Source organism: Lycium barbarum, chromosome 11 (assembly GCF_019175385.1).
Source record: "Lycium barbarum isolate Lr01 chromosome 11, ASM1917538v2, whole genome shotgun sequence".
NCBI classification, from domain to species: Eukaryota; Viridiplantae; Streptophyta; class Magnoliopsida; order Solanales; family Solanaceae; genus Lycium; species Lycium barbarum.
The window spans coordinates 15,273,790-15,345,878 of NC_083347.1; the positions used below are offsets into that span (position 1 = coordinate 15,273,790).

Here is a 72,089-nt window from a genome sequence, read left to right on the forward strand (position 1 = left end):
AAATTCAACTCATATATGTATACAACATATATACACTCATGGCTACATACATATATATATACATACCCACTTTGCAAACTTCCTTATTTCCATAATTTCTACTCATTTTCACATACCACAACATAAACAAACCTTCATAACATAAGAAAAAGGAATTGATTCTTACCCTTTTCTACAAACTCCTTCACTTGAACAAGTTGTCAACTTGAAGAAATAAGTGCTCCTTCTTCCAAAACAATTACACCAAGTTGTAAAGGACCCTTAAATTAGTAGGAATTCAACAAGAAAATAATTTTAAAGGCAAGATTTTGAGGGTTGAATTTTCTATGGCCAAACCCGAAATGGTCCTTTTTTTTGCTCTTGTTTTGTTTGTTCTTTCTCCTTCTAAGTTTCTTGAATCATCTAAGGGATAATGATCCCTTTATAATTAATTTGCCACATGGAAATTAATTAATTTGGTGGGCTTGGACCAGGTATGGCCGGCCACCCTCTCACCTTGGGCCTAATTTTTTTTCTTTTCATTTTTTTGGGCCAATTCGGTTGGTCCCGAGTTGGGCCTAGCCCACTGACCTTTCGCCCTTAAAACGTCCATATCTCCTTGTACTGACGTCACCTGGGAACCCACGACCTATGGATGGAAAGCTAATTCAATTATATACAACTTCTATTTCTTGATATTTTTCCAAATTCCAAACTTATAATACCGTTTTTGCCCTCCAAAGTCAGGTCACCCGAAAACGTTTTCTTAAAAATATTCGTTTGGAGGACTTCCACTTTGATTTGGCCCAAGGGTCCTTCTTGAGTTGTGTTTAACTTCACATATGTGATTCATATAATTTGTCACATGTCCCAAAAAAAAATCTTGACGTGTGGGCCCCACCTCAACTTACAATTAATCCGACGTTCAAAAATACGGGATGTAACAGTTTTTATCTTTTTAGATTTGAAGTTGTAACATTTAAGTTATCATATACGAGTTTGTATTACTTAAGTTTGGCATGAATTTAAATTTGTGTTGCTTCTTACTATGAATTTATTTAATGAAACCTGATTTACATTTTATGTTATTTAGTAAATTCTTTGTATGTATGTTTATTTAGGATTGATGTAATTGAAATTCAATTTTCTTTTTAAAATAAAAAATTATTCAATTTGTGGCGGTTATAAGCTTCCACAAATTAAGTCGTAACAAATAGTAGATATCATATTGTGACGGTTTTAAACCAATGCTAGTTTAATACTTTAAAATATTGAGATCATATTGTGAAGGTTCTAAACTACCACATATCGATGTTGAAAACTTCCACAAATTAAAAAATCATTTTACGGCGATCGTCATGGAGGTTGTAAGAAATCGAAGCAAATATGCTCGCGGCTGACGTAATTGTAGCGTTTTTCAAAACTGCAATTTAATTTGTGGGGGTGAAAAACCGTCACTCATTGAAGAAATATCCCCCCCCCCCCCAACAAATTGAGCCTTTTCTTGTAGTGTTTACCTGGAAACCAAAGCACCTGACTGGCTGAGCTGCATAGCTCATGTCAAGCAGTGTTATTTTACTCGATTTAACTGTTTTTGTTTTTGCGTTTTAGTTATGTACTTAGTAGAATTGTTCGACAAAGCAGTGCCACATGACACTCCTCAACCTATGATAAACCTGTCTCTGACTCTAATGTTGTTTTCTACCCCTTTCCCGCTTTCGCCTTTTCCAATTTGTCATTTTCCCTCTCATATTTCTCCCATCATAAAATTAAATATACAAGTTCAGACAAAAGATGCACCAGTGTTTAATAGGCTTATAATTTTTTTAAACCAAAAATCTGTACAAGCTATTGTAAAAATAGCAAAAGAAAATAGAAAAACCAAAAGCAAAAAACAAATCCTAACTAAGCTAATAACAATCCATGCATATTGAAAATCTAGTCTTGGTGCCTTGACTTCCTTCCATTTTTCACACCATCAAGCTCTCACAAGGTGGTATGAAACAAAGTCTACTTGAGTCAAATTCAGGATGTCAGGACAACTAACAATTCTCATAAAAGATGAACCTTAGCTTAGAACCATTCAGCAAGTGGAAAATGGGCCATGTTCTTCAGATATGATCTGCCTACTTACTAGTTGAACATCATCTGCATGGGAATGAGCATGAAACCACACTGATACCATCCTTACAAATAAGTATTCAATCAGATAGTCTGAAAATCACCATATTTCAGCATAGCAATGTCAACAACAGAACAACTGCAAAACAGACAACAGATACTTGTGATAATATGTTATCCTCAACTGTGATAAAATGAATCAAAAGCATATCTAATTCTCAGATTGGTAATCTGAGCTTTATCAACATTGATTAATTTCCTAGCCATTGTTAGAAGATACTAGAAACTATTGAACTGATGTATACCTGCAAAATCAAAAGCACAGTTAGCTAAAACATCTGTAACTACATTGCCTTCTCTAAATACATGCTCCATCCTCACAGGCCTTCTTCTTACCAGTCTATGAATCTCCTTAACAATCATGTTGATACTCCAAGTTATATTCCATGCTTCTTCTATAAACAGCTTCATTGACAATGAATCAGTCTCCATAATCAACCAAAACAAATCCCTTCCAATGCAGTATTCAATTCCAGTTTTAATAGAAAGGGCTTCAGCAATCTTATTGTTGCCATCCTATATTCTTTTTTCCTCAGCATAAACCAGATCACCCCTTTGATTTCTAACACAAAAGGCAATAGAACTTGGACCTGGATTTCCTCTAGATGCACCATCGTTGTTACACTTATACCAACTAGGATTAGGCATAAACCAAGTCACTGTCTTGCTTCTTATTTTAGGCCTCAATTGCTCAAAGTAATCAATAATATCAGGCCACTTCTTTGGAATATTCTGCATCTTGGGAAAAATAGTGTTGCATAATAGAGATATATATTCAAGTTGATGTCATATAACACCTTGAACAAAGAACTAGAACCTCCATGTAACACAGTATTTCTTCGTTTCCATATCTACCCCACTATAATAGCAGGAACTGCTTTGAATACCGATTTCAACTTATAATGACATGAAGCATTCGACCATATTCTTATAGTTGCTTGACCTGAAAACAGTTCATATTGGAACCAGCTACAAAATTAAACTCCTTCCATACTGAAACTGTGTTATATCCCGTATTTTCGTACGTTGGATGATTCATAAGCTGAGGTGGGGTCCACATGTCGAGATTTTTTAGGACATATGACAAGTTATATGAATAATATATGCGAAGTTAAACACAACCTAAGAAGGACCCTTGATCCAAATCAAAGTGAAAGCCCTCCAAAATAATATTTTTAAGATACGTTTTCGGGTTATTTGACTTCGGGAGGTCATAACCTTAACAGAATTTGGGAATTTGGGAAAATTCCCAGAATGAAAGTTGTAGATAATTGAAATAGATTTTCAACCATAGGTCGTGGGTCTACATGTGACATCGAGATAAGGAGATATGGATATTTTAAGGCAGAAAGGTCGAGCTGCACAGTGAATTCGGCCCAACCCGATTCCAACTCGGGTCAGGCCCATTACCCATGATATTTAATGAAAATTTTCAGCTTTCTCCTTCATTTTTCAGACCAAAATTTCCATAATTTTCAGGGATAGAAAGAGAGAGGAGAGGTAGAGAGAGAAACCAAATTTTGACCACAATCCAAGCCCCGAATCGCGAAGCTTATGAAGAGAAAAGTGTTGTACGTCGCGTTGCCTTCAAGTTGAGCTAAAGATCAGAAAGAAGGAGAGGATAAAAGTGGTTGCTTCATACTTAAGTTAAGATTAAGGTCAATTTTTCATTGTTAACAAGTTTATTTAGATTTTTAACGGATTAGAACGGAAAAAAATAGCATTACAAACTCGTTTGTTGTTTTGTTGGGATTTATGGATTAAGGGGATGTTTTAGGAGGATTAAATGGATGGAATTAGTTGAGTTATGATGTATAATAATTGTTGATAAGTTTTTGTTCTTGAATTTGGGAGAATAAAGTGTATAAAGATATTGTATACAAAGCGTATACCGGGCTATTTTGTGCCGACATTTGGGGCTATTTTATGTAATTTTCGTGGCTGTTTTACGACAATATTTTGGGGTTGTTTTATGTTATATTTGTGGCTGTTTTGTGACAATATTTTGGGGTTGTTTGATGTAATTTTCGTGGCTATTTTGTGACTATATTTTGGAGCTGTTTGGTATAATATTTGTGACTGTTTTGCGATGATATTTTGGGGACTATTTTATGGTCATTATGGACTGTTTTGTGGGTTGGAATATCGGGGGATTGGCTGTAGTTGTTGCTGTTATATTATGGATATACGGAAATAAAGAAGTGTATACAAGCATTGGCATCCGAATGTATATTGGGCTATTTTGGGAGTAATTTAAGAATGGATTTAATTCTAGTTTGATATGCAATTGTTGGTATTGTTGTTGTTGGTTTTCTTATTGATGTTTGTCTAAGTTGGAATTTCAAGGATTGTTAAGTTTACAGGGGAAATGCTGCCTGAATTTTATTAAGTTTCATTCGTACTTGGATTGGTTAGTAAGTGATGTGAATAATCTAACTGTGGCCTATGTTATCTTAATTTTAGACTTGCGGGCTCGAGAAGTAGACGTTGGACATTAGATAGAGTTCAAGATATGTGAGGCTAGTCCTTTCTTTCTATGGCATGAATCTTATAGCTTGACTCTTTTTTTATCCATGAGTTCCCTTAAGTTCAGGAAAATATGAGTCTATGTCCATAATTAGCCACACAAGGTAATGAGTAAAGTAAAGAAATCCCAATACTCATGTTGTGATGATCCTATGATGTTAATGATGCTGTTTATTCCTTACACTCACCTTATTTGCTAATTTCTTCAAGGCGGGGCAGGATGTCAATGAATGTTCCACAATGACGTCGGAAGCCACCAACCTTATGTCACTCCTATATAGTTATGGATTTTTATTAGGCTCTTATCACACCGCACCGCGCTATAGTCGGCCAGGCAGGCACGTAGATGTGCACACCACTATAGTGGGCAGCTTATACCCCAGACGTAGGAGGCCTGGACGCAGGCTATAATTATCACACCGCTCCTACATGGACGGGCAGCTTATACATTATCACACTGTACCTATATGGACGGGTAACTTACATGATAATGATTATGAGTAAGTCAGCATGCATTATTTCATTTATATTTGATAGCCAGTACATATTGCTCTTTATTGATTCCTCCTTATCTCATTAATGCCTTCATATTTCATTGATATATTGTTACTGTTTATGCCTCTCATACTCAGTACAATATTCGTACTGACGTCCGTTTTCTTCGGACGTTGTGTTCATGCCCACAGGTAGACAGGGAGGTGAGCTTGATCCAGATTCTTAGTAGTTGTCAGCTGATTGAGAGCACTCCATTGTTCGGAGGTGCTTATGTTTATTCTTTTGGTTCCTTTATGTATTTCGCGCACGACGGAGTCTTGTTCTGTCTATATGTATAATATGTCAGTAGAGGCTCGTAGACACACAGTGTGGGTTATATGGTCTCACAAGATTACTATGTTATATTTGTATATGTTATTTTGATGGCCTAAGGGGCATATGTATATAAAATCATTTGTGTTGCCAAATGAAAAATGGTTGTCTTATGATTATGAGATTATGAATGATAAAGAAATATAAAATGATTATGACGAGTGAGGAAATGAGCGGTGCTCGGTGGTTAGCCTCGGGTACCCGTCGCGGCCCTAGTCGGGTCGTGACAAACTGCTAGCTCTCCATTTAAGAACCAGTGATCAATTGTTTCTTGATGATAAATTCCGCAACAACAACACCTTGGTACCACATTTATTCCTATACTTGCAAGCACTTCATCTACAGGAATTTTGAACTTCCACAATCTCCACAGAAAGAAAGAGATTTTGAAAGGCAATAAGAAATTTTGAAAGGAAATCCTTTAATCCACAAATTCTTGTAATCATCAGATTATTGAGCTCTTTGCCTTAGTAGTTCCCATGCACTAGATACAGAGAATAGGCCAGTACTAGTCATTATCCACCAAGCCTTGTCCCATTCTTGTGACACTCTTTTAAAGTGTAATTCAGTTGTAATATGCAACATAATATCAACAAGAAACAATTGTTGTAGTTTCATAAGATTTCAGCCTCCATCTAGCATTAACTCTTTAACAACCTCCACTGATTCATCAATATCATTAAGAACATAATAAAGAGCACCAATCTTGGTCCATTGATCATATCAAACATTTGCAGTACCACACCTGGTTTCCCACCAAATTTCCTGCTCAATATTGTTTTTTGCATCAAGCATCATTTTCCAGTTTTAAGAACCATTCTTCCACTGCACATACTGAGGCTATTGATTCTTGCTGTACTTTATCCACATAAAATTGGACCACATTGTATTTGAAGTCCTGAACCTACACCATAGCTTGGCTGCCAAAGCTTTTGAGACATCAAAGATTAATCTAAATCCCAAAGAAAAATACTGATAAACCTTACGAAAAGAAAAGGTTTAAAAATCATCAAAAGCAAATTTTGGATATAAATGCTGGACTTGTGGCAAATCAGGTCACAGAGCAAGTGATTGCAAAGTCACTAATAAAAAGAAGGTCGAACCCATCGGGAGACACTTGGGGTTGACAAGATTTTTTTACTTAGACACCTAAACTCAGGAATGTTTCTATTGAACACTTATACTGCTCTAAATCTATTCCAATTACACACTTTTTGTACAATCAACAAAATATATAAAGTGAGTGTAAGATACTCGCGATGACATGTTAATATGACAAATTAAATAAAGGCATGTGGCAGGTATACCAAAATATAATTATTAAAGAATGTATTGCTTCTTCTCCCACGAGTTAACACCGGAGCTCTGACCAATCCAGGCAACGACACCACTGCCAATGACAATCAACAACTCAAAGTCATCAATCCCAACTTTATGCCTCTGCAATCTCATATTGGATCCCAGCCAGTGAAAAAAGAGTGAATTCAGGTTCCAAATTATTGAAAAATCGATTAGGCTGGGTAAAGCCCCTAATTTCACAAGTCCCATCACAGTAGCACCCTTCATCTCCATTGATAAAAAATCAATATTATCCCAGATTCAAAATAGAAGGGGAACAAAGACAGCAAGAAAAATAAAGGCCAAACTCATCGACAGACACATGTGGTCGTCCATTTCTTTTACTTGAGCACCTAAAGTGACCCTTGTTCCATTTAAACACTTCAGGTAGGTCATTCATATTCCACTTAGACACTTTTTGCATCGTTATCAGAGCAAACCCAACACCAAAGGGGGCACCACCTCATTGCACATCCAACCAATCCAAAAGCCCCAATTTTAATGGTCAAAACTCCACGAATTTACAAATTAGTAAATTTATAATTAGAATGAGGTGGCAAAATTTAATTGAGTTGACACAATTTAAATGAGCTAGCACAATTTAATTGGCCACTTAATCCACGTAAGAGATGACTGGTGTTGGTTTTGCTCCGATAACGGTGCAAAAAGTGTCTAAGTGGAATAGGAATGGCCCACCTGAAGTGTCGAAATGAAACAAAGTCCACTTTAGGTGCTCAAGTGAAAGAAGTGGACGGCCATAGTGTTTGTCAATGCGCTTGGCCAAAAATAAACTCAAATGATTGGTAGGTATGTATTATTTTCATAGTAGTACAAGAATGGTGACAGTTATGAAATCAGAAATATATAAAGGAGAATATGGTAATGAAAAGGTTGTCAATATCAGCAGGTGATGTAGGGAGTTAAAGAGTTGTCCTTTGAATCTCCATTGTTGAATCCAATGTGGTGAATCTATTCTTCATATCCTTCTTTCAATAATGTTCCTAAAAATGGTAGGAGTAAAAGAAAGATATTGGTGAAAATTTGGCCATGTTAGTAAGAAAAGAATGAAGGAGAAAGTTGGGTGGCGGTGGCAGGGTGGTGATTTATGGAGGAGTAAGTGTTGGAAGGAGAAAGAAGGAAGGAGAAGAAGAGTTTTTTTTTTTGTTTGTAAAATTAAGTCCTTCACGCGCCTGATTTATGTGATAATCACTCAACTTTCCAAATCAACCAAAAATGTCTACATGGAACAATCGAATCCTACTATAGGTGTCTAAATGGTGCAAATCTTAGTTGAGGTGTCTAAGTGAAAGATCTTGTCAGGTGTCTCCCAATGAGTTCGACCTAAAAAGAAAAAGAAGATAAATCTTCTTGATGTTGATGAAAAAGTAAAAGATAAACTCTATTCAATCCTCGAAGAAAATGATAATACTTCATCTTCTTCTAGTGATGAATATAGTAATGAAGAAATCAGTTTAGATTACAATTCAGATAATAACTCTTTTGAAATTGTAGATTGAAGAAAATGATAATACTTCATCTTCTTCTAGTGATGAATATAGTAATGAAGAAATCAGTTTAGATTACAATTCAGATAATAACTCTTTTGAAATTGTAGATTGTCATTGTACAGAAGCTATATGTACTTGTAGCCAAAATTATATTAATGTAATTACTAGTGAATCAAAAGAATTCCTTCTTTATTTAATCAGTCATATTGATGATGAAGAAATCAGGAAAAAATATTTAACAGAATTGAAAAATATTGTTATTAACCAAACCAAGGGCAAACTATCTATTAAGCCTTTTAACATGAAATTTTTTATGAAATCCTAACATTTTTGTCTTGAATTCATGATATCCGGAATACCTAACATTGCAGCATATGTCCCCTTTTTTTTTTTTGGCCCTGATGTTCTTAGCACATAAATGAAGGCATCATTTTTATATTGTTCAAAATTGAGGAGAGAGTTTAATTTTTAAAATAAAGTTAGATAGTGTAAATGATTTTTGCCAAAAGATAATTCGAAAAAGTTTTTTTTTTTTTTTTATATGATAATTCACGACTGAGCACGATCAAGTTTACCGGTTTTATAATTAATTTGCTGAAATAGAATTCAATCAACTTTAACATTACTTTCAAACGGTAAATCTTAAATAAATTGCAGCTTCATCCTCAGAGATTATGGTGCTCTTTGTCTTCGAGCATTGGCATTTCTCCGCAGGGATTAGATGTTTAATATTACACTCTTCAGGTAATTTCATTTTATACTGCTCGAGAACTCTTCGCTTTACATATAACCCTAATCTTATATGATCATTAACGAAGTGACTGAAACTAAAATTAAGGTTTCTAAGTGAGAGTTTTGAAATCGAGAATGCGAGTTAGTGCTTCCAATTTGCGACTTATGAACTCAACGTCCCAAGGAATGATTTGATTACAACTTCAGGATATGTTTTGATTTTCTTAAAATTGGAATTAGTGCCGTAATTCTATGTTTGCTAGCATGGTTAGGCTAATAAATAGTTAGATACAACTCCCTTCGTCCCAATCTAAGTGTCTTTCTTTCCGCCACGGTCAATAATTAGAAAATTGATAATTCAAACATCCTAGCGACGAAGTTTAAAACCACAACAATCAAGCCATTTTAATAAAGTACACACATCTTTAATTTAGGAACGAAAGAGTCAAAAATTTCATTTTATTCCTTAAACTTTTTGCCCGGTCAAACTAAAACACTTAAATTGGGACGGAGGGAGTAGTTTATATGCTACAGTTAGTATAATTCTACTCTGTCTTAAGAACAATCAAGTATGATTAAAGCACATCCTAAACAATCACACAAGTGACATAAGTTTGAATCTTGCGACTTTCCTGCGATGATGTATGGGCAAGCTATCAAGATTGAATTCCATACTCAACTGTCGATGTTTACAAAGATTTGAATTGAACTTCTGCCTAACAAAATAAGTTGTCCTTGTGATATATTAGTGGAAAATGTCTCTTTTTAAAGTCAAGAGCTTAGTGTGTGCGGTAAACATGTATTTGTTATCGACAATGGCTTGATCAACATTTGGTGCAAACCTAAAATCATCATAACAAGTTGAATCCATATCCATATACAGAATTTTAGCTTCATGATTCAGTTAATGAATTGAGTCAGATTCATATAAACTATTACACACTGATGCTTTAAAAAATGGTGAGGTACACTTACTTTGAGCGGTTGATGAAAGAAAATCGAGAGGTAATAAACTTATAAATCTTGACAAGTTGTCTTTGGAAATTTCTGTAATTAAATGATATTTTTGTAACGTTCCTATAACTTAAAACCTTATTGTATCACATCATTGGATTCTTCAATATATAGTTGACCTGTGTACAATATGTAAATCCATTTGATGGAAAGATTACCAACACTGCTATCTTCCTGTATAGTCTTCCCGTTGTGTCTATTATCTTGTATTTGATGTTTTTAAGTTGTATCCAAGCTGGAGCTTCATCAAATCTAAGTTCAGATCCATAATCAAGCTCCTCAGGAATTACAGGCGTTTTCATTACTCTCTTCAGGCAATCTTATCTCATATGGTCAAGTTTTCCTTATACATTTTATTCTAATGTAGTGTTCTTCATTGATTCATGGTCATTGTAGGCAGATATAGAACTATTGACGCTCAATGATTGAGGAAATAACTCAAACTAAGATTAAGGTCATTAAATGGGGAACTTTGGAAATTGTGAATATACTTGTAAGTTGTAACTAGTAAGGAAGGTGCTAGTTACTTAGTGGGCACATTGGGGAAGTATGCATGGCTATAGAGAAGCCTGGTATCGGCAGAATCAGAACATTTGGTTGGGATATTTGCAGAATTGATGACAGGAAGTTGGCCTTCCCTGCCTGGACATGTGAGCTAAGGTTTTCCCACTTCCTTCTCTTATCTTTTTCTGTTGAGAGTCGGAAAAGGGTAGAGGAGACGGACGCCGCAAAGGTGTCTTTACTCTTTAGTAGCCTAATTTGGGCGTGCTACCAGACATATACAATGCACTATCAATTTGCTACTGGTAAAGGTCCAGTGACTGCAGTTTAGTTTGATGTATTGGGTACAGAGTAGCACAGAATTTGAAGCAAATGAAGTAACTAGGTGAAATCCTAGATCCCCTCTGGCCTCTATACCCCAACTAACAATGAGAGGCAAAACATGATGTTTGCTCTTGCTTGCACTTAGATGATCGATGGTGCTCTGATAGACCTGTTGTTACTAGGTTCTATAACCACAGGAAGAAGGGTGAAAATAAGGCTTAAATGTAACTGTATTATGTATTTCTAGTTGTTACCTAGCAGTTTAGACAGTTAATTTGTGTTGTATTATACTAGGGAGAAGGGAAGACAGGCAGCTTTTCCTCTAGGATTTCTCTGCGAGATTTGGAGGATAGGGTTCCTCATATTACCTTGGTTTTTAGATGTATTGGTTGTTCATTCTCTTATTTCTTTGTTGAGTTTGGAAGTTCACAGATTAAAGTTGGGAAGGTTTCTAGGTTCCTAACATGCTCCTTAAAATGAATGGTTTAGTTGGAGAAACGACAGTCACCTGTGGTATTAAACAATTTATCTACGTTAAATGAAATTGTGGCAGTCTAGAAAATGTTAGAGAAAACTACTTATACAGAATAAATATCCGAGGCTTTGCTGATTCCTGTGGTGTACAATGCACATGGAATAAATTCAGACAAGTGCAAAGTCTCAGGAACTCAAGATTGCATAGCTCCTTATCGTGGTATTTGAGTAAACCTACAATTAACTCTGTGATGTTACATGCTAATTCCTTAATTGATTTCCAGGTATCTGAGTGGACCATACGTCCACCTTCTATTTAAGATCAGAGCAGAGACTACCAAAAATGTAGAAAGGAAACCTATTCCCATACTAATATAAAATCTTGCAGTTATAAACTTGTCCTCATCACTCAATGTTGGATCTTGAGGTGGTTCCTCTACGTAGCAAGCTACTGTTAGTGGATAGCCACAAAGTCCAGGATTTCCAATGTACGATCTGTTGTCGAAAGCCAGTAATTGTTCATCTAAAGGGATTCGGCCAGACAAGTTGTTATATGACAAGATCAAGATTCCCATGTAGCTTAACTGTGAAAGTCGAGCAGGAATTTTCCCTAAAAGATCATTTCTGTGTAAGTCGAGGAAATTTAGTGCCCTAAATTCACCAATCTTCAAAGGGATGTTTCCAGTTAAATTGTTTCTTGACAGGTTCAAACTTCAAACCATGCAAACCCACAAGAGATGTAATTTCAATAGGGATTTCTCCTACCAAGTTGTTGCTTGAGAGATCAATGCTCCTCACCATACCAAGTATGCTGCTGTATTCAAATTGTCTTCCCTTCCACATCAAAATTGCACTCTCATCATATGAAGCATTTATTGTACACCTCAATCGCCGACCTGAGAATACCAACTCTTAATTTGTTGCATCGCACTCTCTTCTTCAGTCATTGCAGTGAGGTTGTTGATACATTTTGGTATGGTCCCAGATATCATATTTTTGGATAAGCCCAAGATTTGAAGTTTTGTTAGCTGGCATATGCTTGAAGGTATGCTTCCACAAAACCTGTTGGATTTTAAGATAACAATAATGATATCAGATATGTTATTCCCAATCCATGCTGGAATTTCACCGGACATGTTGTTAGACCGGACATCTATAACCCTTAACTTTTTGCAGTTTGCCAGGGACCGAGGTAGTTCTGTCAAATGATTGTTTTGAAGGTGCAGCATTCCCATTGTCTGCAATGAACCTATCAAATTAGGCATCTTCCCGAAGAAGTTATTGTTCCCTAAATTAAGATGCATGATACTTCCAAGTGTCCAGCAGTGAGGAAGCTCTCCAGACAACCTACTATCTGAGAGGTCAAGATATCCCAAATAATCAAAATTGTCACAAATGAAGGAGATCATCCCAGAAAACATATTACTGGAGAGATGAATTGTTATAAGACTGGTAGGAAATTTTGCTAATGGACCACTGAATCTGTTTGTAGCCAAATCTATGCAAAGAATATCACTCATCTTCCTTGAGAGATCTGGTACATTTCCACCCATATCATTGTAAGAAATGTTTAGGAAGCTCATTCCAGACAACCGGTCCCAGAACCAACTAGGAACGTCACCCGAAAGTCCAGAAGCTGAAAAATCAAGGTCAGAAATATTATGCTGGTTCCACAGCCCGTTTGGGAATTGAGGACCCAATTTACAGTGGGTAAAACGGACGAGATCCAGTTGAAAAGGGGCGATCCAATCTGAACTGACTCGAATATGTAATTGAGCATTATAAGAGAGGTCCAACTCACGTAATTGTGAGATCCTGAACAGATGAGCTTCAGATATTGTGCCTTCGAGCTGATTGAAATCGAGGTACAACTTCTCAAGTTTGGAAAGGCGTCCGAGTTTTTGGCCAAAAATATCCCTTATGTTTAGGGGTAGGCTTAACTTTGTCCTTTAAATAGAACCTTGACCACTATATATCCTTTAAGTTTGCAAAACCTGAGCACATTTAGTCTCACTAATAGAGAACTCCACCTCCCGTTAGAAAACTAACTGAGATATAACATGTGATCTGCACGTGATTCTTGAAGGGGAAAAAGGCGTGCTTTTCCACCCAAAGTGGTAGATTTCCCTCCTCTCTCTCAAAAACCTTTCTTCTCCAATTCCCTTTTCATCTTTGTTTCAGAGCTAAAAAATCACGGCCTTCTTGAAATCACTTCAAATCTTCACTACTTTGGTTCACCCAATCAATGATTCTTAGGAGCATCAATGGTGCAAGAAACCCTAGTTATGGTGAGTATTACAAATCATAATTTAGTTTCATGCAAAATCACTTCAATGATTGCTCCTACAAGTTAATATAGTTTTTCAATGTATGATTTTTTAAACTCTTCGTTTTGGGGACCTGATTTGTCAACTTGAAAGAAATCTTCTTTTGTTCTTAAATAGATGAAATAATGGGGTTCTCCTCCCGATTTATTTTTGTAAGAAGGCTCATTGAAGTCTGATATTGTTAATTGAGAAAAATACAAGTGGAGTTTTTATATGTTTTCTCCCTCAAATGGTCCCCCTTTTGAAGATTCAATATCTCAACTTTGAAATAAATGCACTTCAAATGGTCCTCCTTTTAAACGGTATAAAATAAGGCAGTATATATGTATGCACCATTACTAAATTACTTTTTAAATTTTTTTGTTATGCAGATCCTCTATACGAGCCAGAATATTTTACCATTAAAATAACACATGGTGGTATAATGAAACACAAGCCTACAAGATATCATGTTGGGGGCCATGTGGACTTTATTGACGATGTGAATATGACCGAATTGAAGCTATCAGTATTCAAATCAATGGTTGAATTATGTGGTTATACGAATGACTCAGTTACTTTTTGGCACGAGTTCGGAAGGTTAGGTGACAAAATGAGGCATGTTTCAACTGATATGGAAGCTACTATTGTTGCAAAAAATATCCTAAAGATCGAGTAGTTGAGGTATACTTTGAACATTTGGACTCGTATAATGAAATGGGTATTGAGGATGTTATGTACAGGGGACCAAGAAACTCAAGTGTTAAAACTCAAGCAATTGTTGAAGAACATCATAATGAAGTTGGAGGTGAAAATTCTTCAAACAGTGAAGATTTTGAAGATTCAGAAAATGACTTGTCAGATGAAAATGATTTATCAGAAAGAATTACAAATGAAAAGCGTAGACATGAGGTTAGTGAAGAATTACAGAGAAAGTTGTATGCCGAAGAAGGGGAATCGGATTGTTGCAACTTCCTATGTCTATGATTGTTATAAGGTGGAAACATATAGAAGGGTCTATGACTTTGCTATTTTACCTATGAATGGACAGGATATGTGGCCAAAGTCAAAAAACATTGCTCAATTGCCTCCCAAATTAGTAAGAACTAGCACTAAAGGAAGAAAGCAGACAAAAAGGAGAAAAGAATCGGATGAAGTAGGAGCAAGTAGAACTAAAACGAAAAGGAGACAGACTTCTTTGGATTGTAGCAAATGCCATAATACTGGCCATAACAGAAGAACATGCAAACTATATTTTGTTCAACCGGATCTCCAAGTTAATAAGCCATCATCTTACGCTTCGGGCTCATCAACTCGCGCAAAGCTTCCGGTATCAATAAATTACAGTTGAGCTCCATTTTTAAGTTATGTTTATGAAAAAAAAATTATAATACTAAGTATTTTGTATGCAGGTTAGAGGAGGACCTGCGGCGCGGAGACATATGCAATCAACTCAAGAATTTGACTGATAATTATGTTGGTATCTGCTGAAATATAGCTACTATATTGGTTGTTTTGCTGCTGAAATGTCGTGAGAATGCTGATTTTTGACTGCTTGAATGTTGTTTTTATTGCAGCTGAAATGCTATTTTTGCGGTTGGAATGCTGTTTTTTGTTGCCAAAACACTGTTTATTTTTTCTGCTGGAACGCTGATTTTTGCTGCTGAATTCTTTCTGCTAAATGCTGAAACTTACTGCTGGCGCACTGTTTTTTAGCTGCTGAAATGCTGTTTTTTTTTTTTGGCTGCTGGAACACTTTTTTTTTTGTTGTTGGAACGCTGAAGTTTGCTCAATTGGTGAAAGGCGATTCCCTTTGGGGAATGTAAAGGAGCCAGAGGTTCCGGGTTCGATACCCCGTAGCGCTGCAGCGTGAAGAGGGATAATGGGGCAAGCCCCTGTGCGGACTGGCAGTACCCTGGCATAGACAATACCTTGAGTAGTGGGACCCAAAGGGGATCGTCACAAAAAAGGAGCTTAATTGGTGAAAGGCGATTCCCTTTGGGGAATGTAAAGGAGCCAGAGGTTCCGGGTTCGATAACCCGTAGCGCTGCAGCGTGAAGAGGGATAATGGGGCAAGCCCCTGTGCGGACTGGCAGTACCTTGGCATAGACAATACCTTCAGTAGTGGGACCCAAAGGGGATCGTCACAAAAAAACTTTTGTCACGACCCAACTAGGGGCCGCGACGGGTACCCGATACTTGTACCGAGCACCCCTTATCTTGTATCGTACTTTTACTACTAGGTGGGCCGTATAGACTATACCGTATCTTTTTTTTTTTCTGTTGCTTAACGCTAACATTAATGGCATAATTGTAGACATGGACTTATAAACTTTGCTAGCACATTATACAACGACGAGGACCACAAAAGTACAAAACATCTGACTGTACATATCTGTCTACGAGCCTCTAAACAAAGTACATCTACATATACAAGAAGGACCGGTTCTACCGTGCCCGAATATGTACACAAAAGTAGTACTAAGAAACTGAGGCTCCGGAACAACTGGAGCGCTGCCACAGTACTGCTGATGGAGCTTCTAAGAGTCAAATCTGTCTACCTGTTGACCTGCGCGGCATGAAACGCAGAGTCCACAAGAAGGGACGTCAGTACGAGTAATGTACCGAGTATGTAAGGCATGAATAATAACATAAAAGAGATATAGCGCATGTCATGAAGTAGAAACACAACCTGTACATATAAGTGCACGTTGGCGGATACCATGCATGCTTAGCGCTGCGGAACGTGCAGCCCGATCCATATGTGCATATACTATAACGTATTGCTGCGGCACGTGCAGCCCGATCCATATACATATAATACTTTGCTTTCTTGGAAAACATTTCTTTTCATATATATATAACATAGAACATATCATATTGCCGAGGCGTCGGCTCCGATCCATTTAACCATATATCCCGCGTCCGGGACGATATCATGTACCATACTCCAACTGATCAGGTGGCTATGCGTCTATAGCGCCTTCTATTTCCCAATCTTCCCCATATACATGTACATATACTTATCGTTCGATAAACGAAACAATTAAGAAAATCCGGGAATAACGGGCCCACCTCGGGTCAAATGAGGTGGCGTACACGATTTACATACGTTACATTTCATGACGTCACTTGTGAGAGTTTTAAGGTAGTCGGGTCCTATTTGTGCAAGTTCTAGATGTTTAGGCAATTTTTTAACATTTCATACAATATTTAATTCAATTCTACTGAATGAAAAAGGGGAAACTTTGGGTGCGGATTTCGGAGAATAGAGTTGTCCCCGAGGCTCGTATCCAACTTATTACGTTTAAGACATGCCATAGAAGGAAGGGTGAATCCTTACATACCTTTTCCGATTCATACACGTCTCCAAAATCAAGTTTCAAGTTCGCCAAAATCTACAATTTGGTCACAATTACCAAATGTTAATTGTAAGGCTTTAAGATTTCAATCTTAACCAATACTTGTCTACAAAAATTTGGGCAGCATCTCCCCTATAAATACACCATCCCCAAAATTCAACTTAGCCAATTTTTTTAATCAATATCAATCCGGGAATTCAACCCGGCCAAACTATCAACACAATGACAACAACCATGACTACAAAACACAATATAACACAACTAGTCTTCTTTCCAACATAATGCAATAGTTTTCATTCCAACTTCACATTTCCAAACCAATCTCAATGCTTTTACATTCATTACTAATCAAGATCATTACAATATAATTCGGAAGCATTTCATATCATTTCTACCAAATATTCACAAGATATACAAACTTTCCACCAAAACCATAATCCATCCAAAACTTCAAATCTTCAATCTACATATTCATAACATATTTCCATCTTCCAATTTCATCAACCATAATCATAATTTGTACCTTAATAATTTCATTTTTTTTTTTTTTTGGTCTAGAGCTTGGCCGAAAATGGCCTTCTTATTCTTGCTCTTCTTTCTCTTGTTTCTCTCTTTCTCAATTGTCTTGAAACTTCTAAATGTTTCAAGACAATTTAATGATCCTTTATATTAATTATCACATGGGAAATTTATTAATTTTGTGGGCTTGGGCCATAAGATGTCCGGCCACCCCTCTCCTTTGGGCCTTAATTCGTTTTTTATTTTTTTGGGCCAACTCGGTTGATCCCGAGTTGGGCCTAGCCCACTGACCTTTCGACCTTAAAACGTCCATATCTCCTTGTACCAATGTCACCTGGGAACCCACGACCTATGGTTGGAAAGATAATTAAATTATCTACAACTTCTATTTCTTGGTATATTCCAAATTCCAAACTTATAATACCGGTTTTGCCCCTAGAAGTCAGATCACCCGAAAACGTTTTCTTAAAAATATTCGTTTGGAGGACTTCCACTTTGATTTGGCCCAAGGGTCCTTCTTGAGTTGTGTTTAACTTCACATATGTGATTCATATGACTTTTCAGATGTCCCAAAAAAATCTCGATGTGTGGGCCCCACCTCAGCAAATAATCTGACGTTCAAAAATACGGGATATAACATCCTCCCCCCCTTTAGAACATTCGTCCTCGAATGTTAAACTGGCCTCATAGTGTATTATAATACTTCGGGGAGGTCTCCTTTGTAATTATCTCACGCGTCGCTTAAGATATCCATTTTAGGGACTTAGGTTGCCTGATTTTTTTTTTATTTTTTTTTTTATTTTTACATTCGTCTCTTATTCCTACATTTGTGAAATTTTCAGCAACACAAGGGGCGGTGTATGATAAAGTAGATTCCAGATCAATTAACACACACATATCATAGAAAATGCCAAAAGTGTACCTGTGGCCGCGTCTGCGGAAGGTTCAGGGTCCTGCCGTCCTGTCAATGCATATAGGCGGTGCGGAGGACCGGCTGAACCGGGTGCCCCTCCTCTACCTCGACCACGACCTGCTGGGGCCTGGGAAGCCTGTCCAGGAGGGCGCACGGACGGTGATGAACCAATTGCGGATCCGGCGGGCTGGGTTTGGTCTCCCTCATTCCTCAGTGGGCAATCACGCATCAAATGGCCAACCCGCCCACAAGTATAACAAGCACGTGTACCTGCGCGACACTCTCCAGAGTGTGGCCTACCACACTGAGGACACCGTGGCGGGGGTGGCATCACCCTGGTAGAATCAGCTCTATACTGGGATCCTGAAGCTCTAGTACCCTGATCTGCTCCTGAATAAGTAGAACGATCAAATCCCTTATCCACAAATCGAGGAGGTGCACTGGCCGCTGATTGGCCTGAATACCTAGATTGCTCCTGTGCCTGTCCCCCTCTATACTCGCTTCTAGTCCCGGAAGATCTGCCCCTTTTTCTGGAACCCCTATCCGAATAGCGCTCCTCTCTCCGTAACTGATACTGTTCCTCCAGGTTTTGGGCATGGGCCTGGATACGAGCAATAGTCATTCCATCCTGGAGGGAAGCTGTCAGACACTCCTTAATTAAATGTGGCCCCAATCCACTCACAAACCGGTGTACGTGATCTCCCCTATCAGCTATCATGGCTGGGGCATACCTGGCTAAAGAATTAAAATGAAGACTATACTCCCTGACATTCATATTTCCCTGCTTGAGATTCAAGAACATATCGGCTCGAGCCCGTCGGACCTCCGGTGGTAAGTAATGTCGCAGGAATGCTTCAGTGAACTCCTGCCAAACCGGGGGAGGCGCATTTGCTCCCCTCGAAGATATCCAGTTATTATACCACTGAACTGCTACATCCCGCAACCTGTATGAAGCCAATTCCACTGACTCTGTATCCGAAGCATGTATGATCCTCAGTGTCCTCAGCATCTCATCTATAAAATTCTGCGGGTCTTCCTCTGGTTTCGATCCATAAAACTCTGGAGGCTTCAGAGTGATAAAGTCACGAGCTCTAGTACTAGCTGACTGATCACTTGAACTCACATTCTGCCGTTGTGCCTGGGCGGCAACCAACTGTGTCAGTAAATGGATGGCCTCGGTCACTTGTTGACCCGAAGCAACCGGTGGAGGGACTGGATGCACTGGAGCTGGAGTGGAGACCTCTTCATGCTCTTCTGCTACTGGAGGGATAGAGGTAGCATGCGAGGGAGTGACACTCTGAGACTCACTATGTCCAAGTTCAACCGGGGGCTCTCGGCTGGTGCCTTCTCCCGCAGCGCCTAGTATTGTGCTGACTTTCTTCTTCTTTCTCAAAGGCATTGCTGAAAATTAAACAGAAAAAATTTAGATAGTTACATCCTTAACTTGGCTCTATCGCACGATTTCTTAAGATGAAAGACGGTCATTTTTCCTAAATGCCCTGTAGCCTCTTGTTTATAAGTGTGGCGCGCTACACACCCATAAACAGGACTCTACTGGACACGGCTCGTAGACAAACCCCTAGGACGAACTGCTCTGATACCACTTTTGTCACGACCCAACTAGGGGCCGCGACGGGTACCCGATACTTGTACCGAGCACCCCTTATCTCGTATCGTACTTTTACTACTAGGTGGGCCGTATAGACTATACCGTATCTTTTTTTTTTTCTGTTGCTTAACGCTAACATTAATGGCATAATTGTAGACATGGACTTATAAACTTTGCTAGCACATTATACAACGACGAGGACCACAAAAGTACAAAACATCTGACTGTACATATCTGTCTACGAGCCTCTAAACAAAGTACATCTACATATACAAGAAGGACCGGTTCTACCGTGCCCGAATATGTACACAAAAGTAGTACTAAGAAACTGAGGCTCCGGAACAACTGGAGCGCTGCCACAGTACTGCTGATGGAGCTTCTAAGAGTCAAATCTGTCTACCTGTTGACCTGCGCGGCATGAAACGCAGCGTCCACAAGAAGGGACGTCAGTACGAGTAATGTACCGAGTATGTAAGGCATGAATAATAACATAAAAGAGATATAGCGCATGTCATGAAGTAGAAACACAACCTGTACATATAAGTGCACGTTGGCGGATACCATGCATGCTTAGCGCTGCGGAACGTGCAGCCCGATCCATATGTGCATATACTATAACGTATTGCTGCGGCACGTGCAGCCCGATCCATATACATATAATACTTTGCTTTCTTGGAAAACATTTCTTTTCATATATATATAACATAGAACATATCATATTGCCGAGGCGTCGGCTCCGATCCATTTAACCATATATCCCGCGTCCGGGACGATATCATGTACCATACTCCAACTGATCAGGTGGCTATGCGTCTATAGCGCCTTCTATTTCCCAATCTTCCCCATATACATGTACATATACTTATCGTTCGATAAACGAAACAATTAAGAAAATTCGGGAATAACGGGCCCACCTCGGGTCAAATGAGGTGGCGTACACGATTTACATACGTTACATTTCATGACGTCACTTGTGAGAGTTTTAAGGTAGTCGGGTCCTATTTGTGCAAGTTCTAGATGTTTAGGCAATTTTTCAACATTTCATACAATATTTAATTCAATTCTACTGAATGAAAAAGGGGAAACTTTGGGTGCGGATTTCGGAGAATAGAGTTGTCCCCGAGGCTCGTATCCAACTTATTACGTTTAAGACATGCCATAGAAGGAAGGGTGAATCCTTACATACCTTTTCCGATTCATACACGTCTCCAAAATCAAGTTTCAAGTTCGCCAAAATCTACAATTTGGTCACAATTACCAAATGTTAATTGTAAGGCTTTAAGATTTCAATCTTAACCAATACTTGTCTACAAAAATTTGGGCAGCATCTCCCCTATAAATACACCATCCCCAAAATTCAACTTAGCCAATTTTTTTAATCAATATCAATCCGGGAATTCAACCCGGCCAAACTATCAACACAATGACAACAACCATGACTACAAAACACAATATAACACAACTAGTCTTCTTTCCAACATAATGCAATAGTTTTCATTCCAACTTCACATTTCCAAACCAATCTCAATGCTTTTACATTCATTACTAATCAAGATCATTATAATATAATTCGGAAGCATTTCATATCATTTCTACCAAATATTCACAAGATATACAAACTTTCCACCAAAACCATAATCCATCCAAAACTTCAAATCTTCAATCTACATATTCATAACATATTTCCATCTTCCAATTTCATCAACCATAATCATAATTTGTACCTTAATAATTTCATTTTTTTTTTTTGGTCTAGAGCTTGGCCGAAAATGGCCTTCTTATTCTTGCTCTTCTTTCTCTTGTTTCTCTCTTTGTCAATTGTCTTGAAACTTCTAAATGTTTCAAGACAATTTAATGATCCTTTATATTAATTATCACATGGGAAATTTATTAATTTTGTGGGCTTGGGCCATAAGATGGCCGGCCACCCCTCTCCTTTGGGCCTTAATTCGTTTTTTATTTTTTTGGGCCAACTCGGTTGATCCCGAGTTGGGCCTAGCCCACTGACCTTTCGACCTTAAAACGTCCATATCTCCTTGTACCGATGTCACCTGGGAACCCACGACCTATGGTTGGAAAGCTAATTCAATTATCTACAACTTCTATTTCTTGGTATTTTCCAAATTCCAAACTTATAATACCGGTTTGGCCCCTAGAAGTCAGATCACCCGAAAACGTTTTCTTAAAAATATTCGTTTGGAGGACTTCCACTTTGATTTGGGCCCAAGGGTCCTTCTTGAGTTGTGTTTAACTTCACATATGTGATTCATATGACTTTTCAGATGTCCCAAAAAAATCTCGGTGTGTGGGCCCCACCTCAGCAAATAATCTGACGTTCAAAAATACGGGATATAACACCAGGCCTGTTCATCGGTTGGATCGGATCGGGTTTAGCATATTCTGGATTATCATTTCGATTTTTGAATTTTGCCAAATGTAATCCTAATCCGATCCAAATACGTTCGAATTGGATCAGATTTTTTAAGTTCGGTTTCAGATAAATCGGTTTGAATAATTCGAATTCTCGGTTCAGCCTATAAGTTGAACTACTAATACTTCTTCTTCTTCTTCTTCTTCTTCTTCTTACAAAATGAACAACCAAATAAAATATTCATACCAAATTGCCTTAATATATAGTTCTTCGTTGTTATAACAATCATACAAATAAAGTATTCGTACAAGCAACTTAGTAACATTTTTATTTGACATATTAGATTGGACATATAGATAATGCGATATCTAAAGGATAGTCGGGTAGGCTTTAGTATAAGAAATTCGGTTTTCGGATATCTAAAAATTCGGAGTTTCAAATCCAAAATCTGATCCAAAATCCAAAATATTTAAAAAATAAATCCAATCCACAATTTAAAAATTTTAGAATATAAGTTCAAAATGTTTGAATTTCGATTTGAATTTCAGGTTTATCAAAACTATGCACAACCATAATGTTGACTACTTGGTACATCCACTGTATTTTTTAGATTGATTGAATTAGATTCGAACATGCTTATTGTTACTCAATCATATCTAATACTCAATTAAATTGAGATAATTCAATATTTCAATTAAAATTAACTATAGTGTTACTGGTGACTACTTTTTATATACATTTAATCTTGAATTGAATCAAAACTTAGCAAACATTTTAGTTTATAAGAAATAAAAAAAATCTAGGAAAATCTCATATGGAGTAGTTGTTTCTTTAAATAAATGAGTTTGAATTCATGATTATTTTTTTAAAATCGGTTTACAGTATAAAGTTCATTATCTTATTAGAGATAAATAATTTTTTTTATTAAAAAGTATATAAATTTTTTAAAGTATTTATAAAAACTAAAAGTATATTATATATATATATATATATATATATATATATATATATATATATATATATATATATATATATATATTATGTATAAATTGTCGGTTCGGTTCGGTTTTTTCTTCGGTTTGCTTTTAGTTAAACCAAAACCAGTTTTTAAAAATTCAAAACCAACCAAAATATCGGTTTGGTTTTGATTTTCGGGTTGGATCTGTTTTTAACCAAACCGTGAACATCCCTAGTGTTGACTACTTTTAGTATACATTTTATCTTGAATTGAATCAAAAAGTATATAAATTATTTAAAAGTATTTATAAAAACTAAAAGTATATATATTATGTATAAATTGTCGGTTCGGTTCGATTTTTTCTTCGGTTTTCTTAGTTAAACGAAAACCAGTTTTTAAAAATTCAAAACCAACCAAAATATCGGTTTGGTTTTGATTTTCGGGTTGGATCCAAACTGTGAACATCCTAGTGTTGACTACTTTTAGTATACATTTTATCTTGAATTGAATCAAAACTTAGCAAACATTTTACTCAATATTATATAATGCTTAGATAAATTTAAGGAATTTAATGTTTCAATTAAGTCAACCATAGTGTTGACTACTTGTTACTTCAACTATTTTTGTTTAAATTGATTGAATTAGATCTAAACTTGCTAATTGTTACTCAATCATATCTAATACTTAGCTAATTGAGACAATTCTATATTTCAATTAAAGTCAATCATAGTATTGGCTACTTGTCACGTGTACTTTTAAAAAAAATGAATTAAATCAAAATTTATAAATTGTTACTCAATCCTATATAATACTTAGTTAAATGGAAGCAATTCAATATTTCAATTAAAGTGAGTCATAGTTTTGAATACTTGTTACATCCACTGCTTTTTATTTTTATTTTTAAATTAGATCTAAACTTACTAGTCGATACAAACATTTTACTCAATAATTATATTAATACTTAACTAAATTGAAGGAATTCAATGTTTCAATTAAAGTCAACTTTAGTGTTGACTACTTTTACATCGACGGTTTTTGTTTAAATTGATTGGATTAGATCTAAACTTGCTAATTATTACTCAATTCTATCTAATACCTAGATAATTAATATAATTCAATGTTTCAATTAAAATCAACCATAGTTTTGACTACTTCTTGCATATTTTTAAAATTTATATAAAAAAAACTGATTAGATAAATCAAAAGTTGCTAATTGTTATTACAAATTGTTCATCAAAAATTTAATTAAAGTCGATCATATTGCTAACTACTTATTACATCCACTATTTAAAAAAATGATTGAGTTAGATCTAAAATTATTAATTGTTACCAATTCTATCTAATACGTAGCTAAATTGAGATAATTCAATGTTTCAATTGTAGTAAACCATAGTGTTGACTACTTGTTACATCTACATTTTTTTTAATTTATGAAATTGAATCAATTTGTTTTATGAAATTGATTCAATAGTTATCAATTTATTTCTCCCAGTCGTATATAATACTTAGTTAAATTGAACCATTTCGATATTTCTATTAAATTCAACCATAATGTTGAGTTGTTACATCCACTATTTTTAAAATTTAAAAAATTGATTGACTTAAATTAAAATTTGTTAATTGTTTCTCAATTATATCTATTATTTAGCTAGATTGAGTTAATTTAATGTTTTAATTAAAGTCAATCACAAAAGGAAGAAATGAAAAGAATTTTTTTTTGGATAGATAGGGTAATTACATAGTTACTTATACTCTGTAACTAAATAGATATGTTCATGTTGGGTGAGGATAGATAAATATAGGAGGATAGGAAAAAAAAAGACAAATATTGTAACTGTTCGTGTGATTGAGCAATAAAAAAAATTTCTTCACCAAAAAAATAAAAATAAATAAAAGATAAAGAAAAAAGAGGGTAAATGAATTTTGGTCATCAATGTTAAATATGCTCTATTTCATCATAATCTTAAAAAAACATAAAAAATAAAATAAAAGGAGAATATAATATTCTCCTATGTTTAATTTTATGACATTAAAAGGTATGTGATGACCAATGAAAAAAGAGAAAAACAACAGTAATTATATTAAAGAAAGAGAGAGAATAAAAGTCAATACATTCGGAAGAAAAATAATGATTTTGAAAAGAGATAGTGAGATTTGAATTGTCATTTCTTCTTTTTCCAGAGAGGAGTATTTTTGATATAGAAAAAGGAGTAAATGGCTATTATGTGCTCGGAAGTCGTGTAAAGTTGTTTTAATGCTCTCAAAAGTTATTTAAAATTACTTTAATACCTCTTATTGTGATGAGTTGTGATGAATAGATTTATCCTATATAAAAGACCCTTTATAAGTCTTCAACTTGACCAAAAAAAAAAAAAAGTCTTCAACTGGGAAAATGTTTTTTAATTAGGTGGATGACTCTTTTATTACGGTAAAGAATTAAAAAAGAAATGTCTGTTATGAAATATATTATGGATGTCTCCACCATCTTAATGGTTCCTCCATTTTTCTCCGCCATATTAATGGTTCCTCCATTTTCCTCCACCATCTTAATAGTTCCTCAATTTTCTCATATATTAAATGCATATGTAGCACTATAAATAGAGGCATAAATTTTCATATGAAATACACTTGTAACACATTTTGGAAGAATAGTAAAAATCTCTCTTCTTTTGTCATTCTATTTCTATGGTTTTCATCCTTTAATATTGTGACTCTTTTAGCTTCATTCTATAACACGTTATCAGCACGAGACTCTACCTTGAGCAAATATTTTGAAACGATCAAAGCGCATTGGTTTAAAGATTCGTAGAGCGGTGAGAGTACCATTCTCAAACCAATTTCCAGGTAAGTAATTATGATCGAATTTGAATCTGTGTCTTTAAGCTGAATGAATGAATGATATATCAAAACAGGTGGAATATATATCATCACCCATTAGTTGATGGTGATAATCTCTGTGTTACTTATTTTGTTGATTCTAGTGGTGTTAACAATAAGTAGATCTCAGTGGTATTGAAAGAAAAGGTATTGATACCTTGGAAATATTAATAAGCTACAGACGTAGAATTCTTGGATATTACTCCTCGTTTGATGTTCATTGAAAATTTTGTTGCCATAATCTCCATAGTTGTTGGACATTAATTTTATGGTTCTTTGGTTGCCTTTGAGTATCAGCAGAATTCGTCACTTTCAAAGGTAATTTTTGTTATCCATTTAGTATTACCTTGTTAAGTTTATGATCACCAGAAGGGATAATATTTTCTATGCATTACTATGGCTACAATTGAAGATGTGTTAGAGAAAAGTTTCTACATCATATATATGCTTCGATTTACTCCTGAAGTAGCAATATTTTGAAAGAAGCTCTAACCTATTACGGTTTGATATACTTAAGGCACATTCAAATGATTGTGTTCTATTCCTGAAGAATGAGAACTTTTGATAAAAGCTAAAAATACAAATTCATTCCTTGAAGTGAATGTGATAATATTTAGTAAAGCTTATCAATACAGACGTGCTCTTGGTTGTGAAGAAATCACGACTCAACTCTAGAAGAGGTAGAATAATTGAGAAGAAATATTTCAAATATTCTATGCTTTACTCCCGAAGTAGTAAACTCATAAATCTGCTCCCGAAGTAGCAAAACTTTGAACTCTACTCCGAATGTTGTAACCTCTGAGCTCTACTCCCCAAGTAGTAGAATTCTGAAATTTACTCTTGAAGTAGTAAATAACTTCGAGATCTACTCCTGAAGTAGTAAGACGTTTTACTCTCGAAGTAGTAAACATTTAAACTTTACTCCCGAAGTGGTAAAACTTTAAACTTTACTCATGAAGCAGAAAGAATCGATAAAATATTTGCGAAATATTCTGAAGCAATATCTTCTTGTGCTTGAGGAAAATAACGAGTTATTGATAAATGTCGTATAGCAAGCACATTTGAATAATCAGGATTCATTTCCCGAAGTGAATGAAGAAATACCACAACCTATCTCTTAGAGAGATAAAATACAAGGAATATACATTTTATTTGTGTGGTATGAAATTAAGGCATTGCAACACGTACCTGTCGTATATAGAAACATCTTGAATAATTTTATTAAAGTATCACTTTAAAGAAAAAGGAAGCAGAGTAAAGTGCTTTCTACTATAACCACATTGATAAATTATGGTTAGTTGTTATTGATTTCCTTGAAGGAAATAAACATTGGTGTATCCCTTTCCTGAAGGGTGTGATTACTATGTGGTTGCTGCTTTGATACAAAATATTCAGATGTTAATGGCTAGTCTCCTTGAAGGAGATATTTGAAATACTGAAGTTAGAACTTAATGTTTACTTTTCGTAATTTACAATTTATAATGTCCATTTAATTACTGTTTCTTTCATGACACCAGCAGTGTCTAACAAAAATTTTCCCATGATACTAGCAGTATCTACGCAATATTTGGTGATACAAAAATCAAGGACTCCAGAAGAGATAATTATTTGTTTACGAGTATCATGACACCAACAGTGTTCAAATAATATCTGATTATGAAAAATAAATTAATGTCTCTTAAAGAGGTTATACATGATTGCACCATTTATCCCAGATCGTAATTGTTATAAATCCTAGTAAACCTGAAGTTTACTAGCAATAAAATTGGTTATCACATTGGGACTACAAATGATTGAAAAATTGAATATTTTTAAGTTACTACGGGTAAGGAATATGTATATGAAACGTTACCCGAGTATGATGGATCACATGTCACAATAAACCAGAAGTTTATGACATAAAATCTCATGCAATATTAAACCAGAAGTTTACTAAAATAAATAGCACTCGTCATGGTAAACTTAAGTTTTACGGATATAGATAATTTTATTAGTTGGAAATACCATTTTGGTTGTCATGATTTAAATCTGATGTGCTAATTGAGTATTAAAACATATTGAAGAACTAGAAGATTCTTCAAAAATTTGTTTGTGTTGCTTGTTCTCATGATAAGTTGATTACACCAGCTAATGTTGGGACTGAATCCCCAAAAATTCTGAAAAATATAAAAGGTGAATGTGGACCCCTTCACCTGCAATGTGATGTCTTAAATAGATGCATCTATGAGACGGTCACATGTATGTTTATTGTCAACTGACAGTTTGACATTTACGAAGTTGCTTGCTCAAAATGATTGAGTTGGAAGCACAATTTTCAGAATACGTAATCAAGACAATCATCTTGATAATGCTGGTTTATATCTAAGTTGGTTTGGCATTAGACGCTTCCAAAATACAGCTAAACCATTGCTTATGAGAACAGAGTTTCAGATGTTGGTCTGAGATATGATATATTGCATACAACAACATTTTTATGCTTCAGATCAATAAATTTTGATAAATTCTCCCCTCATATTTGGTTCAGGGTCAGGAACTAGATATTTCCATCTTTTAGCATTTGATGTACGGTACATAATTAATGGATATACCATGATGCACACAGATTGATTTTCCCAAAGAAAATGGGGACATATGTCACTAAAATAAGGGGGAGAGAATAAACAGCTAAGAAATATGTTGTGAATTATCATCAGTATGATCCTCAGATAATTCAAGTAAAATGCTGGAAGCATTTGCTGACCCAACTATTTCATATTTCATCTGCAAAATGCTCCTAATGTCCCTGAAGGACAGAGTTTACAACATGCATGGAGCATGGTAAACCAATCGGTTCTAAATATAATAATCCTTGAAAAAGGGAGGAGCAAATGATCATAATAGAATTACGAAATTTGCCAATGGTGGTGCACGTTAAGCAGGATAGCTAACATACACCAAAAGCTACAATGGCACGAGGGAGGAAAAAGAATCCACCACCACCACCGCCGCCGGATCCCACCCCGCCGAGAGAACCCACACCCACACCAGTGAGAGATAAAAGCGGTCGCACTGTTACGCCTGAATCGGGAGTCCCTCAAGCCCTAACCCCTATTCACTTCGGGCAATGGATGGTGGGCAGAGGCAGCGCCCCTACTGTGCTACAAAGACCAAAACCAACGATGATAGGACAACCACAAGGTACCCCGCTGAGCAGTCCTGTCAGAGTGGAAACTCAACCAGATCCAAAAGTGACGACCCACCCACAGGTGACTCAAGCCCCAGAGCAAAAAGAAGAGACTGAGACAGTGCGCAAATTGACATTTTCAGCTGGTTCAAGTGCGATTAAGAATACAGATAAAGAACGAGAGAGGATAAAACCCCCATCTCTAGTTGAGATTGTGAAAGGGAACCGCTCATTACACCAAGGTAAGAAGCTTGACTACTTTCCGCCTACTATTAAGGATGGAATTAAAGTAGTGAAACTTAATCCAACTGGAATTGAGGAACAAAAGGAAAAATGGCAAGAGGCACTGGTGGGATTTGTAGTGGGGGGGGGGGGGAACCCTACGTTCAAGGAGATGTTGAGGTTTGTGTATGGAGTCTGGCTATTTTATCTATCTATTCGAAAGTACATAGGACAAGGAAGCTGTGTTGGAGGCAGGACCGTATACATTCAATAGTCGACCCCTGATTGTTAAGCAGTGGGAGGAGGACTTCGAAATTACAGAAGAGTCATCTAAGCTGCTCCCCATTTGGGTAACTTTCCCTAGTCTACCCATACAATATTGGGATATAGAAAACCTTGGAAGAATTGCTAGTTGTCTGGGGAAACCTTTATGCACAGATAAACTAACAGCTCGAGGGGAGAGAGTGTCATATGCTAGAATGCTTATCGAAATGGACACATCCCAACCTTTCCCTGACTCTATCCTAATTGAAACTCCAACAGGGAAAGTTCGAAACCAGAAAATTAACTATGATTGGTTGCCAAAATATTGTCAAGAATGTTTGCAAATAGATCATCATATGGTTACATGTAAGGAAAATCCTGTGAATCTAGAAAAACCAGCAGTGGAGCAAAGGAAGAAGAAGCGACAGAGATTCAGGCAGGAATGAAGATCAAGCTATGATGACAATGTCCTTCCGCAAAATAGAGTACCAGTAGCTCCTCAGGCCAGTGGTGCTTCTGATACCAATAATTCACACGATGATAAGGCTGAAGGAAATATCCAGAGAACTCAACTAAAAGGGAAAACAAAAGAGGTCCATACTTCTCCATCCAAGGCAAAGAATATGGATGTTGCGGAATTAGAGCAATTCTGTCACCAAAATAAGAATGCGGGCCTAAAAATCGCTGAAGGAAGAGAGGGTGATAGAGGGTAGGGAAGGGTGGTCACACACAACCCCCCATGATTTTTTGCTCATGGAATATCCGAGGGCTGAACAAGCCCTTCAAGCAGAAGGAATTGAAAACCTTTCTGCGTAAAAACAAAGTAGATTTAATAGGGTGTTTGGAAACAAAGGTTCAGGAGAGAAATGCAACTAAGATTAAGAAGCAAATGGGTATGGAATGGGAGATATTCACAGACTATCCAGCAGTCCCAAATGGCAGAATATGGGTTTGTTGGAAGCACCAAAAAATTAGAGTTAGAGTTCTATACTCTGATTCCCAGTTAGTACACTGTATTGTAGAGGACAGAGACTCCTACTTCAAATGCACCATGACATTTGTTTGTGGGCTTAACACTGAGGTCGAGAGGAAGGCACTATGGCACCAGCTAAGGAGTCTAAATACTAGTATAAATGACCCTTGGGTGATCCTTGGGGACTTCAACACAATGCTATCTGTGGGGGATAGAATAAATGCAGCACCAGTGCATCCGACTGAACTAATTGATTTTCAAGACTGTGTGGAAGATATTGGAGTGGGACAACTAACTAGAAGGGGTTGTCACTACTCATGGTGTAACAAGAGGGATGCGGGGTGTTACACCTCGGAAAATTTTCCGTTCATGCACAGTGAATTGACTGACGAAGGGCATGATGCATATAATGTTTTGATAAGTAAGAAATAATATTTAATGATTCTAAATGAGATTTCAAAGACATTGGAGGTAGGAGACGAAAGTTGTTAAGGAAAGCAAGGTATATGTTGTGTATCGGGAAAGAATTTCGAGTATCGAATTAATGATGGATTAATGAAATTTTGGAGAAGAGTTATAATGTCCCTTATATTGGTAATGAAGTGTTAAGTAAGTGTCAAGAAGGACCCATAAGCCAAATATGGGCATAAGCCATCCCAAAAGGGCGATTTAAGGGAACATTTCGGATGATCTGATTTGGAGGGGCCAAAATGATATCATAAAGTTGGAATTTGGGAAAAACACCACAGGATGACAGTTGTAGACAATTCAAAGATCTTTCTAACCATAGGTCGTGGGCCCTGACAGCCTATCGGGATCAAAAGTTATGGCCATTTTACGACAGACAGCTAGGCGCATGTCAACCGCAAAGTGTGCCAGTGAGAGCTGTTTGGCTGGCACGTTTTGCGACCCAACATGCGGCTTGCAAGCATGCTTTGCGTCTCACAAAGCGTGCCGCATGTTGTGTCAGTCGAGAATCTTCTGGACAATTATATATAGACCCAATTTCGTTTTTAACTCATTTTTTCACTATTTTTGGTCCTAAAACCCTCTAGAACCCTCTCAACATTTCATCCACAAGAAAAATCAAAGGGGACCAAGATTAACAACATCAAATTCATGAACCCAAGTGTGTGAAACTCAAGTAGGATTCATCTTCTTCAAGAAAATTCTAAGGAAGGTGAAGAAGGGTTTTGGTGATAAAGGGAGGATTCAACTCTAAGCTTGTTCCACCATCATCTAAGGTATGTTTCATGGTTTTATTGTGCTATTTAAGGTATTGTAAAGCTAAGATGCTTGGATTGTAGAAAAACATGGAAAATGAGTTTTGGAAGGATGAGTAGTGTCACTATTGAATGGTAGTTGAATGAAACCATGAATGTTGATATGTTGTGATCATGAGTATGCTATAAATGATGTTTAGACCATGAAATGAGTGTGATGTATGAGAAAAATGTGACGATAAGCTAAAACCACTAAATGTGGAGAAATTGGAGGAAATTGGTGGATTTTGCTAAATATATATAAATGATGGTTGTTGGTTTCTATATTATGATTATGGTTGCGAATGTTTGGGAGCTGAAATAGAATATGGGAAAAGTAGTAGAAACAAAGGAAATGCTGCCCAATTTTCCCTAAAAATAGTAGTCCGTTCTTATAATTGCTTAGCTAACGACGGCATGAATTCTCTTGAAGGTATACATGAGTGCATCATAGGGGAAGCAAGCAAGCGATAAGAATAGTAAATGTCAAAGGTATGTGAGGATAGTCCCTTTCTTTTTATGGCATGAATCCGATGGTATGATTCTCCTTTCTCTACATGAATTCTCTATATATACCACAGAAAATCAAGAGTCTATGATCATGAATAGTTATATGAGATAAGAGATATGTTATGAGTACAATGATGATAAGCTTGAGTCTAAAGACTCTAGAGTTCATGTTATGACGTTCCTATAATGTTAATGATGTCGTGTATACTCACCTTATGTATTGTCCCTTCAAGGTGAGGCAGAACACTATTAAGTTACAGATGTCTGTTATGGCATACACTCACCTTATACACTACATCCTTCATGGTGAGGCAGGATACGTATAGATGCCCATAATGAAGTCGGAGGATCACGACCCTACGTCACCCCGACAAAGTATAGTTGTCCTTGAGTTCTTATGCATGTATTATGATGCGCATATTATGATGATGATATTACACCGCTCCTATATGGACGGGCAGACATACACACCACTATAGTGGGCAGCTTACCCCGGACGCGGGAGGCCTGGACGCAGGCTATGATTATCACACTGATCCGATATGGATGGGCAGCTTATAAATTATCATACCGTACCTATATGGACGGGCAGCTTATACATTATTGCCTACATGAGATGATGATGATTATGAGTAAGTTAGCATGTGTTATTTCTTCTATAAGTTACAGTCATATACAATTGCTCCGTATCGATGCTTCATTTATCTCATTGACGTATTTTCATTGTTATGCCTTACATACTCAGTACAATATTCGTACTGACGTCCATTTTCTTTGGACGTTGTGTTCATGCCCACAGGTAGTCAGGGAGACGGCACAGACCTATAGGAGCTATCAGAAGATTTTCAGGAGCACTCCATTTGTCCGGAGGTGCTAATCGGGTTTATACTTTTGTGTATATATATATATATATATGTATTTTGGGAACGACGGGGTCTCGTACCGTCCGTATGTCTAGTACTCTAGTAGAGGCTCGTAGATGCGCAGTGTGGGTTATATGGTCTCACGAAGTTGCTATTATGGATATATGTGTATATATATTGTTTTGATAGCCGAAAGGCCAATGTATACGAAAGTGTGTATGCTTCAAATAAAAGATGATTTTCCTATGATTTGAATATAATTTGATTAAAGAGCGTAAATGAGTATAATGAGTAATAGAACGAGCGGTGCTCGGTGGTTAGCCCCGGGTACCCGTCGCGGCCCCTAGTCGGGTCGTGACAAAAGTGATATCAGAGCAGTTCAGTCCTAGGAAGTGTCTACGAGCCGTGTCTAGTAGAGTCTTGTTTATTGTGTGTTGCGCGCCACATCTATAAACAGGAGGCTACAGGGCATTTAGTATGGTTACTCTTCTTTCATCTCTAAGATCGTGCGATAGAGCTAAGCCATAGGAAATGAGATTCCTTATACTAATCCCTGATTGCAGCAGAAGAATAGTAGTGATAGAAGAAAGTGACTGATAACAATGAAAGCTACGGAGGTAAGCCCCTTCGTTGAGGTTACGTTATCGAATTATGTAATGCTATGATGATGAATTGATTGTCAGAAAGTAAGTCAGTGTTCATATGATAGAGAAATTGATTAAATGTGGCTCTTGATGATAAGTTCAGCTATAAGTTGAGAACACAGCAAATTGAATGAATCAGAATAAATGTAAGCGATGATACGAAAGTCATATGTCGAATAAAGTAAGAATATTGAGATATGATTGAAATATAAAGCTGAAGGATGAAAAAAAGAAAGTAAATGGGAAGAGGTTACAGGGCAGATTGCTATAGGATCAGGTGCATCTCAGAGTGCGGTATATGAGGTAAGTTTCGACATACCGCTGCTTTTACTTGAAAGTGGAAGCCCTGTGTGGCTGAGATATGCCGTATATTTACATATATATTGGCCCTGTGAGGCATTTTTGGTATTTGCTGCGTGCAGGTTTTGGGATAGTAAGAAATATAGAGGAAACTCTGCCAAAATTTTTCTAGAATCCAAAGGAGATAAGAAATAAGCTTGTAATATGTCCTAACAAGAAAAGATGATGTGCAAAAGAGTAATGGCAAAATGAGATTAAGCTAGAAGTATCGTTAATGACTACAAGAATTGAGCTAGATACTATTGAATTGATAGTAATGGCAGTTATAAGAGCGACATTGATACGGTAAAGAGAAATGCTAGAGTGAACAAGGGAGATTAGTAGCACTAAAACATGACATGGATGAGAAAGTGTAACTCTAATAGAGTGCGATATTGGAGTAGCGATTGGATATATAAGCACGAGTAAAATATGATAAGTTTATTAGCAAAATAAAGTAGCAGCATCACGAAGATAGAGATACGAATATGAGGGGTTATAATGAATATGAATACATTGGTGAGATAACTTATGTGGTAAGTAACGTATAGGGAGGAAATGACTAAAGACGTGACATGTTCTATATGAATAAAGAGTGAATGCAAGTGTGAAACCAACAAGCGAGCCCTGGAGCAATAGATGAGAAAGTTTATAAGACCTTGTTAAAGGAAAGTCCAGTATAGAGGTTCTTCAATGACAAGAGATGATAGAAAGCAATGACAAAAAGGGAAGCCAACTTGAAAAAGAAATTAGAGAAAAGTGATATGGCAAAGTCGTAGTAGTTTGTGATTGGTATAATCAAGAGTAAAAGAGCATGGGACATAAGGGATATATGAATTAAATATTTGAAGGTGAGGTAACTGATTTGAGAATGGTACAAGGAAAATCCTAAAAGGGGGGAAGCGAGTAAAGGTAATATAAGTGTAGAGATTGAAGTAATGGACTCTAAGATGTGACAGATATGGACTCTAAAACAAAGAGTGAGAGTTGTGCAGAAATAAGTCTAATGATGGGTAAATGAATATGATTACGAATACAAATACGGATGTGGATACTTGCATATGTATAGAAATGTATGTACATGAATCACGCAAGAACGATTATGCGACTTGCAAGGAATAAGGGGTAAGCAAGAATAGTGTGGTCATGACACTCCGAGTAAAAACAAATATGGCGAAAATTCATAGAATTCCGAATAGTTTAACATTCGAGGACGAATGTTCCCAAGGGGGGAAGATTGTTACACCTCGGAAAATTTTCCGTTCATGCACAGTGAATTGACGGACGAAGGGCATGATGCATTTAATGTTTTGATAAGTAAGAAATAATATTTAATGATTCTAAATGAGATTTCAAAGACATTGGAGGTAGGAGACGAAAGTTGTTAAGGAAAGCAAGGTATATGTTGTGTATCGGGAAAGAATTTCGAGTATCGAATTAATGATGGATTAATGAAATTTTGGAGAAGAGTTATAATGTCCCTTATATTGGTAATGAAGTGTTAAGTATGTGTTAAGAAGGACCCATAAGCCAAATATGGGCATAAGCCATCCCAAAAGGGCGATTTAAGGGAACATTTCGGATGATCTGATTTGGAGGGGCCAAAACAATATTATAAAGTTGGAATTTGGGAAAAACACCACAGGATGAAAGTTGTAGACAATTAAAAGATCTTTCTAACCATAGGTCGTGGGCCCTCACATCCTATTGGGATCAAAAGTTATGGCCATTTTACGACGGACAGCTTGGCGCACCTTGCGGCACAACATCCGGCTCCGCAAGTTAGACATGCGGCTCGCAAGTTAAACATGCGGCTCGCAAGTTCGACATGCGGTTCCGCATGTCAATCGAAAAGTGTGCCAGTGAGAGCTGTTTGGCTGGCACGTTTTGCGACCCAACATGCGGCTCGCAGGCATGCTTTGCGTCTCGCAAAGCGTGCCGCATGTTGTGTCAGTCCAGAATCTTCTGGATAATTATATATAGACCCAATTTCGTTTTTAACTCATTTTTGGTCCTAAAACCCTCTAGAACCCTCTCAACATTTCATCCACAAGAAAAATCAAAGGGGACCAAGATTAACAACATCAAATTCATGAACCCAAGTGTGTGAAACTCAAGTAGGATTCATCTTCTTCAAGAAAATTCTAAGGAAGGTGAAGAAGGGTTTTGGTGATAAAGGGAGGATTCAACTCTAAGCTTGTTCCACCATCATCTAAGGTATGTTTCATGGTTTTATTGTGCTATTTAAGGTATTGTAAAGCTAAGATGCTTGGATTGTAGAAAAACATGGAAAATGAGTTTTGGAAGGATGAGTAGTGTCACTATTGAATGGTAGTTGAATGAAACCATGAATGTTGATATGTTGTGATCATGAGTATGCTATAAATGATGTTTAGACCATGAAATGAGTGTGATGTATGAGAAAAATGTGACGATAAGCTAAAACCACTAAATGTGGAGAAATTGGAGGAAATTGGTGGATTTTGCTAAATATATATAAATGATGGTTGTTGGTTTCTATATTATGATTATGGTTGAGAATGTTTGGGAGCTGAAATAGAATATGGGAAAAGTAGTAGAAACAAAGGAAATGCTGCCCAATTTTCCCTAAAAATAGTAGTCCGTTCTTATAATTGCTTAGCTAACGACGACATGAATTCTCTTGAAGGTATACATGAGTGCATCATAGGGGAAGCAAGCAAGCGATAAGAATAGTAAATGTCAAAGGTATGTGAGGATAGTCCCTTTCTTTTTATGGCATGAATCCGATGGTATGATTCTCCTTTCTCTACATGAATTCTCTATATATACCACAGAAAATCAAGAGTCTATGATCATGAATAGTTATATGAGATAAGAGATATGTTATGAGTACAATGATGATAAGCTTGAGTCTAAAGACTCTAGAGTTCATGTTATGACGTTCCTATAATGCTAATGATGTCGTGTATACTCACCTTATGTATTGTCCCTTCAAGGTGAGGCAGAACACTATTAAGTTACAGATGTCTGTTATGGCATACACTCACCTTATAAACTACATCCTTCATGGTGAGGCAGGATACGTATAGATGCCCATAATGAAGTCGGAGGATCACGACCCTACGTCACCCCGACAAAGTATAGTTGTCCTTGAGTTCTTATGCATGTATTATGAGGAGCATATTATGATGATGATATTACACCGCTCCTATATGGACGGGCAGACATACACACCACTATAGTGGGCAGCTTACCCCGGACGCGGGAGGCCTGGACGCAGGCTATGATTATCACACCGATCCGATATGGACGGGCAGCTTATAAATTATCACACCGTACCTATATGGACGGGCAGCTTATACATTATTGCATACATGAGATGATGATGATTATGAGTAAGTTAGCATGTGTTATTTCTTCTATAAGTTACAGTCATATACAATTGCTCCGTATCGATGCTTCATTCATCTCATTGACGTATTTTCTGCATACTCAGTACAATATTCGTACTGACGTCCATTTTCTTTGGACGCTGTGTTCATGCCCACAGGTAGTCAGGGAGACGGCACAGACCTATAGGAGCTATCAGAAGATTTTCAGGAGCACTCCATTAGTCCGGAGATGCTAATCGGGTTTATACTTTTGTGTATATATATATATGTATATGTATTTTGGGCACGACGGGGTCTCGTACCGTCCGTATGTCTAGTACTCTAGTAGAGGCTCGTTGATGCGCAGTGTGGGTTATATGGTCTCACGAAGTTGCTATTATGGATATATGTGTATATATATTGTTTTGATAGCCGAAAGGCCAATGTATACGAAAGTGTGTATGCTTCAAATAAAAAATGATTTTCCTATGATTTGAATATAATTTGATTAAAGAGCGTAAATGAGTATAATGAGTAATAGAACGAGCGGTGCTCGGTGGTTAGCCCCGGGTACCCGTCGCGGCCCCTAGTCGTGTCGTGACACGGGGTGTAGGATTTATAGCTTAATTGACTGGATATTTTGCAATCCCCACTGGTTCACGCAATATAGTGATCTCACGGCACTATATCATATACCAGAGTGTTCGGACCATTCCCCAATTTTGGTAAACACTGAGGTTAGTAGGCAGAACTTAAAGAGGTCATTCAGGCTGTACAATGTGCTGTTGCAAAATCAGCAGTTCAAGCAGATTGCAGAGACCACATGGCAACAACATATACCGGGGTATGCAATGTATAGAGTATGGCAAAAGCTAAAACTAATAGCACAGAGGGCAAGGCCAATGAGTCGAGCAATGAATGGGCTGGATACAAAACTAGAGGAGCTGCGACGCCAGGTAGAGCATATACAGAACCAGCTCAGCACAGACCTTTACAACACTCAACTCATAAATGAAGAAAAGGAGGTTATAGTACAACTAGAAAAATGGTCTAATATCCATGAAAAGGTAGTCAGACAAAAATCGAGGGCAACATGGATAACATATGGGAACTCCAATACAAAGTTCTTCCATGCATCCCTCAAAGCCAGACAAGCTAGAAATAAAGTTGCAGCAATTAGCAATGATCAAGGAGAAACATTTACTGCCGCAGCACAAACACAGAGTGAATTTCTGAGTTTTTTCACTAACCTTCTAGGAACAAGACAAGCAGAACTTCCTAGCATCAATGTGGACATAGCAAGGGATGGCCCTTGCCTCACACATGAGCACGGAAGGGAGCTTGTTCAGGAAGTTACAAGAGAGGAAATTCTAGTGGCTCTCAAGGACCTGCCCCTAGACTAAGCTCCAGGAGAGGATGGATTCCCTGCTGAGTTTTTTAAAGACCAATGGAGCTTAGTAGGAGAGGATGTAATAGAGGCTGTCCTAGATTTCTTTTGTAATGGGGAGATGCTGCAAGAGATAAATTGTACCACTATCACACTAGTTCCAAAAGTCCCAAACCCCACATATGTCAAATAATTTAGACCAATAGCCTGCTGCACTGTTACACCTCGGAAAAATTTTCGTTCGTGTACAGTGAATTGACTGGCGAAGGACGGATACGAGTATCGAATTAATGATGTCTTAATGAATTATTGGAGAAGAATTATAATGTCCCTTATATTGGTAATGAAGTGTCAAGTAAGTTTCAAGAAGGACTCATAAGCCAAGTATGAGCATAGGCCATCCAGAAGGGGTGAGTTAAGGAACCGTTTTCAGATGATCTGGGTTGGAGGGGACAAAACGCTATTATAAAGTTGGAATTTGGGAAAAACACCACAGGATAAAAGTTGTAGATAATTGAAATATCTTTCCAACCACAGGTCGTGGGCCCCCACAGCATATCGGGATCAAAAGTTATGGTCATTCTACGACAGACTGTTACGGGCACCTTCTGGCACCATCCGCGACACCATCCGCGAATCGCGGATTACCTGCGACTCGCGGACATGACCCGCGACCACGCCGTTTCATCGCAGATTGTGCCAGTAAGGATCGGTCAGCTGGCAAGCTCCGCGACACCACCTGCGACTCGCGAAGTGTGCCGCAGGTTGTGTCGATCCAGAATTTTCTGGACCATTATATATAGACCCAACTTCGTTTCTAACTCATTTTTTCACCATTTTTTATCCTAAAACCCTCTAGAACCCTCTCATCATTTCATCCACAAGATAAATCAAAGGGAACCAAGATTAACAACATCAAATTCATGAACCCAAGTGTATGAAACTCAAATAAGATTTATCTTCTTCAAGAAATTCCTAAGGAAGGTGAGGTAGGGTTTTGGTGCTAGAAGGGGAACTCCACTCAAGACTTGTTTAATCACTGTCTAAGGTAAGTTCCATGACTTTCTCATGATGATTGAAGTATTTACACGTTGAAACACTTGGATTATAGAAGAGTGTAGTAAATGGGTCATAAAACGTGAATAGTGCCATAGTTGAATGATAGTTGGATTAAATTACGACTATTGATGAGTTGGGAGTATGAATATGTTATAAATGACGTATAGACCATGAAATAGGTGTGATGTATGAGAAAATGTGACGATAAGATAAAACCACTAAATGTGGAGAAATTGGAGGAAATTGGTGGAGTTTGCTAATTGTATGTAAATGATGACTGTTGGTTTCTATATTGTGATTCGAATGTTTGGGAGCTGAAATAGAATATGGGAAACGTAGTATAAACAAAGGAAATGCTTGTCAATTTCTCTTAGGAATAGTAGTCCGTTCTTATAATTGCTTAGCTAACGACGGCATGAATTCTCTTGAAGGTATACATGAGTGCATCATAGGGGAAGCAAGCAAGCGAAAAGAGTAGCAAGCGAAAAGAGTATATATCCCAGAAAGTCAAGAATCTATGATCATGAATAGCTATACGAGACAAGAGATATGTTATGAGTCCTATGATTATAAGCTTGAGTTTAAAGACTCTAGAGTCCATGTGATGAAGTTCCTATAACGCTAATGATGTCGTATGTTGTATACACTCACCTCATACATTGTTCCCTCCGAGGTGAGGCAGAATACCATTAAGTTAAGTATATCATGTATTGTATACACTCACCTTATACAGTTCTTCCTTCATGGTGAGGCAGGATACTTATAGATGTCCATAATGAAATCGGGAGACCACGACCTTACGTCACCCCGATAAAGTATAGTTGTCCTTGAGTTCTTATGCATGCATTATGATGATGATATGTATACGTATATAGGGGACATGGGGAAAAAATGAGGCGCTATAGACGCATAGCCACCTGATCAGCTGGCATATCATGATTTCATCCCGGACGCGGGGTGCCCGGACGCGGGATATATGGGTGATGGATCGGGCCGTACGTTCCTCGGCACTAACATACTATATTATATATGGATCGGTCCGTACGTTCCTCGACACTAATATACTATATTATTTATGGATCGGGCCGTACGTTCCACGGCAATATATTTATATATATGATGATGTATGAACCGGGCTGCACGTTCCGCAACAATATATGATATGATGATGGATATAAAGTAAGTCAGCATGTGCTATTTCTTCTATACGTGACAGTCACATACAGTTTCTCCTTGTTGATGTTTCCTTTATCTCATTGACGTATTTCCATTGTTATGCCTTACATACTCAGTACAATATTCGTACTGACGTCCGTTTTCCTTGGACGCTCTGTTCATGCCCACAGGTAGACAGGGAGACGACGCAGTGAGTTCAAGAATTTCCACGGGGCTGCTTCTTCTCTTTTTTGAAAACCACCAACTTTCACCCTCATAAAACGCCGGACCGCCTCCCTGGCATAAGGTTTCAATTTTCGAAATTTAGTATGTATCTTTTAAAAACTAAAATTGGATCAAAGAATCATGAAATTTATATAATTTTAAAGTGCAACTGAACAAAAATTTCAAGGGAGTTTGATGAAATAGGTGACTGGGTGGTGGAGATGGTGCTAACGAGGGGGAGGGGGCGTTGGTTGTAGAAGAGTGGCAGTGAGGAGGAGAGAAGGGTGGTTGGTTTTGGTGGTGGCATTGTCGTCGGCGAAGAAGGGTAGGAAGAGGGGAGGCAGTGGCGGCTTGAGGGTTGTTTTGGTGATGGTGGCTCGCCGGTCATCACTTCCGGAGAGCGGTGAAGCGGGAGGGAGAGTAGATGACGAAGGAAGGGGGAGGGGTCATTAGCGCTGGTACAAGCAGTGGAGAGAAGGAGATGAAGGAAGGTGGGTCGTTGGGGCAGTGGCCGCTCATCGGCGATGAAGTCCGGCGGCGGCTCTTGATGAAAGAAGAGAAGGAGGGAGTAAAAGTAAAAAATAAGGAAAAGCATTTTTAGAAATGAGATAGAAAAAAATAAGGAAAAATACATATATTTATGAAAAGTATATTAAAAATAAAATTTAATACTTGTTTTTGGTGCTCACTCTCTCAAAGAGAGTGAAACACACTACTTTGCCACGTAAGCATTTAGGGGGGTAAATATTCCAATTTTAAAATGCTCAGGGGGGTAATAGGTCGCCCGCAAAAGTTGGGTGCATCATAATTAAACCGGCCAAACGTTGAGGGGACATTTGACTAGTTTCTCTTTATACCCTCAATTAAAAACTAGCAAAACCACCCAAAGCAATTAATAAACATAACCAGTGCGAGAGATATAGCAATTATACTTTGAGATCAGCTTTTGGAGTGCTCAAAATTGATGGTTTCTTTCCATCAAAAGGCTGCAAGTGAGAGGCTTACTAGTGTACACAAAAAATATAGCATCTCTAAATATGATTTTGTTGCAAAATTCCTACTTGCTTCTTTTCTTTTAGAGGCTTTTTAGCACATGATGTTCAATGTTGTTGGAGTGGAGAGCAACTGAGCAGCATAAGTTGCCTCTCACAAGTGAAAAAGACGTTATATGAACTTTTAGAGTAAAAATTGTGCAACATATAAACTTTTGGGGTAAAAGTTTAAAATAAAAAAATAAAGTAAAGGTCCAAAACAGAAAATGAAAAAAGTGAAAAACAAGGTTTTGATTGTTTTTGAAACTCCAAATTGAAGTTGTATTTGAAATTTTTTTGGCCAAACACCATAAAGTGAATAATTGTCATGGCCAAACGGGTCCTAAGAATAGTTTGAGATGCGCCCATTTTCTTGACCTCTTTGATATTTTATGCTTCATATATAGAGGTAGACTTTTCAATTACCCTCTTCGTTTTATTTTAACCGTCATTTTAGCTCAAATAATTTATCCTAAATAATTGTCACTTTAGAAATTCAAGACTAAAGTTGACATTATTTCCAACTATATCTGTAACATTTAACAAGTATGCATAATAATTAAGAGAAATAATCAATCTCTAATTACTTAGTAACAACTTAGCAAACTATAACTTGCAAGTATTTTTTTGTTAATGGATATAAAAAGAGCTAAAGTAATTGTTAAAATGGGAAGATGGAGTTAATATGTAGTAATTCGATGGTTCGCATATAATTAGATCCAAACCATTCACAACCCATTTAAGCAATTGATCCAAAAAAAAAAAAAACTTTAATAAAGAAAAGAAAATTTAACTAATTTGCTAAAATAGAAAACAAATTGCAGCTTCATCCTCAGAGTTTTATATTATATTGCTCGAACCTTACCCCCTATTTGGATGGTTATTTCCCGTGGTTCATTAATGTACAGTATGGTATTGTATTGTATTGTATTGTATTGTATTGTATTATTAAACATAATGTTTAGATAGACTATATCGTTTGTTGTGGTTTAATAACATTTGTTGTTTGGCTTGACTGTATGGTACTGTATAATAACTTATAAGTTTACTAAAATACCCTTAACTCTTAATTAGAAATTAGTATACATTAAACCCCCCCCCCCCAACGTATAGCCGGATTAATTATGACGCACCCAACCTTTGCGGGCGACCTATTACCCCCCTGGCCTTATTTTTTTCTGTATTTTTGTACTTTTTTTCGACTGACATGACACAAAAAAATTTCATACCCAGTTGCATAGGGGAGAGTGTTGCACACTCTCCACCACATCGACGCCACATCAGTGCCACTTCAGCGCCACGTCACTAAACCCTTCTTCTTTTTCATTCCACCCACCTCTCATTTTCCCGACTTATCTTCTTCTTCTTCATTCCACCCCACCCCTCATTTTCCCACCCATCTTCATCTTCTTCATTCCACCCCACCCCTTATTTTCCCCACCCATCTTCTTCTTCTTCATTCTTTTTCTTCACTTCCGAAACTCCATTTTTGTCGATTCAATCCTACATTTTCCTCCAATGATAGAAAAATTAGAGGAAATAAAAAAAGCATTAGCCATGATTTAGGTAGCATCAATTTCCAGGAAGTTGGTTTACTTTTCGATCTATTTAAGAGAGTAACTGCGAGGGGAACTAGCAAACTCAAAAATAAATCTTGGTTGTTATTTCTCAGGCGAGAAGGAAAATCGGCATAAGTGAGTAAACACATCAAGGTGGGATCAGGATGTAAGTAAATTGAAAGATATTGTTTATGATACACTAAGTCATGATTGGAAATTTCATCACCAGTGGCACTTCCAAAATGTTAATTTCAGCTAAATGCCAACACTAAGCCAAAGCATTGAACAAATGGAAACTGAAGAATGTAATCTCTGAAATTTTTGGATCTGAAATGGAGTAATCGAATTCTTAAATCTGAAATGGGTAGTCGAAAATGTTGTTGGGTTACCAATTTTGAATTTGAAATTTTTGTATGTTGGTGATTTGTTAGTCAAAATTAGTTTGCAAGTAAAATCTGATGGGAAAGCTGCTGTGAATTTGATGAAATTGACGCTTTTAGGCAGTACTATGTCGTGGTTTATGCATTGGTTGAACTGATAGGGAACATTAAAGTACACATCTTGTAGAGCATTTTTACTTTGAAGTTTTGTTTAATTTCTTTGTTGTCAATCTTGTCTCTGTATTTGTATAACTTCGGCATGTCATATGATTTCTTGGACTAGCACTGTGTCTGGAAAATAACAATTGCTCTGTGAATTAAAGTTGAGGGTTAGTGGTGAAGAGAATAAAATTAATGGTGGGTGGAATGAAGAAGAAGAAGAAGAAGAAGAAGAAGAAGAAGGGTTTAGTGACGTGGCGTCGAGGTGGCACTGACGTGGCGCTGAGGTGGCACCGATGTGGTGGAAAGTGTGCAACACTCTCCCCTGTGCAACTGGGTATGAAATTTTTTTGTGCCATGTCAGCCGAAAAAAAGTACAAAAATACAGAAAAAATAAGGCCAGGGGGTAATAAGTCGCCCGCAAAAGTTGGGTGAGTCATAATTAATCCGGCTATACGTTGGGGGGTTTTAATGTATTTTCCCTTATATATATCAATAAAAACTCAGGGAAAGGATAAACTAGGAACTTTAAAAATAAGTAGGTGTTGGGTGGGGTGGTCATTAGGTGGGTGGGGGGGCGGAGGGATGGGTGGTTGTGGGATGATGGTGGGGGTAGTGAGTGGTAGGGTGGGGGTGACGGGTAGTGGGTGGGGGCGGTGGAGGGATGGGTGGTGTGAGGTGGGTGGTTGTGGGATGAGGGTAGGGGTAGTGGGTGGTAGGTTGGGGGTGAGTGGTTGTGGGATGAAGGTGGGGTTGGGCGGTGGTGAGGGGTAGTGGGTGGTGGTTGGGGTGGTGGGTGGTAGGGTGGAGTGGATGACAGAGGGGTGGAGTAGTTGTGGGGTGGGGTGGGTGGTTGGGCGGGGATGGGCGTGGTAGGGTGGGGGTGGCGTGGGAGGTAGGGTGGGGGTGGGGTAAGTGGTAGGGTGGGGGTGGGGTGAGTGGTAGGGTGGGGCTGGGGTGGGATATAATGAAGAAATGAAATACGTAACCACGCAAAAACCACCAAACCCGTGGTTACAAAAATTGAACTTTTTTTCATGATTATATAACCACGGAATTACAACGGGTTTACAATACCATACCACATAATTTTAAGAACAATGGATACAAACATGGTTTCATAAAAAACATACATTAATGAACCAGAAGAAACAACCATCCAAGCAGGGGCTTAATGTGTTTTAGTCGATATGATTAATCAAGTGACTGAAACTAAAATTGAGGTTTCTAAGTGAGAGTTTTGAAGTCGAGAATACGAGTTAGTGGTTACAATTATGCAAATTTTGAACTCAATGTCCCAAGGAATTGAGTAGATTACAAATTAAGGATATGTTTATGTAATGTACTTGAATCAAAATCAAAGAATTAGGGCAGAAATGGATATTCTGTAACTTGTAGAATTTAATACAACAGTAGCTACAATGAAGAGTAAAATGGAGATATAATTCGAAACTAAACTCCATTAACGAGCTTGAATTCCTCTGCGAAATCCTAAAAGAATAAGAAAGAAGAAGAAGATGAGGGAAGAGAAGAAGAACTGTGGGAGAGATGGAGAGTGATTAGAGAACTAGAAATCAAGAATTAGACGAATTTTTACATAACTCTTTCCCTTGGTTCATGTGTGTATGTATGGGAGTGACTTGGCGCTTAAAACTCATGTGCTTCCCACGTGCCCCAAAATTATATTTGGGTTCATTACAGTTTAGATTTTTGTTTTTTTTCAAATTGTAATTAGTGCTATAATTCTATGTTTGTTAGCATTGTTGGGCTAATAAAAAGCTTATATGCTACTGTTAGTAATCATAATTCTATTCTGTCTTAGGAACAATCAAGTAGGATTAAAACACATCATAAACAACCACACAATTGTCATAACTTTGAATCGTTCGAATTCCACCCTATACTATCGACATTTACTAAGATTTGAAATGAATTTTTACTTAACAAAATAAGTTGTCCTTGTGATATATTAGTGGAAAATGTCTCTTTATAAAGTCAGGAGCTTAGTGTGAGCGGTAAACATGCATAGTTGAAGGAGATTGGAGCACAAAATCAGTTATAGTTGAAGATGATATTAGAATTGGTTAAAGTAGAAGGGTGGCTGGTGGATAAGATCATGTTATCGACAATGGCTTGATCAATATATGGAGTTATCTTAACAAGTTGAATCCACACCATTATTGTTATTCTTCTTGTTTTGGGGTTGGGGGTGGGGTGGGCGGGGTGGTTGCTTATTCAGAAATATTTAACCCTTTTTCCTTTGCTTAAATAAGACGATTTTTGTTACTTGCTCATTCTCACAATCAAAACTCAGCTGAATCAGATATTATTGTTGATGAAAAAAATTCGTACAAGGAAGTTTAGCTTCATGATTCAGAAAATGATGAGCCAAGACCTCATGTAAATTATTAAAAAGTGATGCTTTAAGAAAATGGTGAGGCACATTTACTTTGAGCCATTGATGAAAGCAAATCGAGAGCTAATGAACATTTTATCTTAATGTAGTGTACTTCATTGATTCATGGTCATTGTAGGAAGATATAGAAATATCAAATATTGAAGCTCAGAGTGATTGGGGAAGTTGGGACATTGTGAATATACTAGTAAGGACGATACGAGTTACTAAGTGGGAAATTGGGGAAGTATACATGGCTATGTTTTGAGTTAAAGCCTAGTAACAGCAGAATCAGAGCATTTGGTTGGGATTTTTGCAGAATTGATGACAGGAAGTTGTCCTTTCCTGCCTGGACATTTAAGGTTTTCCAACTCCTTTCTTTTCTTATCATTTTCTCTTGAGGGGTCGGGAAACTGCAAAAGTGTCTTTAGTAGCCTATTTTGGGCATACTACCAGACATATATACACTGCATTATCAATTTGCTGCGAGAAAAGATCCAGTGAATGCAGTTTAGTTGATGTATTGGGTACAGAGTAGCAGAGAATTCGAAGCAAATAAAGTAACTGTCAAATCCTAGATAACCGCTATATTCCAATTAACAAGGGGAGGCAGAGATGATGTGTGCTCTTGATTGCACTCAGATGATCTACGATGCTCCATAAAATGAATGGTTCACTGGAGAAAACGACGGTCACCTGTGGTATTAAACAATTTATCAACGTTAAACGAAATTTTGACAGTCTAGAAAGGTTAGAGAAAACAGCTTGCACAGTATAAATATCTGAGGCTTTGCTGATTCTTGTGGTGTACAAATGCACATGGAATTCGAGTAAACCTACCGTTAATTGTGTGATGTTACATGCTAATTACCTAATTGATTTCCAAGTATCTGAGTGGGCCGTATGTCCACCTTCTATTTAAGATCAGAGCAGAGACTACCAAAAATGCAGAAAGAAAGCCAATCCCCATACTAATATAAAATCCTGCAGTTATAAACTCGTCCTCATCACTCAACATTTGATCTCGAGGCAGTTCCTCCACAAAGCAAGCTTCCGTTAGTGGATAGCCACAAAGTCCATGATTGCCAATGTAGGATCTGTTGTTGAAAGTCAGTAATTGTTCACCTAAAGGGATTCGGCCAGAAAAGTTGTTATATGACAAGTTCAAGACTCCCAGGTGACTTAACTGTGAAAGACCAGCAGGAATTTCCCCTGAAAGATCATTTCTGTTTAAGTCAAGGAAATTGAGTGCCCTCATTTGACCAAGCCTCAGAGGGATGCTGCCGGTTAAATTGTTTATTGACAGGTTTAAACCATGCAAACCCAAAAGAGATGTAATTTCAATAGGGATTTCTCCCACCAAGTTGTTGCTTGAAAGATCAATGCTCTTCACCATACCAAGTATGCTGCTGTATTCAAATTGTCTTCCTTTCCACGTCAAAATTGCACTCTCATCATATGAGGCATTTATTGTGACATCACCTTCATCGTCGACCTGAAAATACCAACTCTTGATTTGTTGCATTGTACTCTCTTCTTCAGTCATGGCAGTGAGGTTGTTGATACATTTTGGTATGGTCCCAGATATCTTATTTGCAGCTAAGTCCAAGATTTGAAGTTTCTTTAGCTGGCATATGCTTGAAGGTATGCTTCCACTTAACCTGTTGGATTTTAAGATAACAATAATGATATCAGATATGTTAGTCCCAATCCATGCTGGAAGTTCACCAGACAAGTTGTTGGACCCAACATCTATAACCCTCAACTTTTTGCAGTTTGCCAGGGACCGAGGTAGTTCTCCTATCAAATGATTGTTTTGAAGGTGCAGCATTCCCATCGTCTGCAATGAACCTAACGTATTAGGTATCTTCCCAAAGAAGTTATTGTTCCCTAAATTAAGATGCACTATACTTCTAAGCGTCCAGCAGTGAGGAAGCTCTCCAGAAAACCTGTTATCTGAGAGGTCAAGATATCCCAAGTAATCAAAATTGTCACAAATGAAGGAGATGGTCCCGGAAAACATATTGCTGGAGAGATCAAGTGTTACAAGACTGGTAGGAAATTTTGGCAATGGACCACTGAATTTGTTTGTGGCCAAATCTATGCAAAGAACATCACTCATCTTCCTTGAGAGATCTGGTATATTTCCACCCACATCATTGTAAGAAAGGTTTAAGAAGCTCATTCCAGGGAACTGCTCCCAGAACCAATTAGGAACTTCACCCGAAATTCCAGAGGCTGAAAAATCAAGTTCGGAAATATTATTCTGGTTCCGCAGCCAGTTTGGGAATTGAGGACCCAATTTACAGTGGGTAAAACGAATGAGATCCAGTTGAAAAGGGGGGATCCAATCTGAACTGACTCGAATACGTAGTTGAGCATTATAAGAGATGTCTAACTCACGTAATTGTGAGAGCTTGAACAGATGAGCTTCAGATATTGTGCCTTCAAGCTGATTGAAATCAAGGTTCAGCTTCTCAAGTTTGGAAAGGCGTCCAATACTCTCTGTTAAACCAGTGAACTGATTATGTGAAAGATGTAATTCCCTCAACGACGATAATAGTAAAAGATCAGGGACTGATCCCGCGATTCTGTTCCAAGATAAATCCAAAATAACAAGACTTGGAAGATTTCCAACTACTCTGGGGATGGATTCATTCAACTTATTACGTCCGAGCCTCAGTTCTCTCAAAGATGTAAAGTTTGCTATGATATCAGTCAGTGAACCACCAATGTGATTCTCTTCTAGGTTCAGGTACTCTAGAGAATCCGACATGCATGACAAGTTTTTCATTATCTCAGGTAGCTGTCCATCTAAATTATTAGAAGACAATCGCAAAAACTTCAAATTATTACCAAGGCATCTAGGGAAGCCACCTCCAAGCGCATTCCGAGAGAGATCAAGGTGTTGTAGGGATTTCATATTCCCAAAAGCATCAGGAATTGGACCATATATAGCATTACCAGAGAGATCAAGGTAAGTCAGATTGCTCAAGTTAAACAGCCAGGTATATACAGAAGTATTGAGATTATTGGAAGAGAGATCAAGGGTTGAAAGGGACATCAAAGAATTACTGGAAGGAAACACAGAAGGGACAACGGCAGGAAGCTTAGAACCAGGCACGCTCAAGACTTGAAGGAAGGGAAGCTTAAACACTGCTTGTAGCCAATCAGTTGCTTTACTTAGATTAACATAACCTATGGCAAGGTATCTCAATTGATGAAGACGCGAAAGCCACTCGAGGTTATTCACAGATAGGAAACCGTTACGGCTTAGATCAAGGGTGTTTAAGCTAGAAAGATTGCCAAGATTAGGAGAAACTGTTGTAAAATCATCACCAACACAAGATAAGTTGAGGTATTCCAAGTTACTCAGAGAACCAAGAAAATCGGGTATGCCTCCTGAAATTTGATTGTAACTAAGATCCAAATACTTTAATTGCTTCAATTTTTGCAAGGCAGGACTTATCTTACCTATGAATGGTGCAATAGTAACAGATGCATTGGGACTGGAAGGGCCACGAAGATCGAGTCTGATGACATTACCGGTTTGATTATCACAATGGACACCTCTCCATCTGCAACAATCTTGATTAAACCCCTCATTTCCCCAAGAAGAAAGTCGTCCATAGACGTCCAATAACTCCCGTTTGAAACTGAGAAGAGCTTCTTTCTCTGTCTCAGGGCACTTGATTTGACCGTCACCAACTCCTGAACTGAACACAAAACCACAGTTGACTGACAGCACAACAAAAATGGCAAAGACAACAAGCTGTTGAATGAATCTTTCAGCTACAATCATCTTCAGAATATTGAGCAAATTACAATTAAGACCAAATGAAATCTGAAAACCACAACCACCGTCTATCTGCTAATATAAATTGCTGTATCATTTTATTATCTGTAACGACTAACGTGTAAAGATAGACAAAAAGATTACTAAAATGTTCTTAAGATTACTAAAATATTCTCTCTTTTTTTTGCCATGATAAGGGACATGGATTAGTCGAATAGTCTTCTTAATTGCACGTTTTTAATTATTAAACTGGGAAGGTTTTAAGGAGTTGGACCCTCTTGTTTGTCAATTTTCCTCAGGTCCCTGCCAAGTCAAAAAGTTACTACATAATTATAGTACTAAAATTTACACGGCAAAATTGAACAACTTACAGAGACATCAGCGGCTGAAGCTCCTATGACTTCTTTTATTTCCAAATAACCAAACTTAATGGAAGTACAGTAATTAAGAGTAATAAAAAAGACAAATAGAAGACCTCAAAAACGCTATATGAATTTTTTTGGTTCTGAAATGAAAAACAAATAGTTCAAAACTATCTTGGGGAACAGAAAAAGGGTAATGAAAATTGAACTCATACTTACTGTGTGGAAAACTTTCACCAATGTCACTATAAGCTTTGGTGATTGACAAAGAGAAGACCCCACGAGCTTTAATCTTGGGGGGTTCTTGTTGTTGTTTTTTTTTTTTTTTTTGAAAAAGAAGTAGAAATCTCAACTTTTTTTATTATAGCCTATTTTATGGCTTCTGTATGTCAAGGTATTTTAGAAAGAAAAAAGGTAATAATGCATTGGTTACTTTAGTACTCCCTCCGTTCCATCATAAATGTCATTTTAATAAAAAAAAATTATCTCATAATAAGTGTCATCTTAGGAAATCAAGACATAAATTAACTAATTTTTTCCAATTTTATCCTTAGACAAAAAATAACAAGTTAAAGTAACATCTAATTGATGATTGGGTAAGCCATATAGTAACTTGATGTTGTTAGATTCCCAATATAAAAATATTACTACTTGTGCATGCTCTAATAAAGAGAAAAAAGTAATTTATTTTTATTATATAAGGTAATTTAGTAAACTTCACATTGTATTATCGGTTTCTTAATATGCGTATTTTTTACTAAGGCGACACTTATTAGGGGACGGAGCATCAGCTTTTACATTTGAAAGCCTTAAATACTTTTTCTTTAAGAAAAAAAGAGTAGGATAAAACAAATTTGAACTATGGATGGACTTCTTGATCTCGATTAACACATCGGCAATTAGTGTATGACGACTCGATTTCTCAGAAATATACTATTTTAACAAAATCACAGACCTAACACGGTCCCCAAAGTTATAATTCCTACTAAAATGTAGTCCTTCAATGCTCCAGTAAATTTTTTTCCAGCCTTGCTCAGCTTAAGTTTTATTACTATATTTAAAAGTTTAATCATGTTATAGAATACCAGGAGTGTTCAAATTTCCAATCCAAACAACTACTCTTTTAAGTTGGAGAACTCGTAGAACTATAATTCCATTGCTATTTTTTTAATCAATGACAATCGACAGACAATAATCATAACCATTTTGTTTGAGGACCAACGGCTTTATTGGTCACGCGGCTATCACTAAAGGTGTCAACCGGTTAAACTGTAACCGGTTTAACCGGTAACCGGAACCGGTTAAACCGGAACCGAACCGGAACCGGTTATACCGGTTAACCGGTTCCGGTTAACCGGATATTAATTTACCGGTCCGGTTCCAAATTTTTTTTAACCGGAACCGGTTAAACCGGTTAAACCGGAACCGGAACCGGTTAAACCGGTTAAAATTAAAAAAAAAATAGTATATATATTAAGTATATATTGTATATATAGTAGATATGTATACATAGTATATATATTAAGTTATACTTATATATATATATATATATATTAAGTTATGCATATATTTAGTATATATATTAAGTTATACATATATTTAGTATATATATTAAGTTATACATATATATAGTATATATATTAAGTATATATTGTATATATAGTATATATATTAAGTATATATTGTATATATAGTAGATATGTATATATAGTATATATATTAAGTTATACCTATATATATATATATATTAAGTTATATATATATATATAGTATATATATTAAGTATATATTGTATATATAGTATATATATTAAGTATATATTGTATATATAGTAGATATGTATATATAGTATATATATTAAGTTATACCTATATATATATATATATATTAAGCTATACCTATATATAGTATATAGTACATATATATACATATATATAGTATATATATTAAGTTATGCATATATTTAGTATATATAGTATATAGTACATATATATACATATATATAGTATATATATTAAGTTATGCATATATTTAGTATATAGTACATATATATACATATATATAGTATATATATTAAGTTATATCTATATATATATATATATTAAGCTATACCTATATATAGTATATAGTACATATATATAGTATATATATTAAGTTATACATATATTTAGTATATATATTAAGTTATACATATATATAAGTATATAGAGTATATAGTACATATATATTAAGTAGTATATATATTAAGTTATACATATATATAAGTATATAGAGTATATAGTACATATATATTAAGTAGTATATATATTAAGTTATACATATATTTAGTATATATATTAAGTTATACATATATATAAGTATATAGAGTATATAGTACATATATATTAAGTAGTATATATATTAAGTTATACATATATATAAGTATATAGAGTATATAGTACATATATATTAAGTAGTATATATATTAAGTTATACATATATATAGTATATATATTAAGTTATACATATATTTAGTATATATATTAAGTTATACATATATATAGTATATATAATAAGTTATACATATATATATAAGTATATAGTACATATATATAAGTATGTATAGTATATATATTAAGTTATACATATATATAAGTATATATAGTATATAGTACATATTTATATATAAGTATATGTAAGTTATACATATATATGTATACGAAAAGCACTATTCTGTATTGGTGACTTGCTGTTAGGCTGTTAGTCAGTAAATATTTAAACTTTAATTATAAAGTTGTATAACATATGAAAATATAGCTACAATATACAAATAAATACTATAATATATATATATAATACAAAAAACAAAAAAAAAATAGATTTTAATCACTCCAAACCGGACCGGTTCCGGTTTGAGGTTTAAAACCGGTAAACCGGAACCGGTTAAACCGGAACCGGTTAGGCGGTTCCGGTTTTGGAACCGGAACCGGCCGGTTTTCTAACCGGTTCCATAACCGGTTCCGGTTCCAACCGGTTGACAGTACTAGCTATCACCACTTCTTTGATCCAGGCGACCATTTCGGGCTATCTGACCTAGTTGGTGATAACTGATATCTCATTCTCTTTTGTTTTTTTTGGACTCAGTAGCTCACGACTTGCTAGCGTCCTGAGTCAAGGCCAAAACCACTCCGAACATTCTACCATGCTATTACTTCTAATCCCTCCAAATGTTGATCGACCTATTCTGATGACAATTGTTGTAGACTAAACATGAGAGTTCATCCCTGATTATTTCTCTTTTTGATTAATGACTAACAATTGACACATAATAAATTATTAGAGAAAGTATACTTTTTTTATTAATATTTTTAAAGCATTTCTTATTTCTCAATTTCCACTTTTACGGTTTTTACCATATGAATTTAGAAAACGATATTCTACTTATTATTGATCCGTTTGGCCATGAGAATTTTTTCACTTTATTTGAAAATCAGTCTTTGATCATAAAATTTTCTAGTTGTATTTAAAATTTGAAAAATACCTAAAATCATATTTTCACTTTGTTTTTAATTTCATTACATTCAAACAACCAAATATGTTTTGCAAAAGCCAAAAACTATAACCAAATACAACTCAATCTTCAACTCTAACCTCAAAATTTCAAATAAAATAAAAAATATTTTATTTTCATGGCCATACCCCTGCTGAGAATATTTTTGCACAAAAGTTTGGGGTATTTGAGATAAGTTTGGTTTTGAAAAGGGAAAAGGGTCAAATATACGTCTATACTATAGTTTATTAGCTAAGTTTATCCTCCGTTAGCTAAAGTAATTAAAAATACCCTATGTTAGCCAAAGTTCATATTTATATTCCTCCACAGACGAAAAAACCCAAATCAGACCAAATTACCCATTTTTCAAAATTTACCCATGACCCATCCTCTTGGGTGCCCGACCCGCAAAAAGTTTTTCCCCGGCCAAATAATATACCCCTGTGCGCCTTATCTCCTCAGCTAGCTACATTATAGTATATGCAAGCTGTTGACTACTCTCTTTTTTTCGGATGGCATTCATTGAACCACCCTTTCTGGACACAATTTTGTCTCTTCCATTCTCATTCCTCTATAAAAGGAAATTATTTCATTCCACTTGCAATTCTCTAAAAAATATCCATCCTCAGTCTACTACTAATAATAATGGCTTCTTTGTTTTCCTGAAGTGTTAAGACTTAGTTTGCTAGTAGTACTTATAAGTTGTATGGTTGTTGAATATTCTGCTAGTGATCTTAATCAAGATTTTGGTATTACTTGGGGTAATGGCAGGGGGAAAATATTAAATAATGGGGAAATTCTTACTCTTACACTTGATAATACTTCAGGTTCTGGTTTTGAATCAAAGAGAGAATACTTGTTTGGAAAAATTGACATGCAAATCAAATTGGTCCAAGGGAATTCTGCTGGCACTGTCACCGCTTACTACGTAATTTTTGTTGTTACACATTTTTTTTTTTTTCAAGAAAATTGGTTATTTGTAGTATTTGTTATGTTCGTGATGTTGGTTTTTTTTTTTTTTTTTTTTTTTTTTTTTTTGCGTTTTGACTGAGTAGTTTAGTTCTAAGGCGTACAGGGGTATATTATTTGGGTGGGGAAAAAAAAATTGCGGGTCGGGTCATCCAAGTGTATGGGTCATGGGTAAATTTTGAAAAATGGGTAATTTGTACTGATTTGGGCTTTTCCGTCTGTGGAGGGGTATAAATATAAACTTTGGCTAACACAGGTACTTTTAATTACTTTAGCAAACGGAGGATAAATTTAGCAAAAAAACTATAGCAGAGGAGGTATATTTGACCCTTTTTCTCTTTTGAAAATGTATACTCTACTTATTTCCTATTTTCTTGTTACTAAAAATTCTTAAAATTTTCTAAAAAAGAGTGAAGAGTTAAGAGTGAAGCCATATTTTACACTTGCGCTAAAGAATGGTGAAACTTGTTCAGCAAAGTGTAAAATCATGGTGGAAATTCAGTTTTCTTAGGGCTTCTTCATACTCCACTGAACCTGAAACCCTAGCCTCCTCATTTTTGTCTAGTAAAGATGAAGGTTCTACTAAGCCAGCAAAGAGTCCTCTGTACAGTAAGTTACTATATTTAACACGCTCTAACGGATCAGTGATACCAATACTGGACAAATGGGTTACTGAAGAAAATCCAATTAAGTATGAAGACCTACAAAGTATCATCAAACAGCTTAGAGCTTATCGTCGCTATAAAAGTGCCCTTCAGGTCTCTTTCCTTTTATGCTTTTACTTCTCAAATCTTGATTTTTGAATTAAGATAATGCCAATGATTAATTTGCAAAATCCATACTACTTGATATGAGCTTCCTTTTTTTTTTTTTTTTTTTTGGGTGGGGGTTGGGGTGGGGGTGTCTTTGTAGTTTGTCTGATAGAATTCATAGAAGGAGAATGTTGATAGGAAAATGAAGAATAATCTCTCTCTTTTTTAATAGAAAAGATCACACTAAATAAAAAAAAGAAAAGCTCTCCTTGAGCCGACGGTCTATCGAAAACAGCCTTTCTACCCTCACAAGCTAGGGTAAGGTCTGCGTACACTCTATCTTCCTCAGACTCCACCTGTGGGATTATACTGGGTATGTTGTTGTTGTATAACTGCATTAAAATGGCAGCACAAAGGAGGTGCTGAAATATGTACAAGTGTGCAAAAAAACAAAAGGGAATCCCTTTTAATCGTTTAAGGATTGGAAGAGGCTAAAGTATTGCTTCAGCCTCTTCAGCACAAAAGAGGATGGGAGGGAGTGTACTTTGAATTTGGTTTGTTCTTCTGATAGAATTAATTCAAGGAAAATGTTAATAGGACAATGAATGCTCAAATAGTTTATGAACCACCTTGAACTCTGTATTTCTATTTGGTTTTTTGGTTGGGGGTATAGGTTAGTCTCACCTCAATGATCATGTACAAAGTTTGGTATACCAAACTCTACTATGTAACTTTTTGCACATAAATGATCAATGGAGACAAAGTTTAACCCAAAAAAAAACAAAAAACAAAAAAGAATGATTTTTTTTTTTCATTGAGAAAAGGTAACCGTATTAAAATGGCAGGGCAAAGGAGGTGCTCAAATATGTACAAGTGAGCAAAAAACCAAAAGGAGATCCCTTTGTTAAACTTTTAGGGATTAGAAGAGGCTAAGTATTGCTTCAGTCTTGTCAGCACCAAAGAATAATCTCATGGTCCTATTATGGTAATGGGAGGGAGTATATATGGACTGAACCATCCTTATTTACAGTTCTGCATTACCAGTGCGATGTTCTGGTTAACCCGCCTCTTTTCTGGACTGCAATATCTATCAATTAGCTTCAATCCCAAATTTCCAAGATTCATAGAATTCATGATTATTTGGCTATTTTCAGGTTGGTTGGCAACCTTCATCAACCTTTTTCTTTCATACCAGGCTTAAGACTAAAGCCCTGTAATTTGCTTAACCATTAATTTGTTGATGTAACTCTGGTTGGACTTCAATTGGATGTGATTGTTTGTAACTATGACTATAGGGATTTAAAGACTTCTCTCTTACCTCTCTTTAGGTGGATGCCTGGAGTAGTAACACTCCTTTTAATCCTTCTCTCTGGATAGAAATTTAGAAGGGTGGCGGGGGGAGAGTGTTGCTTTCATATGTAATTTGCTAGCAAATTTGTCATAGCGATGATATTAAGACTAACGCCTAAGAGTAGAGTGTTCTATATCTCTAAGAAGCACTTTAGCCGAAGAACTATCCATAAATCAATCAAGAAACTATGCATCATTCGAGAATCAGTTGAAACCAGGCAACCAGCTATCTATCCTCAATATACACCCATTCTATTCCGGTTCATTTTAGTCCAATGCTGAAAAATTGTTTTTTTTGGGTGAATTAGGTAATCTGAATTTCACACTTGCTCTTATATGGTTAACTAGTCTAATTCCAGTAGTCGCTATCACCATAATGATCATTTGCTTCTAGTTTATGCTAAGCAATTCTGCACTAATATATTCTTGACATTGAAAAAAATGACTCCCCTGGTCTTCATAGTTATTTGTCTTAGAGGAGGAACCAGCAGGTGTACTTTTTTTCAGAAATTTTATGGTGCTGACCTAGAGTAAGAAAAGGAGTTGATTTGTATTAAGTGAAATGAAAAAAAAAAAATCTATCCTTTTATACCAATTTTATGTCGCTGACCTGAATTTTCATGTTTTCTGCCCACATTATTATATCTTTCCAAACATGTTCCCTTTTACATAATTTCTATATTCTTCAAAACGTAGTAGGTTTATAGTTGCAAGTTTGTTGAAACAAACATAGAAATGTGTGTTATCCAAGATGCCCACTTGAGAATGCATGAGTATGCCTTACCCCAACTACTACACTTATTAAAACTTACCAAATATGAAAGAAGGTATCTGGTTTTGTAAACTCAAAATGACACATTTGTTTTGAGACACTATTGTTTTTGTTTATGGGCATATTGCACTGAAACCTCAATAAGATTACCCCATACGAATTATTGACATGCCATAAAAATAAAGGGGAAAACATGTATGCATAAGTTTGTTAGTAAAATGTGTTACTACTATAAAAAAGAAAAGTAGCACTGTTTGCTGATATTTCTTTTATGGGAAATAAAGAGTTGGGACTTTGACATCAGTTTGTTCTCAACCTGTCAACATAAACATATATAGTATTATCTATACATAAGCAGAACTTTTTCCTGTAGTATGATATCGGTATTTCTTACATATATTCGCCTATTGGTAAAGTTATATTTGCATGGGTTTTCTCTCTGATACTTATACAAGGATCACATGAAGATTTTGTTAGCATTCAAAATGATACTTATTTGCATCTATATACAAAATAAATAATCTTTTTGATATAGAGACACACACAGCCATCCATATCAATGTACTATTAGCATTTGAATACATATATATCTATTATCATTGCCAATCCATGTAGAACAATCTATGCTAGTGCTATTTCTGTTAAAAAAATATTTTGCAAATTCTTTGTTCGAATAAATACAAACACATTTTAATCAATTCAAAAATTTAAGCGAAGAAGAGTGATTAGCTTTTGTAGAGTTGCTGGACTTGATTGATTTTGAACTTTTAAGTATTCTAAGAGTCATTCCTAAAATAGTCTTCTCTTTCCCTGCCTTTTCTCTATATTCTTCCCCCAAAAAATGAGCATTTAATTTGATTAATCAACCAGATCTGGAAGTGGACTTATGAAACTACACATGAACTAAATTATTATTCTCCATACAACATGACTTTTTCTTTTCTCCCTTTTCTGATTAACTCCTCTGTACAACTTGACTTTTTGTAACAAGTACCTTGTAAACTTGCATGTTCGATCCTTGTATAAATATTTCTACTGAATCAGTTTAATGTTGATTTAACAAGAGAAATCCCTAAATTCGTCTACATCATGAAGTATGTATTAATCAGCTCTATTTTCGTTTAAAAACTAGCCTTTGGGAAACCAAGGAAAAAAAGACCAGGTTGCATATTTTACTTCTCTTTCCCAACTTGTATAATGGTTCAGTTTACCAAATAGCAATTTCTGCTTCTTATGCAATTGCAGATTTATGAGTGGATTAAGAACTCCAAGCATTTTGATATATCGGCTGGAGATGTTGCAGTCCAACTGGATTTGATATCAAAAGCCCATGGCCTGAAAGCCGCAGAGACGTATTTCACTAGCATTCCAGATGATTTAAGAACCTACCAGGTATATGCCGCTCTCTTGAACTGCTATGCTGATGCAAAAGTCTTAAATAAAGCAGAAGATACCATGCAAAAGCTGAAGGAGTTGGGCTATGCTGGCACAGTGGCGTACAATGTTATGTTGACCCTTTATTCTAAAATGGGAGATGTTGAGAAGCTACAGTCACTTGTGCTAGAGATGGAAGACAAAGGCATTGCTGGTGACGTGATTACCCACAATATCGTCTTGAATGCATATGCATCTGTTCCTGATGTCACGGAGATGGAGAAGCTTCTGATGAAAATGGAAGCTGATCCTCTGCTGATTGATTGGAGTCCTTACACAGTTGCTGCCAAGGGGTACCTGAAAGCTGGTGATATAGACAAGGCTTACGAGGCATTGAAGAAATGCGAGCATCTAGTCAAGGGGAAAAGGTCAAGGCTTGCTATTGACATGCTCATTACTCTCTATACTAGTATGGGAAAGAAAGATGATGTCTATCGTATATGGAATAAATTCAAGAGAAAAGTTAAGTATCACAATTCAAGTTATCATTGTATGATAAGTGGACTAGAAAAGTTGGATGATCTTGATGGTGCAGAACAGATATTTGCCGAGTGGGAAGCAGACAGGGTACACTTTGACATTCGAATTCCAAACATGCTCGTAACTGCTTACTGCAAAAAGGGTCATATGGAAAAGGCTATATCAATCATAGAGAAACTCGTGGAGAGTGGGAAGCAACCCAATGGGAGCACATGGAATCGTCTGGCACTCGGTTATTGTGTACATAATGACATGGAGAAAGCAGTGGAGACGATGAGGAAAGCAATCTTGGCTAGTCAGCCAGGGTGGAAGCCACACTTTCATAGTTTGGCTTCGTGTGTGAAGTACTTGCAATCAAAAGGAGATACTCAACGAGAACAAGAGCTTAAAGATTTACTTCGGGTGCGAGATCTCTTCCCAAAAGAAGTTGAGAAGGGTTTGGATAAGTATATTGAAACTGGAAATCAAATGTCTAAGGCACTTGATGAAACTGACCTTGAGGACGCTTGCCTACAATAGTAGGAAAATTTCTATGTCAGGGGTTAGTGGATTATTTGATTCTCTAATTTTTTTATCTTGATCACTAATAAAAACTTTCTACTGGCTTTTAATTGAGGTTTCTATTGCTGCATCTAAATGGATGAAACGTTTGTTCGGGGTGGATGCATGATATTTAATTGTCTTCTCATTTTGTTTTCTTTTTGTTTTCTTGGATTACGATGATAGGTAAGAGGATCATGATCTGGCTCTTTTGTATAATTGTAGACTTGGCAGGTAGAAATAAGCATTGGTCACTTTTCGGTTTTGTTTTAAAAAAAACCCACCATATGTAGTTTCAAACTCTACTAAGTAGCAACCTTCATTACTTTTACAGGTAGCAACCTGTTTTCCTTTTGGTAATCAAGTTGTACCTTTTGTATAAAGTGAGAAGTAAAACCAGAAAAAGGAGAGGAAAAAAAAAAGGAATGATAATTGTTCTCCTTCATTTCTATACAATTTAAATTAAGTTTGTGCAGAGATACACTACTTTATATTATCTCTGCCTTCTTTCTTCTGTGTAATCATGAATAGATGATGTAGCAGAAGATTTTTAGGGATCAAAACTATATAAAGAAAAAGGCTTAATACCTAAATAGCCCCCTAAACTTGGCATGTTTTGTAAGATAAATATATAAACTTATAAAGTGACCAGATAGACACTTAAACTTGTCCAAAATGTAATTTTTAAACACATTTGTCCATCCTAGCAATTCACGTGTTTTGTATTTTGGAATGAGCGCGTGAAACTTTTGCAAAATTGCTGAGTCAGCAAAATAATAGAATTTTTTTTTGGCATACCTGTTTTTTTTTTTTTTTTTGGGGCATAATTGTCTCTTTAGTTTCTAACCTTTACACCTGAGAAAAAAAAAGTAAGATCTCATCTAATATAATGATGTACTTTCTACACTATAAACTCAAATTGATTAGATTTTGGTAAAATAAAATGTAATTTAATATAATAGCTTATTCAAACTTTTTCTAAATTTTCTCATAATTTGTTATAGTATTTCGTCTTTCAAAGGTAGGAAATAGAAGTTCAAAATATTTTTGAGTTTCTTAGGAATAAAATTTAAAAATGATGTTGAAAAGAGTGAACAGTTGCTCTCTTTTTTTCTTATAAATAAGAAATACATGCTTGAATTTTTTGCTTTTTTTCTAGACGTTTGATGTTATTATTAATGAACAAAGCAAATATGTTATATGTGCACCGCTGGAAAAAATATCAATATACTCTGTCTTCAGTAAAAAATTCTCTAACCACTGAACTCCTTCGCTTATTTCTTTCTTCCCCAAAATAATTATTACTATTTCAGTTCATTATTCAAAAAAAGTATACTTTGACAAATCGTTTTAGCTGAAGTTATTACAATTACGAATTAATTACCATAGTTATCAAAGTCTTTCTTGTTTAGATCGAATCTAAAAAGCACTCAGAAAACAATACAAGAAAAATCAATTAGCAATGCAACATTATTGTGCTTATGAAGCCATTTTTTTTTAGAGAACTTAATTTGTCAGAGAAAGGAAGGGACAGCATGGGGGGATGAAGAAATGGAGGGAGTGACCTGGCAGTGGTGGGGGTGAGATGTGGTTTTAATATTGTCAATTCTTTTGAAAATTACACGTGTCATTTAATAATTGGTGTATTTAACACATGAAAGCAAGTGTAATCCACGCACTAGGCCTTATGTGCATAAGTGTTTAAAAGATACACTTTTACCAAGTTCAAGTGTCTATCTGATCACTATGTAAGTTTAAGTGTCTACGTTATAAAATGTGTCAAGTTTAAGGAGCTATCTAGGTATTTAGCCAAAGAAAAAACGCATCATAAGATCAATCATTAGCCATTAACTAAAGGATATAAGCAACTACCTTCTATTTCCCCCCTTTTGAATTGGTATTGGAAAATGAAATAATCTGTAAGACAATATGATATTTGTCGACATTATTATGGGCACAAGAATACTTTTAATAAGAAGGCTGCAAATGTTTGGGTACATGATTTGTACAAGGCATATAGATACATTAAACAAAAATGCATTATTTCATTTTACTGGTAATAACATATATCTTCGACTTGTGCAAGTAGAATTGACTCCAAATTATAAATGGCTATAATGCAATATAGGTTCTAATAATAACCATATCCATTGTGACTACTGCATGTGTCTTGAATTCAGCACCCTTTGTCTAGCTGGACTTTCTTTTATTTGTTTGGCTACGTGGAAAATCTAATCAAACTTCGATTCCTGCCAATCAAGTAGTAGTACCAAATAAAAGAAAAAAAAAAAAAAAAAGGTGCCATCCTTCAACCTCGCTCTCCTAGATAGGGATATCAACAATTTTTTTTATTATTGATATGAGAATCAATTCTACTATTTCTGATATGGGATTTTCACACTTGAAAAAGAATCTAGGGTGTGGCATCCAAATTGGTACATACTAGATGTAGCTTTTCTGCCGGACACTACAAAAAAAAATATGTAATTTATGGAGGTTGAAAGTTGCAATTCGCAGGGGTTTTGGCCTCCTCAAGCAATTAGCGGATGGTAAAAGCCTCATAAATAACAACTTTCAACCTCCGCAAATTATCTTTTTTTTTTTTGGTAGTGGGACTAGATGTCGAATATTTATGGCGCTCTAAGAATTCAAGGTCAAGATGGTTTGATTAGGCACCTTGATATTCACTTAAAACGAGTTTATTAAGAAAACATTTGAAAATCTTTTTGTTCTCTCACATGAAGAAATATTAGGAAAGTGAAGAGAATTAAGAAAGAATATGATGTCATGGATGATGCATTTATACACTGTCTAGCGTACCGATTGCAAAACCAGCGCCATGATATTCATAACAAAACTCTACAATTTCGTCTATTATTTTGAACTTAACAAATATGATAGACATTTTCTCAAATGTTATTCTATTTGTCTCAAGATTTTAATGGTTATTTGAGCAAGTGCTAACTTTTTTCCTCCTCCTATTTTTGAATAGAATTACTTCCATGCATGCCTATGTCATGTTCACCATAATGTTGAAGATATTGAAAAAATTGTGCTAGTGGGGAAAGCGAGAGTAGTGTAATAGTTCTGTAGAATATGGTGAAAGTGTAATAATTCATTAGTTTGAACTTGCTTAGTGTAACACGTCTTTAAATGATTTGAGTAAAGTTATAGCTTATTTGACCAAATTTCTAAAAACAGCTTATTTTAAAAAGTATTTTTTTTAAAGTACTTTTCAAAAAAATTCTTTTGGCTAAAAGCAGTTTGTGTTTGGCCAATTAATTTAAAAAGTACTTTTGAGCAGCAATTAGTGTTTGGCCAAGCTTTTAAAAAGTGCTTCTATGTGTATTTTTCTCAAAAGTACTTTTGGGCAAAAACTATTTTTTTTAGCTTCTGAAAAACTGCTTTTGCTACTCCCCAAAAACACTTATTTTCTCACAAAAGCTTGGTCAAACACCTCACCTTTTTTAAAATAAGTACTTATTAAAAAAAAAACTTTTGGGGGAAAAATAAGTTTGATCAAACAGGCTATTATACTACTACGTGCAAGACCTAACATATTAGCTAAATTAATGGGGCTCTACAAACAGGGAGAAATCTTTTTTTTTTCCTTTCAATTGCTAGTCATTCGATACCCAAAATTCATCGGTTAAACTATTTGGAATTTTTATCGGGTAGAAGAATATCAAGAAGTTCTTATTTTCAGGATCCGAGCACAAGAATATACCATCCATTATAATTTTAACCGGAGAAGTACAAATGAAATATAGTCTCACTTGTTAATTGTTTCACCTTTTCAGTGCTAGGTTTGTGTACAAAATGGATAAAACAGAGAGGATCAAGATCCCAAGAAAGTATATAGTTGCATATGGCCAGAAATGAGTATCATTGTTAAGTTACTAGACTTTTTGGAACATAGCAATATCAGTACAACAAAAACAGTAAAAACCAAGCTGGAATAAACTAAGAAACAAAAAGGAGTTGTAATCAAGTAAAACTTCTGATTAGGGATGGAAACCTTTTGGATATTTCCTTTGGTTGAGCTGGAATTTGGAATCACTCAAAGTTGGTGAACTAAACAATATGATCTACATCACTGCTCACAGAAGCCCCTAGCATGTCTGCTGCCATTGCCGCCGCCACCCGCCAGCATTTATAGCTTGTCTGGTCAAGTTTTTGGGAAGTTATAAATATTTATTTATTGGCAAAAAAATGTTAATTTTAAAAAATTAAGGTGTTTGTCCAAGCTTTTTAAAAAAAAGTGATTTTAAATAGTAGAAAAAGTTGTTTTCTCATAAACTAAAAAAGGTCATTTTATTCATAAGCATTTTTGGAACCTTGGCCAAACACGAATTGTTACTCTAATATTGACAAAAGTGTTTTTTTTTAAATAGTTTTTTAAATAAACAAATTTTGAAAATTTGATGATGGTGTCGCCCTAAGGACCCTTTTGGCCATAAGAATTATTCACTTTTTTCCGAATTTTTTTTTTTCACTTTTTTCAAAAATTTGTGTTTGGCCATGAAAATTCCAAGTTATATTTGGAATTTGAAAAAAAAAAAAAAAACTTATTTTTCAAGTTTTTCACTTTTTTCACAATCAAAACAAGTACATTTCAATAAAAAAATATTATTTTAAAAACTATAGCCCAACACAATTACAACTCCTAACTCTAAAATTTTAAAAAAAGTGAATTTTTTTTTTATTTCAATGATCAAATACCTACTAAATAATAAGGATAAGAACAAGCACATGAGAGGAGTATAATTTCTCTTTCTGATGTTGATGCCTTGATTGTGACAGGGTCTCTAATCAAATGCCCTTTTTGATGCACCAACAGTTATAGACTAAGAATCAATAAAGTGGAGAAATCATAATTTAAATTTCAATTTAGACAAAAGAATATGTTTGGTGGTTTCTTCAATCTGAATATTAGTGGATAAAATGATTAAGTAGATCTGCTGGTAGAAGGTAGTAATAACTTATAGGTATTCGAATGAAATGGTCGAAGAACGCAAACTGTCCAGGCATCATTAGCTGAGAAATAATAATAAAACGCAGACTGTCCAGACTTGCTTAGTGTTTGAAAATTCAGTGTCCTCTAACGATGTGAAAGCTAGTAACTTTGCTTTGTGGACCACCTTTAATACTCCACTTTTCTTATACTTGTCCTAAAGAAAGCCATCCTGTGTTAGACGGCAACGAATAAGGAAAAGGACCATTCAGATGGTTGTTTGAAAAAAAACAGTTAAATACAGGTCCAACAGCAAAGAGGTTGACAAAGGAAAGACCAATTCAATTTTGGTTATCTGGTTTCTTGATAAGAATTTAACGTACTCAAAACTAGCCACCTTTTTTTAGGGTGTGTTTCGTACAAAGGAAAACGTTCTTCACAGATAATGTTTTCCGACTTATTTTGAGTGTTGAGTAAATAAGCATAACATATTGTCCTAAGAGCATTTATATGTAATATAGGCAAATACGATTGGGTGGGGGTTGAGTAGTCAGGGTGAAGGGTAGTAGGCCAGGTGGGAAGGAGATAAATGGCGCATACGGACTCGTTCTTCCTACTTGGAAAGTCATTTTTCTAATATTTAAGAGAAAAATTTTTGTAGAGAAAATATCTCATCAAAATCTTTTGACCCAACTAAACATGAAAATTAAAAACTTTTTCTGAAAATATTTTCCTCCGTACCAAATACTTTGGAAAAGTCATTGCTTCTATTGAGTAATTCTGAAAACAAGAATCTCTATGCACCATAATGGATAGAATTTCAAACCTCATTTCTTAGATTTTTATATATTAAAAAGGGTTCAATTTTGAAGCACTCTAATTCCAAGTGTATTTAGCAACAATCAAGAGGCAAAAGCTTCTCTGATTTGTTACATATAGCCGAGGCTGTACATTCTTTTATCTATTACAGAGACTACAACACCAAAACATTTTTACATAGTACAAGCAAAAGACAGGAGGAAAAAGTGCTCAAAACAAGATTAGACATGTGACAAAGCAACAAAAGAGGAAAAAACATATTCTGCCAAGTGATTTATCAGCCTCTGATAATTGCCTTCTCATTCTTGGACTACTTCCGATTGCTAGGTTATAAGAGTTTGGATATGTGTACAAAGTTGTTGATGAGTTTCCAAAAATCCTTGCATAGGCCACTTCCCCGATCATGGAGTGTTGTAACATATTAGCTGTGGTCCCCCCGGGGCTGAGCCGAGACTGTTGTTGACGATTTCGTCGTTGAAGTAGCTGCGATGGATTTGAATTAGTAGTCGGTATAAGCGTGTGGCCCCCACATCGTGGACTCGGAGGCCTTTGTGGAATGACTATGCCAAGATTCGTAGCCTTTCCTTCGGATGGTTTTGTAGATTGACCGCGACCATAGAGTGGAATCAAGGTTTTTTGTGAAACTTCAGCCTTGCAAACAGGGCATTGTGGCTGTTGCTGATCCGAATTTTCTGAAGAAACACTCTGGAAATGAATCCATTTGTAAATGCAAGGCCAACAGTAGAGGTGACCACATAAAGTTACCACAGGGTCGTGCACGAGATCCAGGCATATGTTACACTCAAAACCACCAGAAATATTCTCTTCAACTTGATCGTTTATCGACTTCCACTTCCCTAACGGAGTATCGTGTTTGTTAAAGGTAGTGTCCAGCTGTTCTAAGGCCATATCTTGATTCTTGATGCAATAAAATTATCTGCTAATGCCTGTGAAAAACATATAACAAGATCTCAGTACAGTAAACAAGACATCAATTCATAAACACCAATAAGAACTAGTGCTAGAGAATTGTGATAAACATTGATTATGTGAACCTTACTGATCTTCTTCTCAAGGTACAGCGCATAATAAATCTCAAGGATGGTCCCAAACAATTCAAAGGGGCAAGGACAAAATAAAAGGCCTACGCAATACTAAACGTACTAGCCTTACCAATAAATTTCACAACAACAATAGGCCCCATTATTTGGATCTAGTGTTGGATAAAGAAAAAGTACAAGGTCAATGAAATGTGGCACAAGTTGAGTACAAGGAGAAACTACCTATTAGTTTAGCCAAAAGGCCATAACCACCAGCTATTACAAAATTCCAAACATTGTACTAAGAGGAAAAGCAAAAGTAAGAGGTTAAATTTCTTCTAAGTAATTGATTTTGTTGGGAAAAAGAAAGAGAAGTTAAGAACCAAGCTAATTTGGTAGCTGGATAAAAGTTTGCACCTAAAGCATTTAATATAAATCTGAAGAGAGCTTTTACATATGTGTCTCTGCTCAATTCATCCAACTAACAAGTCAATTCAAATTTAATGAGAGTCAAGTACTGCATTTACTATGAAAATCATACTAATAGGAGTAATAAAATCTATGTTGGTGCCCACAGACTCTCCAAAAATGTCCGTTGCTGAGGAATAGCCTCGTGGCGTAATATGTTCTACCAGAAAGAATTTAATTTTAAGAACATAAAAACATTCATCAGCTTGCTAGAAATCTGATTTTTTCAATCTGTCCGTTCAAAATCTCAATAGTAAGTGACCTGCCTATATGCAAGGATCCCATAAATTGGGTCAATTGAGGATCTATAACTCAACAAAAAGTATAAGGGAGGCTTGTTGTATGACTTTCCAAGTTAAACAATAGATGACTGAAAAATAGAATCCATTGAACTAGTTTTATCCAATATTGCTACTTGCTCGGACTCTACAAAAATATACCGCCAGGTGCATGTCGGATCCTTTAAAAATAGTGTAATTTTTAAGGATCCAACACGGGTGCGGTAATATTTTTAAAGAGTCCAAGCCAGGGAACTACAAGTATCAAGAAACTCCTGAGCTGCAGGTTTGAAGAAAGACATAACGGAATAGCCCTTTGTCCCTACAAGCTACAACATCAAAAGAGAATAACCAGAACCAAACACTTTCACAGGGTGAAGATAAGAAATAAAAATGTTTACAAGTCCTATATATATAGCCCAATTTATCGTTCCAACTTATATTTCTATACAAAGTTTTGTTAATAAAGATAAAAAACTACAAACCCCATTAACAAAAATGCAGACACATGATGCTTAAGGCACAGAGTACTTTAAAACATAAAGATCGAAACTCTTTAATCCATTCTCAATAACAAAATTTGCCATCAAATCATTTCAATCACAAAAGATGGCAAACCTTTTCTCAACTTACATGAATAAAAACTTAAAGAAACAGATAGAGAAAACTCAAAGATGAAAAAAGAAACATACCCAAGTAGTATATTTGTATCAAGAACGTTTGTGAAGTAAGACACAAGTATGAGAATTTCTAATAAGATAAAAAGATTGAGTCTTTAGAAGGAGAAAAGCAAAGAATTCTTGTGTTTAGAAGCAAATGTGAAAGTAGAGCTTTTAAAAAAGAGTAGATGGGTGATGAAGGGGTTGAATGTCTGGTTCTATATATACAGCTTTAAGAATCTTCGTATGTATAGGATAATTAGAATTTAGAAGTATAAATAAATGTACTTATTATTAATTACTACTAATTAATTGACACTCGCTTCTGATGATAAGTACGCGATGTGGAAACACAAAGTGGGCCCCACCTTTTGTCCATTCTCCGACGTGGCACTTAAGGGGGATTTGCGTACGCCGTTTGTGTGACTCCGTTTTCTTTGTTTGGATTGGATTTTTCCTATTTCCGTTGTGTGTAGGTGGTTGTTATCAATTAGGTAATACCTTTTCTTTTTTGTCTGGGTTAAAAAGAGTGTTATTTTTTTATATTTAAAAATAATTTAACTGTATAAAATGATTACAGTTACACAAATATCTAACACTTATTTTGAATCATAAATTTCAAAAGTCTTCCAGTCTTTTTTAAATTTCGTGTCAAATTAAATGATGTCAAATTGAGGCGGAGGGAGTATCATTTTGATTTAAGCTTTTAGAAAATCGGTTTTTGGAAGAGCAATTTTAAAGAAAGTTGTATATGTTGGATAATTTTTTGAAAGTATTTTTGAGGAGCGAATGAAAAACCATGCTAAAAAAAATGATATTGGGACTTCAATTCATTTTGTACTCGGTGTTTCAGTATCAGCTTTAAGATTTCAATTAATTTAAGATATCCCCACATAAGGTACAAAAAGAGAAAGTGCTCTTTAAACGAATTTCTTTCAAAGAACATGATTAAAAGTGGAGAGATTTTATCCATTCAACCATAACTCTTACTAATTTGAATCGAGAACATATGTCAATCTTATAAATTGCGATCTCATTTAGTCTAGAAATTTATATATTACGGGCACATTTTTATTTTCTTAATCACATCTTTTGAAGGTGGGTGTGTGTTTAGTAGGAAAGAAAATATTTTATTTACAGAGAAAGTGATTTTCTTATTTTTGATATGATATTGAAAGTCATTTTGCATGAAAATTCAATCATTTTTTGCGGAAAATGATTTATATTTATTCTATTTTTTTTATTTGTTCTTAAAAGTTTGTTTTCTTTTTCTTTCATTTTTTATGCTTAAACTCTTTCATTGGCTTGCCATGTTAGCTATGCATGAACAATACGCTTTTTAAAAAAAAATAAAAATATATAGTTAGATTGTTTGTGAAAGGTTTAACTGATAGGCACAATGTGAGCATATATAGATAAAGTATTCCATATAATGATCCTAGTTAAGATATCGAAATAAAATTGGAGCTAAATTTGAGCTGCATCTTTGTATTTGGTCGAAAAACAGCCTATGATATATATTGGATAAAGCCAGTTATGCTATATCTTCTCTAATTGTTTGGAACTCTTTTCCTTTAAGATAAACTAAGGGTGTGTTTGGTACGAAGGAAAATGTTATCCATAAAAAATATTTTCTTAGAAAATGTTTTCTTTAAAAATAAGTGGATTTCTTACCTATTTTCTAGTATTTGGTATGTAAGCAAAACAAAATATTCTAAGAGCATTTATATGTAATCTACAAATATACTATAGGGAGGGATGGGTGTTCGGGGATGGTCAAGGAAGTGGGGGTTGGGGGCGTTGTGTGGGTGGGGAGGAGACAATAAATTTGGAATGTCACTTATAAGACTTGTTTTTCCTACTTTCATTAGGAAATCATTTTCCTCATTTTAATTACGGAACTTGTTTTCTTAGAAAAAATGTTTTCCAAGACGTTTTGACCAACCAAATATGAAAAATTTGAGAAACCTTCGTACAAAGCACACCCTAATTATCAGTAACGTGACCTTTTTTTCTTCTTAGTCAATCTAAAAAAGATGACATCTTTACATATTTAGGTAACAAATTAACTTTAAACTTTCTAATTTACCTTAATGAAATGATTTATAGCCACATAAATTTCTATTGTTCTACTTACTTTAGAGAATACAAGTTCTCCAACTTTTTAGTTAAGAGTAGAACTATACATAATTGATTATCACGAATTAACAATCCATTATGCATTGCCCGGCCCCTCGACATACATATATTTGGGTACGTTGTATGTTCATGATTAACGTCAGTCTCAAATTAGTTGTACGTATTTTCTTGCCAAATACTATTAGACTTGCTATATGAGTTTGGTCCATCAATTTAAACGTGTTATTTGTATACAAGAAATGACACGTTACGTTATCCATGAAAATTAAGTTTAGAGCACCAAATACTATTTTAAGTTTGGTATATATGACAAATGTGTATGACCGGTACCATTTATGTGCACCAAGCATTTACACCTAATTAAATAATTATCCTTAAGAATAACCAAGTCAAAGCGAAAAATGGATATTACATTATGTCATTTTCCATTTGACTTGTTAATTCTT

At 35.8% G+C, this 72,089-nt stretch overlaps 4 protein-coding genes and 1 long non-coding RNA gene across 9 annotated transcripts; 3 read left to right on the top strand and 2 right to left on the bottom strand.

The window, feature by feature from the left end:
- The first annotated feature begins 9,842 nt into the window (after positions 1-9,842).
- Positions 9,843-15,654, top strand: LOC132620334 (uncharacterized). Of its 3 annotated transcripts, none has more exons than XR_009574783.1 (5): positions 9,843-12,489; positions 12,621-13,732; positions 14,143-15,080; positions 15,163-15,226; positions 15,328-15,654. It is a non-coding gene; the product is annotated as an uncharacterized LOC132620334 (long non-coding RNA). The 3 variants fall into 3 exon arrangements; XR_009574784.1 differs by having other exon boundaries at positions 9,843-12,072; positions 12,149-12,489; positions 15,163-15,654; XR_009574782.1 differs by having other exon boundaries at positions 15,163-15,654.
- A 15,243-nt stretch (positions 15,655-30,897) lies between these two features.
- On the top strand, positions 30,898-39,355 carry LOC132619470 (uncharacterized). The gene is made up of 2 exons (XM_060334370.1): positions 30,898-31,322; positions 38,623-39,355. Exons 1-2 carry the CDS (start codon positions 30,898-30,900, stop codon positions 39,353-39,355), a joined length of 1,158 nt encoding a protein of 385 aa, XP_060190353.1.
- Positions 39,356-47,493: 8,138 nt separating this feature from the next.
- Positions 47,494-51,663, bottom strand: LOC132618637 (receptor-like protein EIX1). Of its 3 annotated transcripts, none has more exons than XM_060333664.1 (2): positions 48,174-51,392; positions 47,494-47,998 (listed from the first exon to the last, which is right to left on the bottom strand). In XM_060333664.1, the coding sequence occupies exon 1, from the start codon at positions 51,102-51,104 to the stop codon at positions 48,174-48,176; it is 2,931 nt and encodes a 976-aa protein (XP_060189647.1). In that variant the 5' UTR covers positions 51,105-51,392; the 3' UTR covers positions 47,494-47,998. The 3 variants fall into 3 exon arrangements, with proteins under 3 accessions (XP_060189647.1, XP_060189646.1, XP_060189648.1); XM_060333663.1 differs by having other exon boundaries at positions 48,143-51,391; XM_060333665.1 differs by lacking the exon at positions 47,494-47,998 and adding an exon at positions 51,470-51,663 and having other exon boundaries at positions 48,076-51,018.
- Positions 51,664-56,114: 4,451 nt separating this feature from the next.
- Positions 56,115-61,428, top strand: LOC132617825 (pentatricopeptide repeat-containing protein At2g20710, mitochondrial-like). The gene is made up of 2 exons (XM_060332900.1): positions 56,115-56,716; positions 60,078-61,428. The coding sequence occupies exons 1-2, from the start codon at positions 56,414-56,416 to the stop codon at positions 61,263-61,265; spliced, it is 1,491 nt and encodes a 496-aa protein (XP_060188883.1). The 5' UTR covers positions 56,115-56,413; the 3' UTR covers positions 61,266-61,428.
- Positions 61,429-67,051: 5,623 nt separating this feature from the next.
- On the bottom strand, positions 67,052-69,718 carry LOC132617177 (E3 ubiquitin-protein ligase RMA1H1). Its single transcript, XM_060332122.1, has 2 exons — positions 69,538-69,718; positions 67,052-68,006 (listed from the first exon to the last, which is right to left on the bottom strand). Exon 2 carries the CDS (start codon positions 67,966-67,968, stop codon positions 67,270-67,272), a length of 699 nt encoding a protein of 232 aa, XP_060188105.1. The 5' UTR covers positions 67,969-68,006; positions 69,538-69,718; the 3' UTR covers positions 67,052-67,269.
- Positions 69,719-72,089: the final 2,371 nt, after the last annotated feature.

Coding starts and splice junctions, on each gene's coding strand:
- LOC132619470 (XM_060334370.1), top strand. CDS start 30,898: ATGGGTATGGAATGGGAGATATTCACAGACTATCCAGCAGTCCCAAAT. Junction 31,323..38,622: donor TGTAACAAGAGGGATGCGGG/GTGTTACACCTC, acceptor CACGCAATATAG/TGATCTCACGGCACTATATC.
- LOC132618637 (XM_060333664.1), bottom strand. CDS start 51,104: ATGATTGTAGCTGAAAGATTCATTCAACAGCTTGTTGTCTTTGCCATT.
- LOC132617825 (XM_060332900.1), top strand. CDS start 56,414: ATGGTGAAACTTGTTCAGCAAAGTGTAAAATCATGGTGGAAATTCAGT. Junction 56,717..60,077: donor GCTATAAAAGTGCCCTTCAG/GTCTCTTTCCTT, acceptor ATGCAATTGCAG/ATTTATGAGTGGATTAAGAA.
- LOC132617177 (XM_060332122.1), bottom strand. CDS start 67,968: ATGGCCTTAGAACAGCTGGACACTACCTTTAACAAACACGATACTCCG.